The sequence below is a fragment of the Acanthochromis polyacanthus genome, chromosome 5 (assembly GCF_021347895.1).
Source record: "Acanthochromis polyacanthus isolate Apoly-LR-REF ecotype Palm Island chromosome 5, KAUST_Apoly_ChrSc, whole genome shotgun sequence".
NCBI classification, from domain to species: domain Eukaryota; kingdom Metazoa; phylum Chordata; class Actinopteri; family Pomacentridae; genus Acanthochromis; species Acanthochromis polyacanthus.
Genome location: NC_067117.1, coordinates 27,068,905 through 27,140,993, shown reverse-complemented (window position 1 = coordinate 27,140,993; position 72,089 = coordinate 27,068,905). Strand labels below are relative to the sequence as shown.

The window sequence follows — 72,089 nt, the reverse complement described above, 5'->3', positions numbered from 1 at the left end:
GGGGCGTTTCCACGAAGCGCGAATCGAGGCTTGCTTCATTTAGGGGAGGAGCCAAAAAGGGTGACGTTCGAAGCCTCGCTGCCTGGCTGAACCACGTGACTGCTTCGGAAAGTGGTTCAGATTTTGCCGCGAGGTCTGACAGCAGAATAAACCCCTCAGGCTCTGTTCAAAATGTGGGTTTTTGATAGAGAGTTGTAGTCAGTCGAGAGTTTGGATAGTTTGGATAGAGTTTTGATAGTCTGGATACTAGAGTTTGGATAGTGTTTATATAGTTTGGATATGGTTTGGAGAGTTTAGAGAGAGAGATAGTTTGGAGATTTAGGAGAGTGAGGAGAGAAAGATAGGTGTACAGGATGGTACGGAGCCAACCAAGAAGTGGAAAATTTCCCCTGTGTGGGAACATTTTGATTTTTTAACTCCTAATAAGGTAAGCAAAATGTAACATTATTACAGACACATTAGGTTTTCTTGTCAAGAACTGTATTTTTCACCATTTATTTTATTCAAAGGTGAGGTGTTTATTGTTTGTGTCAAAAAAGAATTAGTTTAAAACCAAAAACTGTTGAAAACCTGTTACTTCTGAATAAAATGAATAAACCCTTTCCTGTATATCCGTGTCTAAGTTACACAAGCATATTCAGTACAATCTTCCCAGTTCCACAAGCACTTTCACTGTCCTCTGCCTGCATAAGGCCATGCCATTTTCCTAAGGTGACAGAAAGACATTATTACACAACCTGCTACATTATATGATACTACCATTTTGGGGAAAATTTACACACACAGAATACATGTAAAATTATTTTATTATACACATATGTGATCATTTATCTATACGACTTGCTGGACGACTTGCTATACTATGATGTTTTTTGAGCGACATACTATTATATGACATTTTTTGAGCGACATGCTATACTATGACATTTTTAGAGCGACATACCATACTATGACGTTTTTTAAGCGACATGCCGGACTTTAACGTTTTCTGAGCGGGATGCTGTACTATGATGTTTTTGAGCGACATGTTATACTATGACGTTTTTTTGGATGACATGCTATACACCATGACGTTTTTTGGACAACATACTAAACCATGACGATTTAGAGTGACATGCTATATTATGACGTTTAAGAGCGACATTCTAAACTATGACGTTTTAGAGCGACATGCTAAACTATGACGTTTTTAGAGCAACATGCTATACTATGACATTTTAAGAGTGACATTCCAAACTATGACGTTTTAGAGCGACATGCTAAACTATGACGTTTTTAGAGCGACATGCTATACTTTGACATTTTAAGAGTGACATGCTAAACTATGATGATTTCTGAGTGACATGCTATACTATGACTTTTTAGTCCGACATGCTAAATAACGATGTTTTAGAGCGACATGCTAAACTATGACGTTTTTAGAGCGACATGCTATACTATGACATTTTAAGAGTGACATGCTAAACTATGACGTTTTAGAGCGACATTCTAAACTATGACTTTTTAGTCCGACATGCTAAACTACGACGTTTTAGAGCGACATGCTATAATATGACTTTTTTTGACAACATGCTATACTTTGACTTTTTAGACCGACATGCTAAACTATGACGTTTTTAGAGGAACTTACTATACTATGATGTTTTCAGAGCGACATGCTAAACTATGAGGTTTTTAGAGAAACTTGCTAAACTATGACGTTTTAGAGCGACATGCTAAGCTATGATGTTTTTTGGATAACATATTAAACCATGACTATTTAGAGTGACATGCTAAACTATGACGTTTTCAGAGCGACATGCTATACTATGACGTTTTAAGAGTGACATGCTAAACTATGACGTTTTAGAGCGACATGCTAAACTATGACGATTTTTGAGCGACATGATATACTATGACTTTTTTTGGAAAACATGCTATACTATGACTTTTTAGACCGAAATGCTATACAATGACGCTTTTTAGAATGACAGGCTATAAAATGATGCTTTTTAGAGCGACATGCTATACTATGACGTTTTTTGTGCGACATGCTATACAATGATGTTTTTAGAGCGACATGCTATTCTATGACGTTTTTAGAGCGACATGCTATACAATGACGTTTTTTGAGCGACATGCTATACTATGACGTTTTTGGACGACATGCTATACTATGATGTTTTTAGAGTGACATGCTATATGACGTTTTTTGGAGGACTTGCTATACTATGACGTTTCTTAGACGACATGCTATAGCATTTACCCTTAAAGATTAGAATCAGCTCCAACATCTGTATCTAGCCTTTGGTCCAGCAAACGTCATAGCACAGCACGTTGCTCTAAAAAACGTCATAATATAGCATGTCCCTCTAAAAAAACGTCATAGTATAGCATGTTGCTCTAAAAAAGTCATAGTATAGCATGTCATCTAAAAGACGTCCTAGTATAGCATGTCACTCAAAAAATGTCATAGAACAGCATGTCACTCTAAAAGCATAGTATGGCATGTCGCTCAAAAACGTCATAGCATAGCATGTCGCTCAAAAAACGTCATAGTATAACATGTCGTCCAAAAAACGTCATAGTATAGCATGTCGCTCAAAAACGTCATAGTACAGCATCCCGCTATAAAAAGCGTCATTGTATACAATGACGCTTTTTAGAGGACTTGCTATACTATGATGTTTTTGGACGACATGCTATACAATGATGTTGTTTTGGAGCGACATGCTAAACTATGATGCTTTTCAGCGACATGCTATTCTATGACGTTTTTAGAGCGACATGCCATACTATGACGTTTTTTGAGCGACATGCCGGACTCTAACGTTTTCTGAGCGGGATGCTGTACTGTGATGTTTTTGAGCGACATACTATACTCTGACGTTTTTGGACGACATGCCATACTATGACGTTTTTAGAGTGGGATGCTACACTTTGATGTATTTTGAGCGACATGCTATACTATGACGTTTTTGAGCGACATGCTATGCTATGACGTTTTTGAGTGACATGCCATACTATGCTTTTAGAGCGACATGCTGTTCTATGACATTTTTTGAGCAACATGCTATACTATGACGTCTTTTAGACGACATGCTATACTATGACTTTTTTAGAGTGACATGCTATATTATGACGTTTTTTAGAGCAACGTGCTATGCTATGATGCTATGCCATAATGATGTTTGTTGGACCAAAGGCCAGATCCAGATGTTGGAGCTGATTGGAGCTGCTGCTCCACCGATAAATACAGACAAACTAATACAAATTTGGTGGAAGTGTTGCTTTTAGTGATTTTTTAATAAATAGCAAATATGAGGCTTTTATTTTTCTGGAACTAAAAGGAAAGGCTGCTTATCCGTAGTTTCTCTAACTTAATTTAACTTTAGCTGCACTTTCATCATATTCTAACTGATAGATCATTTTTTTAATATTAAAATAGCTGTGCTTCCTCTATATTTGGTCATTTCTTATGCTGCTGCTGTTTCATTGCAATTATATTTTAATAAGATCACTTTAAATACAGATAATTGAAAAGAAAAAACTGGCTCTGAAATAGTCAATGAACTGATACGTCATCTAGTGTTAAACTGAATAACAATTCTTAATAATATAAAATGTAACTGACTGAGCTGTATTTATTAAATCAAGATATTTCAAATTAAAGAAACACAACATTGACTGAAAGATTTCAGTCAATTTAACCTTAAATTCATTTACCTAAGAAAACTGTCCTTTAATGTCTTACCTTAAAATGACCTACATTTTTAAAAAATATAGGTGTAAAGTAAAAGTTTCACAATAAAGATGAATCACTGATGAACATTTAATGGCACTAACTTAATTATTATGAGGAGATATCCATTTCTAATATTTCTATCAAATATGTTTATGTCTATAAAATATGCTGGACATCAATAAAAAATGTCTGCATAGTGAAATATCTGAAGTCATGCATTTATACATCATAATGATGTTTAAATAACGGGAACTGCAGCCCACGTTCAGTCAAGTCAGTGGAATTATGGATAAAAAAACTTTTCCAAGTTTCTCTGACAAAACAAAAGCTGTGATTTGTTTTATGGAAAAATTACATGATTTCAAAAATGTGACTTTGAAAATGTAAATCAGACTGTAATAAGCGTTAGCTCGCTGCTCCACTTGCTCTGAATATTTTTGTTCTCATCTTTGCCAAGCCCAAACAAAAAATTAATCCATATTCTGGCTACATTAAATTTCCCTCTGTATTAATAAAGTATCTATCTATCTATCTATCTATCTATCTATCTATCTATCTATCTATCTATCTATCTATCTATCTATCTATCTATCTATCATTACCAACAACAGCATCCATGGAGTGACCGGAAGTTAGCCGACCCAGCGGAAGTGCTAATGAGGTCTGCTCTGGCCCGGATTATTACCATCACACATGTAGCTTTAAAAATAAATCCTGTCCAAGACACAGAGCTGTAGCTCCGTTTCAGTGTAAGGTCTAATGCTTCTCTGTGTGACTGCGTCTGACTTCTTCTAATAAAATCCTCCTGTTCTCTGGGAGCTGCAGCCATAGATGTATATCTATCTACTGATTCATATCTATACTCGCTAGTCTGGTCCGATGCAGTCTGATGATGACGTTTCATGAGACGTACATGAGAACCAGGTACGGACAGTTATGTACTGAGAAACGGTCACAGTCTTCTTATCGCAAAGGTACAAAGCTGCTCGTCTTCTCCTCCAGCATCAGGAAACGTCTTCAAAGCTTCTTCAAATCCAAACCAAATACAATCAAAAGATCAAACTAACGTCATTGGTGCATTCAGGTGCAGTCAGACAACGAAGTTGCATTCAGGAGCCTCGGAAATCGGACTATCAGTAATGTAAATTTCAAACGAAATTTTTTATTTTTTTGGGGCGGGGGCACACGGGGTGGCCACTGCCTCCCCGTGCCCCCATGGAAGGTCCGTCACTGACTGTGACACTTGAGAAAAGTGAAAAACACACTCAAGAATGCGTCTAATGCTAGCGGGGAGCTCTGTGTGCTGCACCCACTTTTATGAGACCATTTTATGATGATCTGCACAGATACTGACTTGTGATGAAAAGCACCCTGAGGATTTTTAGCAGTTTATCAGAACTCAGCAGTAAATCAGTGTTCAGGCATCTCAGATAGAGTCTGAAGGCAGGTCTGCTTGTGTGTGTGTGTGAAGCAAATCTCCACTCCTGGCTGAAGCTATAGGACGCAGCCTGCTTAGCCATTCTGGTACTGAACCTCTGACAGTTTCTATTGTTCTCTTAAGGAACAAAATGTGGTTTCCATGTAACTGTTGCCTGTGGCATAGAGGTGCAGGTTTGGCCCAGTCCGCCTGGTTTAATTGCTTTCCAGCAGACAGGAGGATATGCTGGGGTGAAAAAAAAACAATGGAAGGCCATCTTCATTTTTTAACTCAGCTATATTGATGTAAAAGGTGCCCTTCATCCATCATAGTGTGGATTAAAGTTATACAAAACAGTCTGTGTATTTAGTTTAATAGTTACTAAAGTGAATGAGGATATTCTCATCCTCCTTTAATGTCAGAAACCGGTCGATGCAAAGTGTCCTGCAGGTCCATCGATTTAGGGAAAAATCCCCAGACATGATATTCAAACGTCTCTGCACTTCATTCTGTTTTTTGTTTTTTTTAACCTTCTCCTTGCATCACTGTGCTGAGAGTTCTGCCAGTGGACTCTCCCCTCAAAGCTGTCCAGAGAGGGGCAGTGGCCCTGGCTGGCCTTTCCAGAAGTTAGTAATCTGGAAATCACCTGGATCTTTTAATGTCTCAGAAGGAGAACAGACATTCAGTCAGGGACAAATTTAACCTTATTGTTAAGACTTGGGTCTGTTACAAGGGTTATGTTTCTATATGAAAAGAAAGAAAAAGAGAAAGTAGGAGAATAGATTTGAAAGGAAGAGAAAAAGTCCCAGTTTCCCCCTCCCTTGGCTTATCTCCCATTCTTTTGTGTGTTTCTTGTTTTATTTTGTTTTTGTTTGCATATATGTACTATATATATGGAATCTGGTGGAGCCTCTCTTCTAGTTTGGGAGCCACAGCTCCTGATGCTTCTATTACCACTGGGACCACCTTGGTCTTTACCTTCCACATCTGTTCCAGTTGCTCCTCCAGCCCCTGGCACTTCTGCATCTTCTCATGGTCCTTGTTCCTGATGCCACTGTCAACTGCCGCAACTGGCCTCTTCTGATCCTTAATGACCACCACTATGTCAGGTTGATTGGTTTGCCATCACCTGCTTGTCAGTCTGGAACTCAAAGTCCCATGTGATCTTTGCTTGGTTGTTCTCAACTACTTTCCATGGTGGGAACTTCTAGTCTGTACTCAGCACTGATGTCCCTGTACACCATTCCAGACACTTGGTTATGTCTCTCCATGTACGCTGTCCCACCTTTCATCTTGCATCCTTCTACTATCTGCTGGAGCCTCTTTACAGTCTGCACCTAGAGTCCTGTCCACTGTGGTAGACCTCTGCCTCTATGGATCTGTTGCTCAGAGCTTGTTCTTGTGGTACCGTTACCGGAGCCGTCCTTCTGACATATGGCTCTGACACTCACTAATCTTCATTCACCCTCTTTTCCCTGCTGGTTGAGTCTTACAGCACAGCCATGCACGATCAAGAGTTTCGTGTCTCGTCATCAGCGGCGTCTATCTCTCCCTGTGGCCAGCTCTGTATTCCAGCTGGTAAAGCGTACTTTACCAGCGTCCTATTCCCTTTTACTGACCTGGTTTCTCAGCACCCTCTCGAGGTATTTGGTGGTGATTGACCTCCTTGAAACCTCATGATGACTCTCAATGGCCTGAGGAATATCCAGTGGAATACCCTCAGTCCCGATCATCTTCTGTCTTTCCCTTTCCCTTCCCATCTTCCTCCAATTCTAAATCTGTATCTGCATCCACTCTTTGAGATGCAGTTGGAGGCAGAGCATTACGTTGGAAGATGCCACACTTGATGTGACTTGTGTGATGGCCTTGGAGTTTGCAACCAGTGTCGTTTTCCACAGCTGCACTAAGTTCTTGATGCATATTATCAATGTCCTGTTGGTCTTGTATAGTGCTGATATGATTACAGTACAAATGTGTCTGTTTGTCCCTGTGTTGCAAATTCAGATATTATTCTTCATATTACAAAAGCACAAACTGAGAAGTTAGATTCATTGTTGATTTGTATACATCACTTTCTAGTGTTATGATTGTGTTGCTGCTGTTATAAAGATGTTTGCCTTAAGATGAAGATCCCAGCATATATGGCTTTTTTCCCACTTCCATTTGTGTATGAGTATCCCACGGCAACCTGAAGAACCTGTGTGGCTGTGAGTGGAGTGTGTGTCTGACAGCAGGGCAGTCATCAAGTGAGGGCTCCTCTGGTCACCGCGAGGATTATTTTGACACGGCAGGTTGCTGTTAGCTAATAGATACATGTAACACACACACTCTCTACCCTCTTTCACCCGCATGCACAGACAGCTTTGGGTATGTGTGTGTGTTCAGTGTCCAGGTGTTAAGAGAAAGTTCTTGCAAGTTCAGCTGATGACAGATGTGCAGCTATAAACGCACACATGAAGCTGTGGCAGCTACTGTAAAGTCCCCATCAACAGCCTCATCTACCGCCTGTGTGTGTGAGAAGTTGCCACTTTCACTCCCTCTGAATGTTCCTCCATCTTTTTCTGATTTGTCCTTATCTGATCGATCCACACAGGGATAAACTAGTATCTGGAAGGTCTCAAGTAAGTGTTTAGAATTCACTGCAATCTAAAAGTGAGACAAATTTGTTTGGACAGATGTGAAAAACAGACTTGGTTGAGTTTCACTGTAATGTGTCAGAGAAGTAAAGGTCTGAGGTCTGGTCTCAAGTCTTCATGATGCACAGACATTCATTAAAAAAACAAAACTGTAGGAACTGTATCATGAGATCCTACTCAACCAAGATTCAGGATTCAGGTTAGGTCTTGGTTGCACAAAACTGAGTGGACAAGTGAAGACGGATTTTGTTAGTTATGCTTCCTTGTCAAGGTCGATGTGCTCTGTGTTAGGGGTGAATTGCTGTCTCAAGGAAAGATATTTAAGTAGCTTGAGGTCTTGTTCATACAGATCTAGGAAATGGAGCATGAGATGAACAGTCGACCTGGTGCAGCATCATCACTAAAGTATTCATTGTTACTGTGGATACAACCAACTAAAGTAGGTTTCCTCTGTAGGGCAGCTTGGCTGAGTCTTATAGGTAGGGTGAAGAACTTGAACATTCGGAGGGAGTTTGGAGTTGCTGCTCCGGCCTTAGAAAGCCTTGGGATCCCCTAGGAGAAGCTGGAAAATGTTCCTGGTGATAAGAACCTCCAGAATGAGCAGCTTGACCTGCTGGCACTGTGACCCAACCCTGTATAAGCGAAAGAAAATGAGTTAATGAATGTTTAAAGTAACAAAATTCTGTGCTTTCTCATCAAATCATACTTATACATTTATGTTATAAATTGTCATTCACCTTGAGATAAATTTTCTTTACTTTTGTGTAGTTCCATGAGCAAAGGGGCGGCATAGCTCAGTGATGTAGAGTGGCCGTCTCACGACCGGAGGGTTGCGGTTCGAGCCCCCGGCCCGTTGTGCTCATGTTGAGGTGTCCCTGAGCAAGACCCCTAATTGTGGGTCCTGGTGGGTCGTGGTTAGCACCTTGCATGGCAGCTTCTGCCATCAGTGTGTGAATGTGATGTATCATGTAAAGTGCTTTGGATAAAAGCGCTATATAAATACAACCATTTTAAAGCACACATTATGCATACAAATAGTTGTGACTGGATGACTCCATGAAGCACAGCTTGTTTTGTATCACAACACTGTTCTTGGTTATGATGGAAGAATAACTGTGTGTGAGTAAAGGCTGAAATCCAGACTTTTAGTGGTGGCTGTTTAGTCTGTCATGGTTCACAAACTTTATCCAGTAGTGAGGGATCATCATTGAACTCAGTCAGTGCCTCCTGCACACTATCTTCACTGTCTGTGTTTTGGGCCTGTCATTACATCTTATGACACAAATCCTTTTTTTCTCCAATAAATTATGTTCAAATGCCACTAATCAGTGTTAGAAAACAGAAGTCCTTGGCAGGGTGGTTAATAGTTCATGTGCTTTTTCCCAGTTGTAACTTGTGGTGACCACGAAGTTTGATGATGCAAAATAGCAGCAGAACAATGCAATTTGATGAAAACACGAAGCTGAACTTAGTGGAGTTCCCAGCTTTCCCACCATTTGATTGACCTGACTTGGACTTATTTCTAGTAAAGTCTTACAACTTATAGGTAGTATGAAGTAACATACAGTGAATTCATGTTATCTGTGAGATGTGAGGCCTTGGTGTGCGTATCTTGATGCCCACCAGCCTGAATCTAATGCCCGCTCCACTCGTGTTGCACAACGTGGATGTTTCAGGGCAAAAAACAGTAGAGACACCAGAGGAAAGCCGAGAGGGAAGACGAGGGAAGGAGGGTGGGAGGAGAAAGAATTGCAACTGTCATCACAAACAAGAACCATCTGTCTCATTTGTGTAACTTGTTTTCTTTTAATATGAGAAGTATGCTGAAGAGATCTGGGAGTTTGAGAAAGGCCTGGGAGGGCTGGGCCCTGGGCTAAAGCCAGCCTTCTCCTGGGTTCTCTGTGCGAGTGGCATTAATATCCAGCCAACCTGCACTGTTAACCCTTCACATTCACAACACACACTGACAGAGAAAGGGAGACAGCATCAGAAAACCCTAAACCTTTCACCGAAGGTATGCACAGGTACCTGAAGTGTAATTTGAAATATTTGCTGCCTGTCTGGGAGAAAAAAACCTCTCACTGGTAGATTTATGTGAAGGAGTGAAATCACAGCATTGCTATCTCATTACTTCCCATAACTCAAGAGAAGAAGAGTTTTAAAAAATCTGTTAATCACAAAAGTTGATATGTTATTGTGGTTTTTTTTTTGTTTGTTAGATCAAACATCACTCACTTCATCATGTTGTTTTCATGACTAACTGATTTATGTATCATGGGAGTAGAAACCTACATTATCAGTTCTGTCCTCCTTGTGTTGATCCACTGTATATCTGATGAGATGAAGCCTCTGCAAAATTCAAAGCTATGCACAGGCCCACATTGTTGCCAGACCTATCTCCACAGCATTCATTATCATTCTCCTTTTGGGAAAAAACTGACTGTGGTTGTATCTCTTTAAGCTAATCACAATTGTCTTGGGAGGAGCTTGAGGTTGTTTCTCTGTAGGGCAGACAATTTTGAAATCTGTGCCATTGTAGATAGCGTGCAGGAAGAAGAATCAAAAGAGAAGTGAGCAGCAGAAATATCAGATTCATACCCACATTCTACATCCAGAGAGTCAGACTATATGCTTTTTAACAATTATGCTATCATTGTGGCTGCAGAGAAATGAAGCAAAACCAGAAATACCATGCTGTTCTTTAGAAGTAGGAAAGTTTCGCTCAAAATCGCAATGATTTAAACCCACTGATTTGTAACTAAAACTGCTCTTAAAACAGATTCTAACTCAATGATATGCTATGTGTTTCACTTTACTTATTGTGTAAAGATTCATCAAAACTGCCTCTGTTTTTGATCAGCCTTCAACAAGAGCCATTTCTCATGAAGCCTAGATTAAATTCTGGGTCTCTTTTAGAAACATGGAAGTTTCAGCTTCTAATATCAAGTTTTGATGATGATGTCAGTTTGGCTTGTAAACGTGAACAGCAAATCTCAAGAGCACACCTGTCCACTCATTCACTACTCACTACCTATATAATGTACAAACAGCACTGAACAGTAAATTCTGATGTCGACACTCATGATCATAATTTTTATTAGCTGTTGAATCCGGCAACGGTCATTTTGGTATCGGTGAAATGAGCTGCGTGGATTGGACACATTCCATTGTGCAACATTAGGTTGTTGTTGTTTTTTTGCTCACATAAAATGAATTTAAATGTTGTGAACTATGTAGTAAAAATGGAAAAGGCTCTTGCTATGTCTGTATACTGTGATGAGATCTACATCGTCGTTTGTCATGAGTGGTTCACAAAGTGAAAAAATTCCCACCAAGTCTTAAGGTATGAGTCTCTCTCTATATGTATGTATAGCTTGGGTTCTGCCAGGGACTTGGGAGTTTGAGTGTTCTGTGCAGTATCTTAGCTGATCCTAGAGCTGCACTCTTCTGGACAAAGACCTCAGATGTTGTTCTTGGAATCTACTGGAGCCTCTCTCCTGGTTTGGGAGTCAGATCCCAAAATGTTCTTATTACCACTGGGACCATTGTGGACTTCACCTTCCACATCTGTTCCAGCTCTCGCATCTTCTCATGCTTCTTGTCTCTGATGTTACTGTCAACTCCCATATCTACCTCAACTGCTCTCAACCACTTTTGGTGTTGTGTTCCATTGAGACTTTGGCACTTCTACCTCATACTCTGCATCTGTGGTACTGTACAATATCCTAATCATGTGGTTGTGCCTCTCAGTTTGCATTGTCCCAGCTTGAATCTTACATCCTCCTATTCCAGGGGCATCTGTGGAGATCCTTTACCCAAATGGATGTGTTGCTCAGGGACTTTTCTTGTCCTGCCACAGTCCTTCAAACTAGCCCTTTCTACCCACTGGCAGGATTCCTTGATGTGGCCACAAGTGATGATTACAGGATAACTATAATTGCTAAGTAGAGAGTAGTCTTAAAGTCAGTGATTCATCCCTGTTCTGTTAAATAGAAACATTTGCCCAAGGTTTGTTAACATTAGCCACCATAAGCTAGCAGTCTTACCAGATCCTGTACGGCTTAAATAACAAAACCCCTGACTGCACCAATCAAGGAGCAGGGTGTGTTATTATTATTGAAAGTTCTGAAAAATGATTCCCAATATCCCAATAATAATCGCTTTGTTTTTTTCCCTGATGAGGTAGTTTGTCTCAGTGGGCTAAAGAGCCCTTCAGATGTTTGTCTATCATTTCTGGTTTGTTAATTATGTATATGGACACCAATTATTAGCTCAGAATGTCAGCTATGACATTAGCTGATGTGTTAGAACCCAATATATTTGCATCAGCCTTCATAACCCAGATATATTGCACCTTATGTTTGTCACACCCGTACACAAAGTGGTAAATCCCTACTGTCAGCCTCTTGTCTCCGCCACAACCACAGCAAACTACAAGAGCCATTAAAGACTGACTGACTGACTGTACATCTGGCTGACTGACAGACTGAGCATGCAAACTAATGAGTCTACATACATTCCCAATCAGTGTTCCTGCCACCCCCCACCTCAACTAGGCCATCACGGTGGCTTAATGAAGGACAGATCCCTGCATGTCGCAGACCAGGAATGGTTAGAGTTACACTTTCTGCTGAGGGGGAGCCGACTGGAACCAGTGCAAGTCAAAGATATTGCAGGAGAAAGCGCGAGAAAGAAAGAGTGGGAAGGGTGGGAGGCAGCATGATATTGATAGAGACAGAAGGAGGGAAAAACTTGTGCCATGTGGTCTGCATTTCGCTGTAATCCCTGTCCTAGCCTGGTGTTCCTGCCTCCGCTCCTTCTTCAACCCCAAACCCAATCAGGCAGTTGCTGAAACCTGAGCGGCCACTCTGGTTCTTCCCAAAACCAGACTACCAGGTTCCCAATGCCGCAGGAAACACCTCCGTCTGTATCTGCTTGATATACTGTATGCGCTGATATGTGGTGCATAAATTGTGTTTATAGGTGTCAAAGGTGCAGGGAAGGACCTCGGGGTGTAATGTGCGGCACACACACACAAAATGCTGCACGGTGCAAACTGTGGCCACATAATAACGCAGCTGAAAGACACAGGAAATGGACGATTTTATTGAAATATGTGTATGTCTGTCAGCAGGATTGTGTGTGTGTGTGCATGTGTCTCATAGCCTGGTGGTGGAATAGGATCTGCTCCGTTTCACTTTCCATCTTTTTGTCCTCTCGTAGTTATTTCTTTTTGGGCAACACTGTGGCATTCTTTCTCTCTCTCTCTCTCTCAAACACACACACAACACTTTTGAAAGAAGTGACACCAGTCATTTTCAACACAGCATATATTCCGTATTAACATACATTCATAGGCAGTATAGTCTTCTTCAGTGTATAAGTCTTTACAGATCTACAGTATGTTTCTATAATGATAGCACGTTATTATAGGAAAAGCTTGGCTTTATGGTGATGGTACAAGACAACAATAGAGTCCTGACAGTGGCATGGCAAACTGGTGGTGTGTGCATGTATAAGAGAAACAGGGGGAACTGAATATGTGGTTTGCTGTTTGTTTTTGTGGGGCAGGGCTCTATGTGCGCTTGGAGAGAAAGTGCTTCAGTCATCATGCATGATGTACATGCTCGGCAACCCTCTGGCAGACCCCTTTGTGTGTGTGTGTGTGTGTGTGTGTGTGTGTGTGTGTGTGTGTGTGTGTGTGTGTGTGTGTGTGTGTGTGTGTGTGTGTGTGTGTGTGTGTGTATTTGTGTGTTTACATTATGTGTATTTGCTGGTGCATGCATGTCACTTTGTGTTTACTCGTGTTTGCATTCAGCCAGCTAGCATTTGGCAGTGGCAACATGCGAAACGAGGTCAGGATCAATAGAAATGAGCACACAAGATTTTCACAATATGATGTTCTAAAACAATAACAAGTAAATCTGATCTGGAAACAGTTTTTGGAGGTGAGGTTACTGGTTTCATGTTGCAGGTAGCAGCTGTGGGTGAATACAGGTGTTGTTTTTGGAGCGATGTTTGCTGGGTATGTGTGTTTTGTTCGTCTGATGCCCATCACCTGCCAGTGCTACGGGCCTCCAGATAAAACCAGACAGGAGCTGACAGTGGCTTTGACCTGTCCATCATCATCCTCCCTCTGATAAAAAAAGACAGTGAGCGTGTGTGAGTGGAGCAGCATCAGGGCATTGCGGGGGGGGCAAAATAAACGTCTCGAGGGTAACTGAACCTCAGCACAGCACAGCCACGTATGCTTGGAAAACAAATCGAGTTCATCCTCTCACGTCATCTCTGTCTCCCTTTGTGACATCCAGCACTCCGAGCGAGTCCCCAAAGCAGCAGCAGCAGCAAGGACAGAGGACCAGCAGCCCTCCTCCTGACCCCACCCCAACCCCTTAAACCCCAGCACCCCCGACTGCCCATCTGTGGGTCCAGTTCATCCCTTATCATCTCCACTCGCCTACGACCGCCCTCTATCAATCACCTCAAGAAATAAGTTAAACATACAAAAATAAGAAGCATCAATGACAAACCAAATATGAGCGTGAGGGAGGGAGACAGGAAGTGAAAGATACTGTCTACTTGAGAAGAAACAAACAGACTCTGTAGCCTTGTAGGAAACCCCATGCCTATTCTAGTGATATCCATTATGGTGGCATAAAATGAATGATGTTGGACCTCTCAGCCACTCAGTCTGTTTCTGTGGACCAGTAGTCAGAGGGCGAGGTGGTTTCAAGCCGCAGAAGAGGGAGCCACACAAGTCCTCCTTGCTTCCACCAGCCTTTAATCGAGCAAGAGTGTGGGGCATTTGTTTGTCCATCAGCAGTGCCCTCTGTGCCCCGACCCCCATCACCGGCAAGTGTGAATCTCCACCATTTTGCGGCACTGTTTGCATTTGACATAACAGCACCAGTGGAACTTACAGCTGCACCTGTCCACCACTTCCACCTCCTGCGTCTGGAAGCCGCGGCCACAGCACATCAGCTCGCAGCCGTCGATGGCCTTTGAGGTTCTGTTACACTGACGGCCAACAGTGCCCAGCATCCCCGGTGTGCGTGGATCGTGTTCGCAGAAATCTGGACTGGGGTCCAGGTAGACCAGATCTTCGTCTGTGTGAGGTTTGAACTGGGAATTGCGTGGCACCAGGACTTTAGAGGTGCCCATTTTACGTTGCTCCACTTCAGTGGCACCGTCAAACTTCTCTTTGATGACATTTCCCACTTTGCGGAAGGGTGGCATGGCTTTCCAGCAGGTCTTTACTTCACATGAGCCTGACACACCGTGACATTTGCACTCCACGCGCATGTGGGACAGGATGGCCTGCAGAGAAGCCAAAGAAGGTTAGCTGGCAGAACTTTAAAGACACACAAAAACTAGCTGCTGTGGAGGCCACCACCTATTTATCTACTACTGACTGGGCTCACAGTAACAACTAAAACAAACTGTCTTTCTACTTCCAGCGCTGTATGTTTGACAGTTGGACTTATGTCACAAAAATAAAGAACCTGGACTTAACTTTGACTTGATTGCTGTGAGACCTAATATACAATTTATAAGAAGATCTTTTTTTTAGTCTTTGAATTGTCAAGTTCCAAAAAAATAGACAGACAAAAAAAACAAATAGAGAAATTCAGGCCTTGCAATGCCTGCATTTAATAAATAATTAGGTTTATATATTGAAAAGTTCTATCCTTAGTTCTTTAGAAACTTACTGACTTGAGACTTGGCTTGATACTTTACGTGGACTCCCCTATTGACTAGAGACTCGAGAATCTCAAAATGACTGAAAACTTGACTGTGGCTTACATTTAATGACTTTAATGACTAAAAGCATGTTTTTGACTTGACGTGAATGATCTACGATGTGATTTGCAGTTTTTCTTGAAAGACTTGAGACTTAATCTTGACTTTTTTCTATTGAACTGAAACTTGACTTGGATTTGTTCTTCTAACTTGAGATTTGACTTGGACTCTTCTTAAATAGCCTGTGACTGAACTCTGACGTGTCTTGAGTGACTAGAAGCTTTTTTTTATTTGTCTGGAAAGGGTTTGAGGTTTGATTTGCACCTGAGACCTAAACTATACTTTTCTCTAATGAACTGAAACTTGATTTGGAATTATCTCAAATAATTTAAGGCCTTACCTAGACGTAGACCTTACCAGTCTACAATCATTTAAGTTTTGATTGAGACCTGTCAGTCAACCTGAAATTTGACTGTAATGGGTTATAACTCTACAAAAAGGCAAATTCCCATCTCATGTTTTGACCTGGACTTAAGCTGAAAAACTAGAGACTTGACCTGGACTTTTTTCAACTGACTTAAAACTTGATTGTCTCAAAGTTGACTGTAATTCACAGTTTACAAGAAGAGCAGGAAGTTACCTTTCTTCCAGCCTCATTATTGTGCAGGTTCATAAGAGCCCGACTGGAGGACTGGCCTTTACTCCTCTCCCTCACATCGACGAAGGACTGAGAGAAGGCCACTCCATACGCAATGTTATCACTGCAGCCCGACCACTGGAACCCTAGGACAAGATATCAGAAAGAAACAGGAAGTTGTTATCAGTATGGAACTGTCACCACCCTTTAAATGTTACGATACAGTACATGTGATCACTACTTTGCTGCTGCTGTTAATTCTTTCTGCATTTACAGTGTAGAGATGCATGAGCTGCTATTGATAAAATGACATCATTAATATGCTACTGACATCTTTCCGTTCTTTTTTCTGATTAAAATGGCCCAAAATGCCACATCTTTTATTTTTGCATTGAAACGCACTGGATCAGTTGGCCCTCTTGTCTCCTTTCCATCTGTGTGTTTGTGTGAAGGAGGGAGAGACCTACCCTCTGGACTGACTCCATGTACATTGTGGTCGCAGCCACATTTTTCCAGCTCTCCGCTGCTGCAGGCCCTTGTGACCGCAAACGCCACACTGGCTGCTGAGATGGCATACACAAAGGCTGCCTCACGGGTGCCTGACACACACACACACACACACACGCAGACAAACACACACACAGTCATTGTTACGTGATGTAAATGAAAAGAGCTTCTCATTCTGAGTGGTTTCGAAAAAAAAATCACGAGTATACAACCACAGTAGCATGTTAGGGTCTAAGCGAGGGAGCCCAGACATTGACATGTAGGAGCCAATACAAATGGAAAACAAGCTCTAATATTTCACAGTATATTAAAAGTGATATCGAAGTTATTTCATTGCCAAGTTTGCAAATGCATGCAGGTAGAAAGACAGACAGATAAACCAGTCTAGGTGCTATAGACCAGCTTTCTGTCATATAGGTAGAGTATGATTTTACCCTGGGTGACCACTTTGCCAAACACAGGCATACTCTCCAGAGTGGAGCAGTTCCATCGACGGTTGCGAAACTGGAACTGACACTCGTCTATGGCCAGCTGGGCTCCACGACGCACCGCATCCATCACCTCCACGCTGCGCTTGCAGATCTGAACCTGGAACAGACAGACAGTAGCCGTCAGATACAAACACACAGGACCTATGAACAACATACTGACTGCTTTTATTTGACGTATCCTGGAGGAAAAAAAAGCAAACCCTGCTCAACAGTTAATAGTAAATATGACCCTCTTTCAAAAAGGACAATATAAAATGGCAAGAGCAATGCAAATATACCAAAAAACATCTGGAATAAGAAAGTTTTTTGGAGCAACACAAGCGGCCACACTCTCTAGGAATAGGGTCACTACATGCTTTGACACAAATATGTTCACCATGTTGTCCTGCTAACCATTGCTGTTATTTGTACATCTTTGCTCAGAAACCAAAATACTTAAAAGGAATTTTGACCTGATGCTCATGACAAGTCAGAGGAACATCAAAGTTGCACTGCACTCCCAATAACCATGACAGACATAGCTGCATGTACCAAATTTAATGGTAATCCAACCAATAGATTTTTTAAAAATTCACTCAAAACCTCAAATGTAACTTGGTGGTGGCGCCAGAGGAAAAATCAAGGGATCAGCAAAGTCATGTCTGAGACCCAGGAATGTCTGTAGGAAATTCTGTCCCCATGAATCCAGTAGATATTTCACTGGATAAGTGACCAGTTTAAATTGCTGGTCTCACTACAGGAAATGTCAGAGGATCAGGGGATGTCATGGTAGTCTGTCCAGCAGTTGGTGAGATTCATTAAGCAGCTGAAAGACGAATAAATTGACTTTGATGTACATGAAGTGAATAATATCAATAATATAGCGAAAAAGTACAACTAAAGTTGCATGGAGGCTCAGGTTGTTGTGTCTGCATTTACTCCTGCACCTTGGCACAATTTAAAGGTTGAAGGTTGTCTTTCTGAGAGGTTTTAAATACATGAACAAATGAATTAACAAATAAATGAATACTTGTAGTTTGTTGTTGTTGTTGTTGTTCTCCACATTTCTTGGAAGTAGTTTTAGAATTGCCCTGTGTGTGTTTTAGTATTACAGGTCTGAACTTGGTGGTGCCTGTTGCTAATAAGTTAACTGACACTCGTGCTGCGTTCAATTGGGAGGTTGGAATTTTCCGAGATGAACAGTCCAAATACTGAGCCTGGAGCATCCAAGACTCACAACGCCAAATGTAAACAATCAAGATGGCTGACCACAAGAAACTCATCTTCTTATGGCAGCCAGTGTATGAGTATGTGCTACGTCAGCAGAGCTTAACCGAGGACAAACAACAGATATAAGAGGCTGGTACACATTATGCTATCATATTTTCAAGTTGAGTCAGAATGTCACACATAACAACCAATCAGACAATGTTATAGACAGCATATATTGTGTGCTAATATAGAATGAAAGCCAGTGTTTACTTCTGTGGACATACCGAGTGAAATCGGATCATCTGCAAGTTAAGAACAGTAAAAAGAAGGCACAAAGAAAATGCATCTGCATCTTGCTTTCATTGATGTTAACAATTCACAAACTCAATAAAAGGCACAATTTAACTGATTTTTGTGTAAACTGTAACTGTCTTGTAAAAACAAAATTAATGTCAGTGCTGCTTTTTTCCAAAACTGACACCATGATCTCCCTTGTTGGCACTTCCAAAACTTAATTAATAGTTGACTGATGTTTTTAAAAAAAAATAAAAAAAATTCCCTTATCCCTAAACATAGAGCTAAGGGTTCACTTTTCCCTTTACTTAGCTTTAAGCAAGCAAACAAATTTACTTATACAACACCTTTTCATACACAAAGGTTATTCAAATTTAAAAGTATAAAATCTAGCCAAATAACATCCAAGACATTTATCAAAAACAGTGGAGACGGGTTGATTTAATTCATATTGAATAATTAAAAGTGATTGATTAAATCATTGTAAAAAGACATAAGAACTAAAACAACTAAAAGAAAATATACTTCTTGAGCTTCATCAATATTCTAGCGGCATTTTGAATGACTTGTATGCATTAAAGCAGTCCACTCTACAAGTAACAAAAGTATCAATTAGTTATTCTAAATTGAAGGTTGTTAAAATGATTTTATTCCTCACTGACCAGCAGCAATAGCTTGCTTTATCTTATCATTAAATCTTTATTATTAATAAATTTGGAGAATATAAACAAGATTTGAATGCAAAACATGAGTTTGCAATGACCGAACACTGCTTGTGATGAGGTTAAATCCAAACATTTCAATCTTTCACATCACTTCTACAACTCTTTATTTATAAATTGTAAAAGCCCACTGCCATGTCTGAACCCAGGTGATCCTACATATTGAATAAAAGCCTCTACAAGCACTGGATTAGCCCCACTGAGGGGTATTTGTATCTTCATATGTACCTGTCTCTGGATGAGGCCTCGTAACCTCTCACATGTCTCCTCATCCCTGATGCTCCCCACTGACGACAGCTTGGCCAGGTACCTGACAAACAAATAAAAACACAACATTTTCTCCTTAGTGTGCAGTAGTTTTGTCGAAAATCCATTAGAAGAAGCTGAAATGTTTCAATGTGACAAAAAAGTGGCAAAAGTGATACAAGCGAGACAGAAGGAACAGACTCTCATCACCATGGCAAAACTTATTGTTTGAATTCCCCTTTTAAACCACAGATGATTGAATTTTTAAAACGGCTATTAAAGGGCTTTGAGTCTGTGATGATGTGGGAATGTTTTGGATGAATGTCTGGATGCTGAGAGGAGGGAAAGTGGTTTATCACAGCTGCCACCTCCAGGCCAGCCAGGTCAGGGAGATACTACACAAACACACACACACTGCCTACAATGTGAGGCCGCTGTCTGACCGGACCACTTCCACCTCAGACTCATATCTCAAGTCCCAGCTGCACCTTTACAGAAATAGGTTTACTCATAACTTTCCTCTGATTCTGTGCCGTCTGCGCCACTCTGAATGTCCTCAGACGTCCTTTAAACGCATGTTGAGTCTAAAAACATCAGAGTTTTTCTAAAACAGCAGGATATGATAATTCCTAATTTGTAGTAAAGTTCCCCCTTGACATTGTAATTTCGAAACAAATGTCTTTCAACAAAACACAAAGGGACAGTTAACCTTTGCAAACATTTAATTCAAGGAAACTGAAAGATTCGGAAGGACAAGTTTCTTTACACTGAAAAAAATCAGACCATTTTGCACTTTCCATCTGTACAAGACTCAATTATCTTATTGCTTTGAGCCTTTTTCAGTTCATGTTTCACTGCTTTAGGATACACAATATACCAAATATAAGGACGCAACAGTATAAAAATAATTCCAAGACGACAGTGACAAATGACTGAATATGGTAACAGAGCTATTTTACTATGAAAGAATAAACTCCCTGTGTACGCACTGGACAGAGACTGAATATCAAACTGGCCCTTAATAAAGGCAAATTCCAATAGAATTAACTTTTAGACTGTTATTCTGTAAAAGTAGACATGCATTTCCTTAAGGTTTCTCAAGCTTGTTTTATGAGTTCCTGAGTTATGAGTTCCCAAGACCACACATACCTCTGTAAAGCCCTGTTTGCCCATCTCAATCAAACCATGGCACACAACCAGACTGCAGAGAATTCTGCTGTCAGATTACTGGCAAAACTCTCACACAGCACAAAGTCATGCTACTAATGTTTTACAGCAGATGACAGAATTAATATTAAAGATGGATTTATGACACCCTGATTATTTATACTGTGTTGTCTAAGCTTGGCTGAGGTCTACATCTCGGCTCTTTAAACACTCCTAAACTTCAAAGTTGTAGTGCTGAAAGTTTGGTGTTATGTTTGGTGCTTATTTGTAATTGTGCTGGTATAATGAGAATACAGCATCCTCCTCTCACCCACTGTGTGACCTTCTCCTCAGATAATCTATCTCTTCATCTGGTTTATGGAGTTCCTTTTCTTTTTCCCATCCAGTCTCATTGCTGCTTTCTGCCACTCCATCACATCTCTGTCACATCCGTTCCGTCTTGACCTCATTCTTTTGTTTAAAGCTGCTCTGATGAGTATTTCTAAGAACTGAATGTAGGGGGTAACTACAGCTACTGTTAACCTAACATGAAAACAACAACTATAAATGCTAATGTTGTAATATCTGTGCTGCACATGTAAACAGCTGACAAACATATTTTCCACTAAAATTATTTAAAGGTTCCATAGCCCCAGCAGCACAGTGACTTGGTGGTTAGCATTTTTGCTTTGCAGGTAGACGATCCCTGGTTTGTGTCCCGGCCTTGACGCCTTCCTAGAATCTTTCTGCATGGAGTTTGCATGTTCTCCCTGTGTATGGGCAGGTTTTCTCCAGGTTCTCCAGCTCCCTCCCACAGTTCAAAAAAATATTCTCAGGTTATTTGATAATTCTAAATTGTCCGTAGGTTTGTCTCTATATATAGGCCTGTGATAAAGTGGTGTCCAGGGTGTCCCCTGTCTTCACCCTAAGTCAGCTGGGATAGACTCCAGCCCCCCTGCTGCCCTAATGAGGATTAAACGGTCTATAGATGATGGATGGATGAATATTGTGTCTCTATTTAGCAATTCATAAAACTATGCGTCTTAATGATTTAACTCAACATACTACAGAGATGGTTCATTTTAGCAACCCTGTTCTAAATGGCCCGTTTCAGTGATACAGATGAATGTTTGCTGGCCACGCCCCCTTCAGGAAGAAAACCCTGGGCTTTTTCGAGGTTGCAATTCTTTCCTCTGATGTCTTTTTTGCTTCAAGCACACATCGCTTTGTACTCGTGCTAGAGACTATGTGGTGTAGCTTTTGCAGAGGATTGTGGGTTAGAAAAGCATGCTGGTTGCATATTGTGAATTGCGATTTTGCTTGCATTTAAATAGAGTGCATATGAGCACAGAGAGCAGAAGAGAAGCAAACAGATCTTAACACCGGCTGGGTTTACGTCACACTGAAACTCAAGGTGACATGAAACCATAATAACCGAGCAATTGTTTCAAAATTGTCTTAAAGTTTCCATCATTTCTGATTGCCCCATCAGCAACTACCTCACACAGGGCTCTTCCTGACATGTAGGCCTATTCTCAAAGCAAAGGTTAGCCACATTAGCATGGCTAACATGACCATGTTATACCAACGTGCTAAGACTAAATATTTTCCTACATTAATATCAAAAATTAAAGTAACCCACTGGGTCTTCAGTTCCTCAGATGGTGGGAGTGCATGCAGACTGTGTTGTTCACTCTTGCAGCCAGCAGGTATGTATTTGCTGTGCTTTATATTTCAGAATTAGTAGAAGCAGCTCTAGTATCAACTAATTTTGATTCTTTGTAGAAAAAGTGCTAGCGTGACAGAAACTTTTGCAGGATTTAAAAGCTGCATGATAGAAATGTTTGTTGGTCCAAAACACTGGAAATTAGGTCCTTGGAAAACCTATCTATACCCTATATGTGGATATGAGAGTTTTACAAAAGGACATTAATCTGATCAACATAGCTTTCAGTCCAAACACTCAATGCACCAAGATCACAGCAGCAGCTAAGAATTCGTAAGCAGCAATGGAATTATTTTGTAAAAACTTCTAGCATAGTATCCTGGCACAAGGACTCTGCCTTTGATTTCCATAATTCTTTTCAGTCAGAGATGTCATCATTAGACAATCTGAGTGTGTGCGACTGTTGAGGTATAATTACTTCTTGTTTAACTTTTGTGATAGATTGTTTTTTCATCTTTGACATACTAAATGTGCTGTGGTTGAAAAAGTATTTAGATCCTTTACTTGAGCAAAAGTAGCAAAGATCCAGTGCAGTATAGCATAACATGCAATATGTACAGAAAGCATCAAAATTAGCAGTGCTCCTATAAAACATCCACCTTCACAATGCTAAAATATTTTCTGTCTGCAAGATAAGATTTATTATTATTATTATATTTAATTATCATGTCTACCAAAATTAAAATATATATATATATATATATATATATATATAGATGCTATTTGAAACATCAGAGTCTTTCCTTTTGTGTTGCAGGACAAGTACAAAGTTATCATTATTATTGGAACACAGTGACCGAAAATAAATTCCCAGCGTATGTAGCTTCACACAACTCCAACCTGAGCAGGTCCAGTGAGACATAATACATAACACCTGCATTTTTGTAACTCAGTCATAGGTTTTCATTGTATAAGTAAATTTAGTACAGCTGTCCAATAAGGTCATGTTAGCAAAAAGTGCATTATTTCCATCTGAAAAACAGAGGCACAAAATATTATAAAATGGAAATACTTGAGTGGAAAGCAATAAGCATGATATTTGGGTAGATTTGTACATAGAACCAGTTTGATATTGTTAGTAATTAATGTTTATTATACAACAGTATCAAACTAAAATCTGCTAATAACACCATAACACAATATCAGACAGCAGACACACAGATGATGCACATATAACACAGTACTGTTAAACATTGGTAAAATGACACAGTGCTGACTTTTAAAAGGGTGGGCTTTGCATTGAAAAGTTAAAAAGTAGTGTTTTAACCAGCTGGGAGGGAGCTGAACACTGAAGAGTCAGCAAAAGTCACTTCACCGTGTGGAACACTGACATAAAAACACAGAAATGACATGATTAAATCCTCACAATTTTGCATGCAAATGTTTCTGGTATTTTGCTGCAGTACACTTAAACTGCTGGGGGAAGCCTGAAGCTTCCCGTCTATATTTGTTATTTCTCTCCCCTCCAATCGCGGATCAAGTCCAGCTCAGCTCTGCCCTGCTCTGATTTGCTCCACTGCAGTTGCGAGAGTTTTCATCAAAGCCATGTGCGGCGTTTGATCCCTCTTTGTTTTTTAGCGTAGCCTTGGGCAGGGCGCTACACTCAGGTCGAGGCATCCAGCTGGGAGACCATCAGACAGAGATAAAAAATAAAAAAATTCTATGAAGAAAAACGCGAGACAACAGCGGGAAGCTGCTCCTCTGACCGGCTGCACCTCCAACACACAAGGACACAAACAGCTGGACGGCATCCCACTGGCCTGACATTCACCCTGGAAACATTTAATAAACACTGGATAAGCTGTTACTCAGGTAATTTTCTGGAGATGTGTGTGTGTGTGTATACATGCGTGGGAAAAATTGACAGCAGGCCTCGGGTGAGTGTGTTTTCAGGCCCGTCTTGCTTTATCTGTTCGTTCTGCTGTGTGTGCCCTTCGCTTCCCAGAGATGAGGTTAACAAAACACCTCTACAGAGGAGTCAACCCGCACAAGGACAAAACAACACACACACTATTGTCCCACATCTCATCCTCGTTCCCCTCCCTCTCATTTCTCCAGCCTCTGGTGGTTGCGTGATTCAATCCCAGGGGCCTAAGCCTGCTGGAGCCAGTGGGGTTGTGAAGGCTGCGACTTGTAATGCAACACAAATACACAGCAGCCTGTGAACGCACCACGGTTCAGGTGGAATGCTCCATACCTCCCACTCAGAGACCCCCCCCTCAACCAACATACACACTGAAAACAATAGATAATTCTAAAGAGAGCAAACAGCATGTTATCTCATAATGAAAATGATAAATCCCATCAAAAGATCGCTTCTGAATCCTGCAACTTCATTAATCACATCTCTGGTATTCAAATTTCATTGGTGTAATATTGGAAAGAGAATTCGTCTGCTAGTGGATCAACATAAAATGAGTCAGTATTGTGAATTAACTCATATGTCGCCTCTGCTTGCATCTCATTATTCTGCTACAGAGGGAAAAACTAAACTCTGGCTTGTTTGTGTATTTCTCGGTCATCCAGGTCAGGGCATTCCTAGGAGGTTCAATAGAAAGCAACTGGATTTCTCTTTTAGGTTAAGTGATCTGTAGTGACTATAAACATCTGAAACTCTGCATCAGTCAGTCAGAACGGCGGAAAACCTCTTGGATTAGAGGTGAAATATCTCAGCAACCTGAAAGAGAAGTCTATTTGCTTTCCACTACAGCTCCGAAGATTCTCTGGCTTCTTTCGGTTTCTAAACAATTCCAGTTATCTTTGATATGACTAAGCCAAGGATGCTGAGACTGTGTCTCTGCAAAATACTAACAAGTGGAAGCTTGTGTTGGGTGAAGCACTTTCACGTGGGGAGTTACTACAATGTTACGATGACTGATTTCCCACAAGGAAAACACCACAAAAATCAACCTTGTGATAAGACTAACAGTTAAAAGAAACAAACATGACATGATAATTGGTGTCCAGTCTACCTATACTTCAGCATTGGAGGAACTCACTGGACTCTTTTAAACCACAGACTGGCTGAACTTGATTTAACCAATATCACAATAAGCAATCCACACTGGAACATCTTATGGCATGGATGTTTGCAGGATGGCTTTCCATCTGTTCCATCTGCCAAAGAATATCTGTCTTTGTCTGCTCTTGTTATCTCACTGAAGATGATCAACCATTTCTTGAAAAGGTCCAACCTGATGTAGACCAGTTGGAAAATACACAGGAACATTCTTGTTAGACAACAAAACATTCTAAATGTATATCTTGTAGATCTTTACAGCTATGCACCGAAAGAATCAAGAATGCCTGAGTTACTGCATGATTCAAATCCAACATTTTAGACCCTTTAGATGTTTAAATTATTACCCATCATGCAACACCATCATAGTGGAGTCCAAATGGTCTCAGATTCACTCCGCAGTAGGTGACCAAACCCAAACATACAACCAGTGTCATGGATCATCTTTAGCTATAAGAACAAGGGGACCCGCAGCAGATGGTCTGAACCCTACAGAGCCCTGATCTCATTGGGTCATCATTATGGGGTCAGTTTCATAATGTTCCAAGACACTTGGAACAATCTACCTGCTGAGTACCAAACATTGATCTGATTATTATTTATTTCCGTCTTCATTGCATTTCTTACTGTATCTGATTACATGAAAATAAGACTATTCATGGCATTATCTCTGAAAGCATCCCCACTTTACTTTTAGTTCCTAATTGTTGCATATTTGGTCACAAACAAGAATCAGGATTCAGTCATTAAACTGAAAGCAGGTTCTCCTCCAGATCTCTCAACCATAAACTACCACAGCTGTTACTTCTATGAATCTGAATCAAACTATTCTTTCAAAAATGTACCCAGCGCTCATTTCTGGGCTGAGATCATATTTTCATTCAGTGAAGTGTTAAAAATAGTGGTGGGACAAGTTCATTCATCCACTACACAGTCTGCTAAAAATAAGAATAAAAAGGAAGTAGAGACAGGAGAGAGCTGAACACATCTGTGGGACAGTAGTGTGCTTCACTAAAACCTCTTCACACAAAATGACATAAATGCTTGCAAACTGCAGCACACTCTCCGAGCCTCCATCATCTCTAATGTGTATTTATATGAAAATATCCTCATGTTTGCCTTTCCAGCTCTGACCACACAGCGGAGGTACACACTGACAGGTAAATATAGCATGGATGGGGAGCAGCAAGAAAAAATCTTTTATACTGAACCACTGCGTGCAGGTCTTACGACAGCCAAAGAAATTCTGCAATAAGGTCAATGTTGTAAAGCGTGAAAATGAAGCTGAAGTAAAAAAAAAAAAAAAAAAGAAACAGAAAAAAGAACACTCAAACAATAAACCTTTACATTGAGCACTCCTGGAAGAGAGCATGCAGGAAGTCTTAGTAGAGACAAATGACCTGAGCTAACCCTCCCTGTCCCCTCTGCAGTGGACACCTTCAGTATGTAAAACAGATAGTGGCCTGTAGAGGGCACTATTCTCTCAGTTTGCCTTTTTGCACCTCTCTACTTTAAATTTAGATAATCAGAGCGCTCTGAATAGTCAGTGTCAAGTCTGTTCAAGCTCAAGTTCTTGAATAAACAACCTGGATGATTACAGATAGACAGAAAAGCCTTTAAATCTGTGTGCATAGTTCCACAGGACTCATGAGCCTCATGTTTGGATACATAGTACAAGAAAAGGCTGCGGGATTTTTCCATAATGGCAGAGATTTTGAATGAAAATCAGGAATTTTTTCCCCTTAGTTTCAGAAATTTACATTTGGGATATGCATCTTTACACTTAAAGGTTTGCATGTCTAAAAATCAGCAAATAGCTTGTGAGTGATGTCTGCAAACAGTGATACGAGACCTGATGCAAAGGAAAAACAGTACAAAAATGATTTGCATGTGATTTATGAGCATTAAAAATTGAACTAAGGTTTAAGTGTACAATATGTTTTAAGTGTAAAATATTGATTAATTGGAGGCTGCACAGTGGAGTAAGTGGTTAGCACTTCCACCTTGCAGCAAGAAGATCCCTGGTTCAAATCCCGGGGTGGGCCTGGGCTCTTTCTGCATGTTCTCCCTGTGCATGCGTGGGTTTTCCTCCGGGCACTCCGGCTTCCTCCCACAGTCCAAAAATATGCTGAGGTTAATTGATAATTGTAAAATTGCCCGTAGGTGTGATTGTTCGTCTGTATATGTAGCCCTGTGACAGACTGGTGACCTGTCCAGGGTGTCCCTGCATTTGCCCGAGTCAGCTGGGATAGACTGCAGCACCCCCTGTGACCCTAATGAGGATAAAGCGGTGTATAGAGAATGGATGGATGGATGGATATTGATTAATTGGATCTGAATATTTGTCCACATATTCAATACAAAATTGGTGAGAGTACAAATCATCCTAATTTGTGATAATCATAATTTGTGATTTATGAATACAAATCTTTCTTTTATAACCAGATTGTGTGTGCAGTACTTTTTCTTGGAAATGGTGAAAAATTAACAGGCATATTGTGAAACTGTTCAATTAATTGCTGGTTTTTCATTAATTCAGTAAGTTGCACAATATCATTAAATATATATTTACATAACAGTGCAATATATAATCATATTTACATTTGTGAATCTTATACAGCACATGGAAATACTTGGGGAACTATTTTCATCTGTGTCACAGGTGCAAAAGAAGACCAAGGGAAAGTTCAACGTCATTAAAACACATTGTAAACTTTGACCTCTAAACTACTCTCTGAGAATCAACATGTTAGCATGACATTCTCTCAGACAATATACACATCCAGCATTAAAGCATAATGTTGAAAACAAAACAAATGGTACAGTTTGTTTTCTAAAGTCTATACTGTAAAAATATTTTTCACTCAGGGTTTACAATCAATGTTTATATTGATTGATTATGCAGATGCTGTTTAGATTGTCAGCAAAAATCTGTGTTAAACTGATAGATGTCTCTTCAAATGTTATGTGTGTGTAGATATACACAATGCGCTGCACAGATGACAAATCCACCAATAATTTTGTAGGCTCTTTTTGCTTTAATATGTGCACTGGTGGTGCTGCTGGGGAATGTTGTCCACCTTAATGATGCACAATTCTGCTGTTAATTCTATTGGAAGTAGCAGGTTCTGAGTTTTATTTATAGCTTAATACTGACATGGCAACATTCATCCGCAGCTTATATGAGTTTGTCTGTTTTTTGTTCGATTTTTGTTCCATTAAAGTAAGTATAATTATAGTAAGTAAGACTACACTGAAGATTTATCTTTATAATCTGTGATCAACTGTGTGCATTGACTGCAAAGGTCCTACAACGGATTCTGCTTGTTGCATTTTACCAGGTCAACATCTTCAGTGAATTTAACCTACTTGTTAGTTGGTTTCTTTTAAACAAATGGACGGCAATTAAAACATAAATTTTTCTCTCCCAGTATAAAAAATGGTGTGCAGCATATAACTGTTGTCACATCCAACAGTGAAGCGTTTTTGTTCTGTAGTCATAAATTGGTGTTCAAAATAATAGAAATGGCATCAGTATAATGCAATATAATTAAGTACAAAACAAGCTGCATCCCACAAAATGATCACTTAGTTGAATCAACTACAATAAAACTAAACATTCTGATCTTCAAGCTGGTAAGTTTCTTACAGTGCTGATTTACAAATGACTGCATTGGTCTTAACTATGTGCACTTAACTGGTGAGTGACATAACATGAAGAAATGGAAGGATAACAACATCTAAGTGCAGAGATTTGGGAAGCATTCAGGGTCCTTTACTTGCTGCACACATAAGTAAAAACTTGGTTTAAGATATAGATGTAAATTTATTTAAAATCAAAAAACAAATATCTCTCTTCATCCGGTCTTAATCATAACTGAATACACATGGATGTTCTGTATGCTTATTGTAGGAATAATATAATGACATTACTCCGCATGTTGGACACATCTTGTTGATGCCATGCTATACATGGAATGACATGAAAACCTATCAATCTAATGAAAATATAGTGAAAAAGATATTTTAAAACATAAATTATAAATGTTTTAGAAATGACAACCAGCAGTTGCTTTAGTAATATACAAATAAATATTTCCCCTGACTCAAAAGAGTACATCATTACCTCCACCAAGAGGTTATGTGACACCCGGCGTTTGTGTGTCTGTCTGTCTGTCTGTCTGTCTGACTGTTAGCAAGATAACTCAAAAACGCCTGGGCAGATTCACAGGAAATTTTGAGGGGATGTAGACTATGGTAAGAGGAAGAGCTGATCTAATTTTGGTGGCAATCCGTAAAGGATCCTGGATTCTGAATCACTTTGAATTTTTTAGTATGTTGTAGTATGTGGTCCAAAATATGACAAAAACATCATAGGTTAGTATGTCGTCCAACAAATTGGAACAAGGTGTCCAGATAGCTCAACTGGTTAAGAAGGTGATTCGTAAACAGAACTGTGTCAGAGACGCAGGTTCAATTCCAGCTTATGATCCTTTACTGCATGGGTTTCCTGTTTTCCTCTCTATCCTTGGCGGAGGTCTGCACTCTCTGAGTGCTTTCTAGTTATAAAATGTAACCCTTCTCAAATGATGGATATCTGCCGGTGGATTAAAATATACATAATGAAATAAGAAGTAAAAGCTGGTTTAGAAACCCAATAATGGGCAGATATGTGGGTTATTGCATGAAAGTATAAAAAATAAATGTAATTCCGTGGGAAGAATAAAAGATTTAAAAAAAAATAGTGGGGACTTCAGGGGAAGAAAGAGGTAAAAGTTCAGAGGAAATCATTTAAAGTCAGAGTGAAGAAAGACAAAACGGTGGAGGTGGAGCAGGGAGATGAGGAGAAAGTGTTGAAGCCGAGAGATGAAACAGTCTGATGAGTTCAATGACCAGGTTGCTGAACGGCCTGCAGCTCTGTGTGTTTATGTGTGTGTGTTTGTCTGCCCACGCGTGTGTCTGGGTGTATTTATATGCTGCTGGCTCCACTAGAGCTCATTTCCCCCTAAAAATAACATACTCTGCCAACAGCACAACCCTCACTCACACAAACAAACACACACACACACACACACACACACACACATGTTTGTACTTCTATCTTAGTGAGGACATCCATAGGCGTAATGCATTTCCTAGAGCCTTACCCTAACCTTAACCATCACAACTGATTGCCTAAACTTAATCCTTACCCTAACCCTAACCAAACCTCAATTCATACCTGTTCTCTAAAAACAAGTCTTCACCCTCAAACATGGCTGTTTCAAAGCGAGGACCGGCCAAAATGTCCTCACTTTGTAAAAATGTCCTCACTTTGATAGTTAAATGCAGAAAATGGTACTCACCATGTAGCAAGTACAAGAACACACACACACCACACACACACACACACACACACACACACACACACACACACACACACACACACACACACACACACACACACACACACACACACACACACACACACACACACACACACACACACACACACAAAAACACACATTCACACACACTTGAGGGAAGAGGCAGTAAAAGCCATGAAATTAACCTCCTGCTTGGTGTTAGTGCTGTGGCCCCAAACGCTAGGAGCCATTTAGAGTGTGTGTGTCTTTATAAAGTTCCGATCTGTCGCACTTATGAAACAATAGCTGTGAACAGCTGATCATTTCTAAATGTAGGACTCGACTGCAGCTGATTCCCCCTCCTGTGTACCTGTGGCCGTTCCTGGGTTTAGGTAAAGTCAGCTGGTTAGCTTGTTAACCTTCGACCCAGAGCTGGTACAAACTGAATCACGCTGCAGCACCAAGGTGGCCTGATGAGTTTGTGTAGTTTGGCTTGGTAGGACAAAGATGATAGGCATGCATGATCGTATCAGCTCGTGAGCAAGCAAGTCTCTATATGTCTGTAAAACATCATTATGTGTTTGCGGGAGTGCAACTTTTTCATCTATTTTCTCGAGTAGAAATTCTTTGGAAAGTTTCTGAAAAGCAAAACGTGCCTTTCTCTGTTAAATGAGAATGTATTATTAACATAGTAGAAGATACAAATGAAGACCATTGTTTTGTTTACCGCTTTTTAAAAGAGTCTACAGCGGCTCTGTGAGGCTGCACCTGGGCAAAGTTGTGTTTTGTAGTAAATGATAACATGCTAACAATGTCATCATTTTTTCAGATACTTGATCATGAGCCAAAGTATTAGACAAATGAAAACTTTGAAGTGATGCTGTATAAACAGGAAAGGGATTAGCAAAGCGATGTATCCCAATTGGAGCATGAATGTATGCAGCAAATTCCATGGCAATGCATCAGTTCAACAGGTGTTTGGACATATCACAAAAAAAACTGCAAATGAGAGGCTCTAGCATTTGCAATAGTAGACAGACATAGGAATGTTATTTAAAGGTACAGTATGCATGATTTTGAACATAAACACAGCAGCAAACAACTATCTACGATGCAAAGATATAGTGGAATAATGGTGTTCTTATTAGGGTGTGAAGTTACACTGAGTGCATGTGAGTCCCTCCCGTTGAAACCACTGACTGAAACTGAGAATGACCTCCTGAACTGCTTCGTGAAAGTAACAGTGCATTTTGTCTACGCCATTTTCTGAATTTATAAGCAATCATTTTATTCCAGCGTATGAGTGTCTCACCTCTGTGGGCTGTAAATAAAACTTGTTTTAGTCTGACATGCTGCTGCCCTGGCAGCTAGTGATTCTAAACGACATATACAGCACCTTTAATTAACTGGTGTCTAATTTCTACTTAAAGAAAGGTAACTTGTTTGCTTCTGGTACAAATAGCTTGTCTGAATTTGTTTTTTGTTCTTGTTTTTACACTGATAAGAGCAGGGAGGTTGGACTGCATAGCCTATGTGCCAGTTAAATAACCAAATTGTAAGCTAATAGGGGTAGAAGTGGCTAAACATGGCTAAAAGCTGCATAAACATGTTAAGTTACTGACAAAGAAATGTGAGATGAGTAATTTGTCTGTATTCAGGTTAAACATGATATGAAAGTGCAGTCCATTTATCATTTGTGGAACCAATAAAAGACATTCAGTCTTGGAAGTTTTCCCCTTTTAGTGTTATTAAACACTGAATCATCAATAATGTTTGGCTGTTTTTGACAAGAATTTACAAAAGAAAGTCAAACTGAAAACCCTTAGTTCTTAGTGCTGGTCTCGTTCACCTTGTTGTCTTTAAACCATTTCTGTGTAGCTTTGGCAGATTTCAGCTGCCGTTCTTTTGCAGACTGCATTTGATCATTTTCCAGGATTTCTCTGTACTTTGCTTGATTAGTTTGACTCTCTACATTTACAGGCTTTCCAGGGCCCGCTGCTGAGAAGCATCCCCACATCATGATGCTGCCACCGCCATGCTTCAGGTGGCAATGGTGTGCTTTTGATGAAGTTTGTTGTTTGCCATCTGGTCTGATGGTCAAAAAGCTCAATTTAGGTCGAATTAAAATAAAGAAGTTTATTCTAATTGATTTCAGAATCTCTAACCTGCCTTCTGTTGGATCCTAGTTGAAATATAATAGCCTTTTCTTGCATGATCACTCACTTTTTTTGACGACAGCCTGCTCTAGGCAGATTCACGCTTGTGCCATGTTCCTTCCATTTCTGAATGATGGATCACTGTTACCCCAAGGGGTATTCTGTGACTTGGAATTTTCTTTGTATCCTTTCCCTGACTAATTTTATTCATTGACCTTTCCGGGCAGAGTTGCTTGGAGTATTGTGTTGTCCTCATACAGTAGTTACAGCCAGAAGTACTGATTCACCAGTGACTCACTTGAGACACATCCACTGCACTGATCTCCATTTCACTAATTGTGTCACTTGTAGCACCAGTTGGCTGCACCTGTGTTGAATTAGATGAGTCACCTCAAAGAGGGTGAATACTTATGCAATTGCTACATTTTGTGTGTTTAAGTAGTTCACATTACTTTGTAGAAATCTGTTTTCACTCAATTTTCACTTTCACTTTCATTTTTGTGTTGTAAATTCTTGTGAAAAACAAAGGAAAACTTCCGAGTGGGGCGAATACTTCTTTTGTGGACTGTAGTTGTTAAATTAAAAAAAACTATGGTAAGATATGTTTTTAAGAATTATATATTGAAGAAGGCCTGTAGGGGACCAAAATACTGCCTTGATATTATGATTGATTGATTGATAATACTAATATAGTGATAGTGTCTAACATACAATTTTAAATTTAGATTTGACAATTTTAATGCTAAAGATGATTTGCATTGACACCTTTGCATTTGTAATGAATTTTCTACAACCTCAAAGAAACATTTTTGGTATTTTCAATTTGCATAGATAAGAAGATAAACTTGCTTGTAAAACTGACATCATTCATGCGCAGAAGGCAGGTTTGGGCATGCACCATTTACTGCTCCTGCTTACTGTTTACACAGTTAACACACGTGTGTGGAACCTGTGTGTTGTGTTGTACATAAAGTTCATGTAAAAAGAGCTTTCTATGTATGAGGCTAAAATGGATTTTAAGTGTGGTACTAACCAATCACTGCTGAACAGAAGTGCAACTTTTACACTTTTAAAACTCCTCTTTTTGTAATAAGATTAAGCTGAAATGTATGAATGTAGTCACTTTAATGGTTCAAAAGCCATATTTATTGGCATAAGTTAAATATCCTTTACGTTTTTCATCTTTGGAGGGAAATCGAAGACACGTTAGCGCAAACTGGCATAATTTAAATAACTGTTAGCAGTTCCTGTGACAGACTGGCGACCTGTCCAGTGTGTCCCCTGCCTTCACCCGAGTCAGCTGGGATAGGCTCCAGCACCCCCGCGACCCTAGTGAGGATAAAGCGGTGAATAGAGAATGGATGGATGGATGTTAGCAGTTCCTTTTTGCATTTTATGCATAAATGTACGGGCACCTACAACCTACTGAAGAAAACCTTAAAAATTCTCAGCAAGAGCATAATTTTTCTGTTTGCGAGGGACTTTATAGATGATGATGCTCACAGAAAATTTAAATCAAACTGAATCTAAAAACATGTATATCATGGGAGTCATTTTTTTTTCTTACAAATTGTGGCTCTGAGAGTTTTGAAATACCTTAACTGCCTCTATACGCTATGAGTCAGTCAGTCATTCCTGCTGCTGCAACTGATGAAACACAATAATTAACTTCCTATTGTTTCCAAACACCAACACACACCACTGGTTCTGCATACGATGGAGACATTTTGTTTTTTTTAAATTACAGAAAACCCCTGTTTGTGCCTTGTTTATTTTGCTCAACAGCCAATGGACTAAACAGAAGCTGTAGCGTAAATTCCAAAAAATGCTTCAGCTGTTCACAGTTTAGGAACACAAGACCTCCAAGGGTATGTTATGTCTCCTAAAAAACTCCCCATGCACCTCGCTGTGCATCTGCTAGGACTACCTCTCATCTTTCAGCAGCCCTGGTGTTTCCTCGCCAGCCTTCAGCCTGACTCCTGGCCGTAATCTGGTCACCCTGAGCGATTCCTCCCACAGCTCCGAGTGTGCCACGATAATTGTACACAGTCTGCTGACAGGAGGGCTCAAAATAACATGCCACAGCTTTACCACCATCGCATATGTGTGTGTGTGTTTGAGAGGGAGAATGTGTAAAAGACGTGTGAGGCGCCAGCATGTACCGCAACGCCAAGGTCTCTGCTTTCTCTGATTACCCATCAGCTGCCATCTCTTTAGCACCTCACCATGGTAGTCCAGGACGTATACATATATGTTCACACTGTTACGCACACGCACCCACCAACACACTCGGAAAGAAACTGAAAAACAAAAGGAAGGCGCTTTGGATGTGTGATACTGTATGGACCGCCACGATTGGACTGACATGTTCAGTAGGAGCATGGAAAAATCCTAATTATTCTGTTTATATTAGAACATTTCTAATATGAGCCTCCATACTTTTGTTTCTCTGCATCTCTGAGTCTTGCATCATGTTGAGAATAGGATGTTTGATCCAAATCCTCAACTCTTTCTACATGTCAAAGGGCATGTGCTTCCTTCAGCCAATAAATAATGATTATAATCCTTTCTCCAGAGCGAATTCATGACAGTTTTACTGAACAAATAACTGAAATAGAGCATTTTGTCTTTAGCCAGATGTCTGACGTAATCCGTATTTCACCTCAGTGGTGGTGACAGTAATTATTAACACCCACTGGGGTTTCCACTGGGATGTACAGTAGAGTGGTAATACAGGCAAAAAAAAACTTCTATGAGTAAAAACAAGCTTGAGAATATTCACACTGACATGTTAGACATGCTTGAGCTAAACGCTAATGTCAGTACACCTTACCAGATATAATGATTGTGCAATATCTTAATTTAGCATGTTATCATTCTAATTTTTGCTATTTAGTATTAAATGTGTGTACATTTTCAGGTATTTGGAACAAAGTAAAATATCAGTCAAATGATGTTGGAAAAAGAAAGGTCAGTGGTTGAACTTGAGTGGGGCGTAGATGTATTGGGACACATCAATCTGTTGGTACATATGAATTTAAATTAGAAATGCTAAAGTCAAGCTGGTGCTAGAAGAAGAGTCATCACCAAAGTGTTTTGTGTGTGAGTGTAACTGGGGAAGGAATCGGGATGCTTTAGAACCTGCCCTGAGAATCGTCAGGTTTTAAGATTTTGTCAGTAATCCAGAAATAGTTGTCACCACATCACATTCAGCAGCAATAGTGAACTTGCTAATAGGTATTTTGTCAATTTTTAATTTTACATAATGTAATTAAATATCAAACAGGACTCGCTGCATCCATGGCAACAATATGCTTCTAATTTTCTGTAAAAGTTTTGTGTCTATTCACGCAAATTAAGAACATTGCTTAAAAAACGTAGTTATTGATGTTCATATTATATTAAAACAGGTATACATCACCATCACGTAAGCAAATTTGCAAGAGCAGCACATAAAGATTTCAGTAACATTTTTTCTTTTAAATACTCTATTGATCCCTCGCCCAGCAGTGGTGGTGCAACCTTCTAAGCAGCAGTCATAAAGTATCATCTGGATTCAAACCCAAATACAATTTGCATTGCTGTTAAAGAAAACTGTTGTCAGAAGTGGGATTCAAACCCACGCCTCCAGGGGAGACTGCGACCTGAACGCAGCGCCTTAGACTGCTCGGCCATCCTGACACACACATGCACATCCCTCTCCATTAGTCTGATGGCATCTGAACATCTTCATCTCTAAATGAGCAATTATTTTTCTTTAAAAAGGTCGATGACAATCTTACTAGGTCGGACCCAGTATCACTATCAACATGGCACAAGTCTGAACTTCATGCAGTCGCATTAACGAACAGGCAGGTGAAATATCATATAAACTTCAAGTTGTCTGAAGTTATTTAGGAAAGGTTTTTATTACACATTCTATCACTAACATTGGTCCAAAATCTTCAAAGATACAAAAATACAGTTCTACATGCCAAAAGCTTATCACATATTTATCATTCACTTTGCTGTACAATTTTCCATGTATTATAAATATCCATAAAAATAAAATTTTACCTCGATGAGGAAGAACAGGAAAGATTGCTGAGACTCTTGAAAATTAAATGTAATCCTGGTTTTGACTAAAGGCTAGGGGGAAATGAAGTTTAGTTTGTTGCTTCCAGCTGTTTGGAGTCTTTCCTCTGAGTTTATTAAACACCTGCAGCATCAGACAGCAGCAGGATTTACAGTATGTGAGCACCTCCAAAGAGCAAGAGTTGTGTGAATTCTGCATGTGGAACTTCAGTAAGCTCATCAGGTGAGGCGTCACACACAGTTGCATAGCAGTCGGCCTCAGGCCGAGTCCTGAGCTTCATCGCAGCTGTCGATATATTTTTATTATCATCACACATGGGCAAAATCTTTCTATGTTTAATAAACTTGGCTGTCATTTGATAAGCTGCTTTTAGTTTAGATTTAGTCTGCAGATTTATGCTTTTGTTTCTTATTATATTTATTGTCTAAATGACAGAACACCATCGCTTTAACAGACTGATGAAGCAATAATGCTGTCATTGTATTCAACGCCTGAAAAAGGGTTTATTTTGATTTGAACATGGCATTTAAAATACAAAGCCAAACCATTATCTGTTTATTTTTTGTTGGATAAATAAATAAAAGACATAAATGACTCTGGATTCTCAGCTGAATATAAAAGAAACAAATGATACCCGGATTTATGCTGCTGTACGGGTTCTCCTTTGTTTTTCCACTGTCAAGCTAACGTTGCTACTATCACCTGAATATTGTGTCAACTTAACGAGAATATTCTACTACAGCTTGTGAGAACAAAACAGATGCATTCACTCCTGCTGACAGTCACCTTCAAATGTGGTCCGGCTGATCTGATCACCTTCTTGAGCACTGACAGTTTTGCAATAATATGCTCCCCCCCATGCATTATTTGTGTCCAGATTGGAGAATAATAATGCCATGTATAAATAAATGAAGTGACTGTTTCTGCTATATATGTGTCAGGTGATTCCTCTGCAGTCTGTGTAGTAATTGGGGGAGATGCCAGCTCACATGCACAAATAAAGGAAAAAATTAATCACAAACCCAACACATACATTATGCAGGTGCAGCAGAACCAGTAGGGTGAGAGGAGGACGAGGAAGAAGGAGGAGGAGGAGGAGGGTGGTGATGATGGACAAACTAATGAAAAAGTCACATTCAAATCCCTGCTCACCGACCAGGACACTAAACATGACTCAGCAGCCACAGAGAGAAACTGATTACATCGTGGCTGGAGGTTGACAAGCAGGTGAAGTAAACAAACCGTCCGGTTCAGGCTGTGGTTCAAAGTGACGTCAGAGCAGAAGAGAGGCGCGACGACAAGTTCAGCTGCTGTAAGTCACAACCGGTGATTTTAACAACCGTACAGGGATACATTTATGTTTTAGCGTCTAACTCCTGAACAGAACTAAGGCTGCTAATGACTAAATTATTTAGATTAACAGTTATCATTACTATTTTGTATGAATATATTTGTTCTAACAACTTGTAGTGAGTAAAATGCTCATCACAATTACCCAAAACTCAAATTTAGATCATAAAGTTGACATTTTTTTAGTTCAATTAACAGCCCAAACATTAAAGAAATTTTGTTTGCTGTTATAAAAGTGACATGAATGATGAATTTTTGATTAATTATCAATCAAAACGGCTGCTGATTAAGTTTCTGTGATTAACTTAACTGACTTTTTTTTTAGTGTTCTAATGCTACATTGTGTTAGCTAATGGTGTTGAAAGGCTAACTGATGATTAGAAAACCTTTGTGCAGTTATGTTAGCACATGAATAAAAGTGTGAGTTTTCATGGAAAACATGACATTGCTTGGGTGACCTCAAATTTTTGAATGGTAACGTAGCGTATAAAATAATCACATGCAGAGTTTGGCAGTTACTTTTCATTAGATACACTACACATCTCTTTCTCTGTACAAACAACAGCCCAATCAAAAGTTAAATGGTAGAACACACAACATCCGTGCACCTTTGACATTCAGCCAATCACAACGTGCCACGTCATCTGCAAGCGCAGGAGCCTGAGCAGATGTGGCAGGTTGAGCACATCTGGTACCTGCACCAGCTGTGATAAATAGTCGAACGTCTGTCTCGATTAATTCACAAAGCGATTTTACATCTCTCAAAGTTAGAGAAGCATGTTTAGGAGGAGATCATATAAGCAGAAAACATCCGATGCAACAAAATTTGGCACAAACTCCACCTTAAAAGCCTATAAATTACCTTATATCCAGTTCAACTAGCTATGCAGTTGTTTGCAGTGAGCTTTGATGCAGAGACCCAATTATTTACATTCTATTCAAATACATAAAGAGGGCAGAATAAAAGACACATCAGCTACACTACTGTGGGCAACGTAAGTTCAATACAACATTTAGTCTATGTGTAGATTACAGCTATACAAACATCAGATGCATAACTACACAACATGACACACCGAACTCATGACAGTTTAAACTGTTGACATGAATGCAGAAAAACAGCAGAGATGTTCAGTTCATACTTGAATCACGACAACGTATACTAATGAACCGTCAAATCATTACTGCTCTGCCACACAACAGGTTTAGTTGGTGCATGTTTTATGGCGACTCGCTAACGACAACATTCTGCTTCCCATCCTTTGACCTTTGCTGAAGCATTGTGGACTCGCATGCAGTCCGTGCACACAGATTCGCCTCAACAGTGTAATCCAGTGGAGCAGACTGGCAGCTCGGCAGCCTGCCTGTACATGTCTGCTGTGTGCTGCTGTCACCACGCCTTCAGCCCCAAACAGCACAATTACCCTGCACTCAGTGACAAAGTTCAAGGTAGGCAGTGCTGTTTGGCAGGGCTTTAATTCGACTTACTCTGATCAATCTGTCAACAGTATCAGTTGGGCCGTCTGCAGCACTGTCCTGACACAAACACAACAAACTATTATAGGTCACACAAAGCGATGATTAGGAGGAAATGGAGAAATAAAAACACAGATCTGAAAGCGATTTGTCACACGATAATAAGCCCCAGTGTCGGGTACAGTTCGGACCACCTGAGCCTCAAGAAGAGGAGAAGTCATCCCTTACATGATGAGCGCTGCTCGTAAATTTGCTGAAGGTAACAAGGAATGAATGGCAGCAGAAAATGGAGCGGAGCCTTGCGGAGGAATGTAGAAACCCACCTAACCACCTCCCACAGGCTGCTGGGAGAGCAGGCACACACATGCGACCCAACCAACCGGCCCCCAGGAAGAGGTGGCACCGAGCAGTTCAGCTGCAGAGTCGGCCTGAGAGTGATTCTCACCGGGGTCTGGAGCTCCTGAACTCCCCCCAAAGTAAATACTTAAGTCTATATAATATTCCTGCATGGCTTTCAGTGACCTTGTTGAACTTTTTAATGGCTAATAATAGGTCTTATACACATGTGTGGTGTGCATGTGCAGAATATATGCTAATATTGTCTTATTGTAGTTATCATTTTCTAATTAGATATTTTTTTCAAGAGTGTTATTTTTGGCTGAAATATTAATAGGGTCTGAATCTGCTCTGGTTTTCTTTAAAGAAAAAAATGATTCAGTTTCATCCTTGCAAATTTTCAAAATGCTACACAAAAATTCTCCCTACATTATTATGGAATTTCAACACTATTATATGGTGAGTTAGAACTGCTGGGTTGAATGTAATTAGGTTGGAGAAACACGCAGAGGAGGAAACAAAACAATTTTTTCCCTCTTCAAACTTTAGGAGAAATGTGGCTATTCAATCTCACAGGGTAATCAACATTTTTTTCTTTGCAAAGTACAACAACATTATATTTCTGATTAAAATTAAAAAAGGACTTTCTCCTATATAGAAGCCTTAAATTAACAACAAGAATGTGTGCTTTTTCACTTGTGAGTTGACTCCTTTTTTCTAAGGGTCTTGGTGGGGGTTGAGTGGGGGGTGTTGGTAAGATATTAAGTATGTGAAAGTGTGTGTGTGTGTGTGGTGGTTAACAATTAACCTGAGTGGCCACTGAGTCTGAGGGAAAGAGGACAGAAAGGAGATGATGATGTGAAAGTGAGGAGGAATATATGAGGAAGATAACAGGTGAATTAGAGGCGTGGAGGTGAGAGAGCAGCAGCTGTGGTCCTCTCAGACAAATCACGGTAAGAAAAGTCCAACTTACAGCCAGTTACTCGCGTTGGCCGAGAGGAGTGCGCAGCAGAGCATCAGGACGCACCGCAAAACATATTCCTCGGTCATCTCGAGAGGCAAGCTGGGGGAGGCCGGTGAGAGCTGAAATAATCCCGAGGTGGACTAAAGGGTCGCGGAGAATAGTGGCAGAGTCCAGGGAGGGATGTTAATCCATCGTCCCGCATCCAGTGGACCATCCACCGGGGGAGACGCGCAGCTTCACGGTCCCGGTTCTCCCGTCCCTCCCTCTGTCAGTGCACCCTGAGAAGGGACGGGGGAAGAGAGGGAGACCAAGGAGGATGCTGAAAATAAAAACTCAGGGGCTGCTGTGCGTGGATTCTTCTCAGTCAACTTGTTTGCTTTCCTGCGCTTTAACGCATTGTCGGGAGAGCGCGCGTACAGGCTGTTAAAATTTAAAAAATGAAAAGAGTTCTCCGGTTCCTCTTCTTCACTTAATTCTTGTCACCCTCTGCCTGGTGCCACTCTCAAACCAGCGGGACTCTCCTGTCAGCGCGCCCCGGTCTCTCCAGCTCTCCAACCCCGTCTCATGAACGCACTCTGAGCGTAAATACGCACAGCCTCTCCTCGCACTACGCCGTCCCTCCGCGCGTCTGGCAGAAGAGAGAGCGTGTGCGCTGACTTTAGTGGAGGGGCGGTGCGAGGATATAGAGGTATGGCAGTGAGATGGGAGTTTTTTTTTTAGGGGATAAAGGAGGCGGGTTCGTTGCGCTGCTAAGGTACTGTGTTTGTGCGAACGTGTGTGCGCAAACGCGACTTGTGTGTGTTTTAGAGGTCTCCTGGGAGGATGCAATAGCACAGCCATTCACTAATGCCCTCCCCAGCCACCCTCCTCTCCTGTCCAACACACACATATACACACTCTCTCTCTCTCTCTCTCTCTCTCTCTCTCTCTCTCTCTCTCTCTCTCTCTCTCTCTCTCTCTCTCTCTCTCTCTCTCTCTCTCTCTCTCTCTCTCTCTCTCTCTCTCTCTCTCTCTCTCTCTCTCTCTCTCTCTCTCTCTCTCTCTCTCTCTCTCTCTCTCTCTCACACACACACACACACACACACACACACACACACACACACACACCTCAAACCGCACACACTTCTTGGCAGCGCTTCGCTCTCCCTGTCACACACTCAACCAAATATTCTGCGGTCAACGGGCTATTTAAAGCTTGGCTGCAAAATGTCTGCATTCGAAACCAGCAAATCCCAATAATATGACAAATGTCAGCTCCACAGTATTGATTGATGAAAACATTGCAGAAGGATAATAAGGTGAGGGAGCATTTTCTGGCCTCGTGTGAGACCACTGAGGACTTTATATGACTCACCTGATCCTGGCGAAGAAGAAGAAGTGGAAGACTGTAAGATGATATTCAAAAAATATATATTTACATAACAAAACATTTATAGGGAGGAAAAATATGATTATTTATTGTGGAATGATCAGCCCTGCCGGGGTCCATTAGTCCCAAAATTTCCAAACATGCCACATATGTCAGAGTGAATTATGGGGGAAACATGTAGAATATTTGTGCTCAAAATGCTGCAGCCACAAGAAACATGGCGGAGGATAAGGTCTGAATATTAATTCATATGAAGGGATGAATGAGAACAGATGCGAGATTTATGTCATGTACCAAGAAGCTTAATATTCACAATGAAATTAAAAGCATTAAACATTAAAAGCTACAGGATAACTTTGTCCAACTGGTAGAGACATGTCCATTACTTTAGTATATTAAAGATAGGAGCAAACTTCTATTATTTGCACTGCAGGAGCAAAAAAGAAGACATAATATAATAAATATTTAAGATAATGTGGCAACACTTTTCCAATATTCTGCATGAATCAGTATTATACATCATTTACACATATTAGATATGACATTAGATTAAACCCTTTCAAATGTCATTATATGAGCTTACAGATCCAGTATAATGTGCTTGAAATAATTTATTACACATTTGTATACTTCTTAGAACTGTTTCTTCCATGTATTTAAATGGACAGTAGGAAGATTTTTTTTTTAAATCCCAAATGTTTCTGATTTACGTAAACATTTTAAAATATGATTTTGATGGGTTGGGTCAACATAATAATGCTGGTAATTGTATCAACTTAAAGTTGTGTGTAATTTAAACACAAATTTCCATCTTAGTGGATTAAAAATAATTTCAAGTTGAGGTAACTTAATGAAATTGGCTCGAAAACTTGATTTCAGGTTTTCAGTTCAGGCTTTCTGCATTTTGCAAGTGTCTGCAGGTGCTTAAGACAAATGTTTGTCGTGAGGAGATTCCTTGTCAGCAACACCTTCATAACTCATCATTTAAAGCGATGAAAGGGAAGTCGCTGATGGAGTTTGGAGATGCTTTGATCTATTCATAGCTTCCTATCCCAAAACACAGCGGGAAGTTCTCAGTTCTCAAAAAAAAATCCTGCATTATGCCCATTCACTGTTCAACATGCCTCAGGAATAATCACGGTGCTCCAGAATCTAACTAGCTGCCTAATACTGTAATAGTGCAAAGTCACAGGTGATGCAGCAAACAGAATCACATGCACGTCTTTTGTCCACTTTCAAAGTCTGAACCAGTCATGCGGAAACAATATATTAGCCTCAAATAAACAAGCAAGTTAGGGTTAGCTCATGAGCTTTACTGTTGAGGCACTTTTTAAGTCTTTTTACTGGTAATCTAAGGATAAATTAATCCAACTCATCTTTACTTTGTTAATCTGTCTAGATAATTAACAGAGGCAACGGGATAACTGAGTATAAGTTACAATACAATATGTAGCAGTGTCATGGCTATGGAATAATATGCGTGTGTGTGTGTGTGTGTGTGTGTGTGTGTGTGTGTGTGTGTGTGTGTGTGTGTGTGTGTGTGTGTGTGTGTGTGTGTGTGTGTGTGTGTGTGTATGTGTATGCAAAGGGAAGCAAAACTATGAATCTAGTAGAACAAACAGAACAGAACAGACCCCCATAGAAACACGCATAGCAGTCAGAATTAGTTCTACAGTGTAGAACTGTAATTTTATGTAGTCATGATTATAATATTTAAATGATATAATGTCTGAAAGTGGCTTTTTTCCAACAGTAGAGCTGCTTAAATGAATAAAAGGAAGCTTGTATGCAGGAAGGACAGTGAATACGTATGTTAATATGTGACATCAGAGCTGTTTTCAGTCACAACCCACAGATGTGGAGAGAAAAGTTACAGACAGGAGACTTCAGCAGCAGCAGCTTCACATGGGCTCAGTCTTAATCTTGTGTGTGTGGGTGGTGGTGGTTGAGGTTTGGTTATGTGTGTGTGTGTCTCTCTCTCTCTCTCTCTGAGTGTGTGTGTGTGTGTCGTCTAATCTCATTTCACTTACTGGGTTTTAGAGAGCTAAGAATACACCCTGCTGGGACGAGACGCTGCAGCCGAACCACCGGCTGTGTGCAGCTCCTGGCCGCCACACACACATTAAGACACACACACACCAAGACACACACACACACCAAGACGGTTGGGTTGAATAAAGCAAGTCATCTGTCTGATTCTGGATACTTACAGATAAGATAAATGTGTATTGATCCCCACTGGGAAATTTAGTTGCAACAGCCAGACTAAGTGAGTTCAGCTGTGGAAACAGTCGAATACAAGCCCAAAATCAGAGCATCAGCTAAACACTGCAAACAGTAACTGACAAGGGGCTCTGAAGTTTTCTCCTCATGTTGAGCGGAAAAGTCTGCAGGATCTTCAGAAACCATGCCACAGACTCGGGGCTTCTGGACGGCAGAGGGGTTTTGGTGTGGGAGCCTGCTGACCTACATTCTGCTGGTTCCTCCCAGACCTCATTGCTCCCACTGAACCCCTTTCCTGCTGCACAATGAGACAGATGGCACCTGCAGCAAGCACAGGGGGGAGAGTAAAAGCTCACGGAGAGAGTGGAAGAGGCGTCGCGTTCAGTCTGCAGCTATAAAGGCTTCAGCGTTCGTTATGGTGATGTGGGCGAGGCAGCCAGGTCGATCTCCCAGAGGTCACCTGCTCCTGCTCTGCTGCTGGTCCACCAACAGAGGGGGGAAGCGAGCAAAAGAGTTTGACAATGATGATGATGAGCAGGAATTTCACAAATCTGTATCTTCTTACCTGACTGAAGCATGTCTCATTATCACACCTCCATCTTAGATAGTCGAGGATGAAAGATTCTTGGTTTTTAGGGAGGAGAAAGGCAACAGAAAACTTTTTCAGCATGAGTTAAATGTCTCCATCTGTAGTCCATCCCTTTCTTTCTTTGGCCATTATCAACACAGATCTTTTCTTTTTCTTGTAAGTGGTCATACATATTATTATCATCTACCAAATAGTACAAGTGTTTATTTACATTAAAGTTCTTAAGCAACAATATTCAGTCATTTTTCTTCATTCAATTTAGAAAAAAAAGATAGTTGTATCAACATTAAGCACAGAAAGAACAGATTTTTACAATCAGATCAGTATTTTCAAGCTTTATGACTTTTTAAAAAGCATCACTGACACTACAAATAATATTCAGAATTGACCTTATATTTCCAGTATATTTACTGAAAAAAGCAAAAGAACAAACAAAAAATAAAAAATATAACGTTAGATTTTCTACAGCTACGAAGGTTTTATGTTAGAAACTATTGTTTTATTCATGCCATCATTCAGTTTTTCACACCAAAAGTAAGTAAGAAAACAACAAAAACTAAACTACATTCATTGTTTCTAACTTTCATGTTTGTTTTTTTTAAACTGCTACAAATTTACCACATTGTTAGGGGCGACACTGAATCAAAAGCATAATAAACAGCAGCAACAGCAAAAATGGACTCATGAAGATTTCACCATGAACATGTCAAGAGTTATTTTTCTACTACTAATGTTAAGGAAGTTAAGCAAAAACCAGAATGCACTCTGGGATTTTTTCCTTTTCCTTCTATGAAACGCTTGAAACGAGGCTTAGCTGAGTTGACTTGGTACAACTTAAAAGAATTGGTCCTTTTCAGAGTTAATGCTGTGAGGGATTTGCATTCAAGTTTTCCTACAAAAATATCCACTTAGAATAAGACACAGTGTCATGAATGCATGTTTCCCCCATAAACAAGAGAGAACATCCTGCCAAATGTGAAGAAAGTATTATTCTTTAGCTTAACATTTCAATGGGAAAAAACTCCTACAGTAGATTCAGCTACATATGAGATACTTGTAAGGATTGTAAGCATGGCATGAAACCGCAGCTGCCAAATCAGTGAAATAAAGAATAACAATGTGTGTATGTATAGATTTGTCAGAACAGATACAAAAACGGATTGGAATGGAGGTACAGTCACCTCAGTTGTGGATATAAAATTCCCATCATAAGCAGCCTAAAAAGGTTGTCTCAGAAAGCAGAAAAACAAAACAATACACTGCAAAGTGCAATCTAAACAATCGATATATTCTATGAACTCCTACTTTTTTTATCTTCCTCTTTTTCTTCTGCTTCTTCTCTGTATTAGTGTATTACTATCAGTGATGCATGGAAATGCAGTGATTACGTTTTATGACTGTAAAATGTGTCTATGAAATGAATCTAGCAGGGTAAAATGCACTGAGATAGAAATATAAATGTGCCGAGTTATATTCTACCACTGATTAGTGCCGGTGATGGTGATTTTCCCAAAGCAGTGTTACTCATTTAATGGATTTCTTCAAAAATTGCTGCCACTTTTATGAATTAAGGTTGACAAAAGTCAAAATCTTGTAGGTTTAAATTCAATATCAGTATTAGTAAGTTTTACAATATGTCTGCTTGAGGTGCCTGTTTTTAATTGTCTTGGTATGGAAAGAAATTCAGGTTCTAGACAGATGTTGAATGAAATTGCCTTTTGGACACCACAAATCTGCATTTGAACCAGCTGTGACCACCAACGTGACACTTTTTTCTTCCTTTTATTTTACTGTTTTCTAGATTTCTTTTAAATAATGTTTGTTTCTGAGCTGATTTTTAAAACTTATTTCCTCTTACAGGTCTTGTAAACCTTGTAATTTGGGGAACAAGTAGGGTTAGTACAGTTGTAATGTTTCATCTTTTTTTTAAAAAAAGATTCTTAATTTCACATTAATTTTTTTTCATTTTTGAATCGTTTCCATTGTCAGTGGCAGTCTATGATACATTGCTGGTTTCAGAAGATGCTCATAAGACAGAAAATCACAGGAAACCTCCCATGAGGCTGCTAAAGGTTAATTCCCTGCATCCTATGATCAATTAAGAGGTCTTTTCTAAGCAAATTGTCATATTAATGAAAACTTGCTACCCCCAGAAACCACAAGCAGGACTCAGGTGTTCTTCATTATTACTCTAAATACCCACTTTTGTTCTTCACTCATACATTTTGCAGTCATTCACTTCCACTGATTCCTCAGATCTGTGTGACTGTAAGTAAACTTTGCATAGCCGTCAGTGGATTTGTCAAGTTTCAGACTGAATCCTTCAGTTTGCAGCTGTGAGCTCAACTCCTGCTGTGTCCTCAAGTACGCCCTGCTGCTCACAATCAGGACAAAATCTAATTTGCGCAAAACACACAAGCACGCAGCGCTCGCGCCAACACTTAGCAGCTTCAGCCCACCGTTTCCTCTCCAGCACTGTTTCTCTTGCTCTCTCTCTCTCTCTCTCTGTGTGTGTGTGTGTGTGTGTGTCTGTGTGTGTGTGTTGCAGTTAACTCTCTTCCAGTTTGTTGAAGTGAGATCGCTGCGAGCATGTGCCACTGCTGAGGGAGACACAAGCTCAGTGACTGTGAAAGAAACCATTATCCCCCATGGAGCCCCAGACATCTGGGCTCGATACACGCAGGCAGCCCACACACACACAGACACACACACACACACACACACACACACACACACACTCTCTCTCTCTCTCACACACACACACACACACATCTGCGCATGAATGTGTGCGACAGATAAAGACAGTGAGGACCAGCCTTGGACACATGAAGCACAGTGAAAGGGGGTCAGGAGAGAAAAAGGTCTGAGTCAGGACGTGTTACCCTAACGACCGCCCCCCGTCTCCACGGCGACGGGGAGCTGGCACACATGCCCGGCACAAAGGCATTCTGGGAAAAGCACAGGTTTTATATTGCCCCTGTCTTTACACTCTTGTGCCATCACCCCGGTAACACTAATGCTGCTCGGCCCTCTAACATTTACTCTCACACAGTCGTGCCCTAATGAAGCGTCGCACACACACACACACACACACACACACACACACTCACAGAGGCAGTGTGTGACCTCCGGAAGAGTTATGACAACTGTGACAAGTCTCTTCCTTTCTGTCTCTGTTTCCAACTGACTGTCTCTCTCACTCACACATCAGAGTGGTGGATTCAAGCAGACAGAAACCAGCAGATTCATCCTCCACTGTTCAGGTGAATCACATCATAAATCACAGGTTTGCTGCATGTGGAAGAATTAACGAACTCTGGTGTTTTTGCCCGTTCGGGTTAATTTCATCTTGTTGAATCAGCTCGTTGACCGTCTCTGTGGGTGAAGGTTACAACCAGTTAGACAAAACTAGACAAGAAGTAAATAAATGAACTTCATCTACAGTTCCATCAAAAATTAGAGCCAACAAAACAGCTGAAACAAATATGTTCAAAAATGCCACATATAAGACCTTCAGCAGTATCCACATTTCTCCATAATTCCAAGTGCAACAGCTCTGTTTAAACCAAACCAAATAATACTAATTATTTAACCCAGCGCAGCAGTGTTAGGGAAACTGTGAGCCCCATAATTTGGGACAAATACATGCAGGGCTGGAACTACACTGTGGACTATACCAGCAGTCAAGTTTCCATCCCGAATGCTGTACAAACTCTAACCGCATTTCGTGAAAAGCTGCAAAGGAAGAAGCACATGACTGTGTATTTTCATCTCCTACTGTTAGACAAATATAAGCAGCATACTCTCCAGCATCCAGTGCCATTAAATCCCTGCAGAAGTGTGGTTTAATGACTTCTCCTGTAGAATCTAAAAGTGCAAGTCAAGCGTCAAACAATTCAAAAGTAAAAAATTAATCAGAAAACACGATGTTAGTTTTATAATGCCAGAAATGAGTGTGAACCTCATAATCTTGTATAAAGAGCCTTTTCCACTGTTTTACATCCACCTGCTGCAGAACAGATTTGGACATATCGTCCATGTTGTTTCCTGGAGTAGAAAATGTGATGGTTCACACTCATTTCTGGCGTGTTTCGGGTCTCATAATGGACATTTTCGAACTTGGAGACATTTTCTTTGGTATCAGATTTCTCCTGTCTCAATAAACTATGAAATAAGTCACTAGTGAATGTTTATAAAATGCACACAACTTTGTCAAGGATAAAAAGCACTTAAAGAGATTTATTCTCCCACATCGTATGAATGCAGCTAATTTTACAGTCCCACTAATTAACAAGGTGGAGTAAATGTGCTCTTCATCGAGACAACCAAACTTAAGCTGATCAAGTCTCGAGCCAGTTTGCATTCTTTTGATCTTACTGATCTGCCATCTGTAAGCTCTCTCTGCTACCTCCATGTTGTTTTTGTTGATGGCCAGAGTGTTCTCCCTCCTTGACAATCCTAATTTCCCGTCTGTAGCGTTGGTTTATCTGTTGCTGATCTCCTTGCTGCACCTGATCCTGCATGCAGTGATGGTGCTTCTTGTCCAGTGACTCATAACAGCTGCTCAGGATGAGTTTGAGGGTCCCTGTCTTGGAACACAGGTTGCATGTGGGAGTCTCCACTTTCATTATGGACCCTCCGAATTTAGAATTTGACCCTGTGGGTGTTCCACCTCCCGCTGTCTTGCCAAGTAATACTTCGGACCATTGAATGCTCCCAGTTCATTCAGGCACCCTGTGGTCACATTGTCATTAGTTGTGTTTCTCTAACGTATCTATATATACATTTTAAGGTATTGCATTGGAAAAAGTGATAGAATTTGAAAAGAAAAGGCTCATACGCTCACATGAGGTGGGTTTTTGGATTTTTTTTTTTGCAAAGGTGTAATGTGCATAATGGAAGAAACACCTTCTCTGTCAAGCCCTGACATTTAATTTCTATCTGCTTTTTTCATTGACTTCACTTTGGACAGCACAGAACATGTTCAATACCAGCTGACATGAAAGAACAATTACAACCTTTCCAGTTGAAAACAATTCCTGAAGATTTCTCTCCCTTTTTCTCTTTCAGATGCACAAAGTTTGGTTTCCTTCTTCTTTTTAAAGTTTTTCATGGTTAGAAAACAACTGCAGCCTCAACAGCCACCATCAGGCAGTACTGCAGCCTAGTTTGTTTGCATCAGAGCATCTAATGGAACCAACAGTTTTTGCCTTTATTTCTTTCAAATATTTTTTTCTTTCAAAAATTCAAAAACTTGCATCAACATTGCGTTACATTTGGAATTATGGCACCTCAGCTACTGCACACACTTTCCCCTGCTGCTCCTGCCTCGTCTTCATGCAGCCAGTGCCGTCGTTCTTGGTTCTTGTTTGTTTGTTAAAAGCTAATCTTCCCGTTTTTTGGTTTAAAATTTGTTCCAGACTAGCCGAAAAGAAACTACAAGTGGCCAAACTGTGACCAAATGTGCAAACAGGGAGACAAATAACAAGGCCTCTGCATGTTTCGTGCATAAGTGTGGTCTGAAAAATGATTAAAACCAGCTCAGGTTTGCATGTTAACACACTCACACACAGGTGAAAGCACACACTGGATGTCGAGTCAAATCAATGCTGTTCAATATTGACTTTAGAAATCAATGATCTTTGCTTTGCGCTCTGACTCTATTTGCCATTCATTATACAGGTGAACACCGAAGTCGGATTTTCTTCAAAACAAATGAAACTTCTTTTTTTTTTTTAAATAATTTCTCATGAGCCCAATATTTTCTTCACTTTCACTCATGTAGTGATTAAATGAGCCTGCTTGTGCAAACTGTCAGGCTTTGTATATTTATACTTGAATAAAACAGGTTCATTTCCAGGTAAATCAGATTTAAATTGGACTGAATCTCGTGTGCTTCTCTTTCTAATCTGTTTGTGTTGTATCTAGCGTATAGTTACTGATTAGCACCCCCCAGGGCCCCGGTCATAACAGAGGTCACATGCCCTTTGACCTCCACCCTCCCTTTCCTCGCTTTGTTACCCATCCTCCTCCTCATCCTCCTTTTCACTTCATCCTCTTTTCTCATTCTGCTTAGAAGAAGAGATTTTCACAGGGTGGATATAGTTGTTTTTTTTTTTTTTTTTTTAGTAGAGTGGTCCAATGAAATAGAAGGGGATGATGTCCGAGGAGTGTGTAGGTGTGTTTGTGTATATGTGTGTGTGTTTGTGCGTGTCTGTGTGTGTGTGTAGGTGTCACGAGGCCTGTCAGGGGTTAGGCCAGTAAATGAACAGCTGAGAGTGGTGATTTAGTCTGTATAAAAGCAGCCCAACTGTCATAACAAAGACAGCAGGCCAACCGGAGACAAAGAGGAGTCACCGGCCCCCAGGAGGCCTCCAAAGACCCCTTTGAACACACACACACACACACACACACACACACACACACACACACACACACACACACACACACACACACACACACAGAGACAATGGGTAGTGGAGCAGCGATCTCCCAGAGGCCTTCCAAGGGTCCAGAGGCCAGACTGAGCTTGGTTAAAAGGACCCGAAAGGCGTCCATTACAAAGCCTGGCAGGCGACAGTGGGTCACCCATGCGCCCCGTCGCTGGCACCCTCAGCCAGCTTCTGAGGGTTCATCAACAAGTGTGTCAACCAGGGAGACAGATCCCATTTAATGCAGAGGTCCAGTGAGGCCAAGTACCAAAAAAATAGCGATAATCATGTTTGCTATTCCATGCATTCTTCGATCACCGGCAGTACCAGAAATTGGGGTGTGTTGCTCTAATAGCAGCTAATGTAGCATAAGTCTTTAGCCTCAAGCAAAGATGAGGTTACAGAGATCTGGTACAGTCACTGTCCCACATTTTTTCCATTTCCAATTGGTAGTCTTCAGACCCAACCAATGAGACCCCTATGAAAATCTGAAATTTTACATAGTTGGAGTCTCCCCAGAGCTTCAAAAAGTTTTATGCAACGGCTTCCACATGTGCTATGGCTCCCCCCAACACCTGGAAACAGGCTTTTGATGTGTAAAAATCAGTAACCCTTTGAGAAATACACTAGATAGTATTATACTGCCCAAAAACCTCTAGGGTTTGTGTCAAACTTCAAAAGAGTTCATATATGCTAATGCAGCCACAAGGGTTGAGTGAAGTAAATTTCATCACTATTGTTGACTGTCTGAAAGGGGAAAAAGTTGGTTTCTTTTAAGTATACCTTACTATAATTTTAAAGTGACAATAATCAATATTTTGTGTTAACAAAGGATCAAATATCTATGTGGAAAAGGGGTTGCTCATAATGACAAACCTGGAGTAAATCATCTTCCAGCCTCTGTATGCACCTCGATTCAGCATTTTAGAAGCTTTCAGCTCATTGTCTTGGCTTTAGCTTGTTAATGTTCTGCTTCATTCTAACTGCTCTTCTTCTAACAGTCTTCATTCCAGAAGCAGCAGCTGTATCATCTGTGATAAACCTGCTGTTCACTAAATGTCCAAACAGCAGATGAATTAGCACCTTGCTGGTCAGTACAGTGGAGAGTGTTAGTCTTTGTTGTTTCTGAATATGTCAAATAAATGTACAGTACATCAAGCATGTTTTGTAATTTTTTTAATTACTACAAGTGTATCACATATTTGTGGGCAACAGTAAGCCAAATCTTCTAGAGTAAAATGAACAACAAAATTTCCCCATAAACTTTTTCTTCTTCTTCTGTTTTAGAACGTTTGAAACAAAGGCTTGGCTAAGCTCACTGGGTACAACTTACAAAAACTCATGTTGTTTTTAAGGTTAATGCTGTGAAGCTTTCCTTCAAAGTAAAGGTATCACTATTCGTTGCTGTCTGTTATTGTCACAGTTGGCTTCTGTTCAGTTTAACAACAGTGTTTTATAGCCGTAAAGTTGCACTAATCAATATTTTTTTTATCAACAATTGATCAAATATCTATGTGCATTTTGAAAAGAGGTCAGTCATAATGACAAACCTTTAGCAGATGAAAAAAACAGATATTTTATCTACATATTTCATCAGGATGAAAAGATATCTTGAAATGAATGCTTCTGGATGTTCCTTTAATGCTCGCTAGCATGAGGGCCTTATTCTTTTTATTTACTGACAGTAAGTCAAAGTTTACTCAGAAGCTTTGCTCCACTGTCACCAAGTGTCCAAAAAATTAATCAAACATTACTCCTTTTACTGAGTGGCTTTAACCAAACCTGAAACAGAGAAACAGTTCAATCAGAAAGAGCTCACTTTGGTCAAAATGGAAGCCATGAAATTACACACAAATCTGATTTTCTTTCACTTCAGAGCAACGCAGCAGGAAAACCTGAAGGGGATCATAGTTTTGCTGGCGTAATTCATCGTCAGTTTCATATTTAGAGGCCATGGTGAAAAAGTAATGACCCAAGCATTGTCATACGTCCCGTGAAATGTTCTTTCTTTCTCACCGGTTCTGTCAGTCGGGCCCGTCCAGCCTCAGTTAAAGGATGAGTGTGGCCCCTCCATCCTATTAGGCTCCTGTTAATCAGCCTTTTCTTCAGAGTCGAGGAGCGTGATGAGGAGAGGCATTGAGCCCCCCGTAACCCCCCTGTCCCCCTCCCTTCTTTCCTCCACCCTGCTACCCATCCACCTGCTGTGGCTTTGTCTGTGGCTTTGGAAGAGCTTTGGCTTTCAGCAAAAAGCCAACAGTGACCACACACTTCAACACGACGCGCACAAACACACACACTCATGCTGGCATAAAGGCTGGAAAAATCGGCTGCCACAGAGTGCTCCTCTTGTCTGGGTGGAAATGCCACCGGAACAGGGTTCCGACCATGAAGGGACGCTTAAACATTCCCCTGAAAGTCATACTGGTGAAATTTTCGAAGTTATGATTGCAGACAGGGCGAGGCGAAGTTTCATTGCAGGTTTTATGGGCTTCAGAGAAGAATTCTCCCACACCACAGTGGAATGATGTCTCCGCTCAGACATCTGATACAAAAATAATCAAAACACAGTCCTGCATACTTGGGTGGAAACAGATCAAATCATAATTAGACCTTGAAAATGACTTTGTCTCTATGAGAAGAAGCATGAAGGAAGTCTGGAGGCAATCTTGTCGGAATATGTAATATAATGAGAACTCAAGGCTTTTTACTGGTTCTGAAGGCTGACAGAGTTTTCTCCCACAGGCCTCCTCAGCCTTCCAGAATAAGCTAAGCGACAATTCTAACTTGTGTTTAGACTCCAATGTAGTGCATTTCATTTCAGTAATATCTAATCGGAATAGACTTTTCTTGATGTGACAGTCCAGTATCTCTTCAAAGGTGTTAGTGAAATTGTACAACAAGCACAAGAGAGAGTCCCCTATCATCCATGACTCTCTTCTCACAGGAAGAAGAGGATTGAATTCAAAGAAAGAGAGTGGAAAACAGGGAGTTTGCAGCGGCTTTCTTTTCCACAGCATTTACTTATTTATGACCTAAAAACTCAGTTGAGTTTATTCACTCCTTTCTTTAAATCTAGAGCCAATTTAACGAATTTGTTTCATGTCAAAATAAGTCTCCTGCCACTTTGCTATAAAATTCATGACGCAACATTACTCGATCAGACATAATAACTTTGATTTATCACTTTTGAAACTGAATAAGTTTTAATAAATCCATGCAACTTGACAGATATGCATGGAAGTTGGTCTGATGCTGGACAATCATCAGGTTAACAGGACTTTAGCCAGACCATACATTATGCATCATTTCTTGTCCTATCCTGTCTTTTCTTGTCTTGTGCATGTCAAATATCAAACCCTGTTATTTCTATTTCTGCAATGGTATTGGCATATCCAGATTTTTAAAAAGACTGACTCAAAGCTTTAACTTTAGCCATCTGACAGAGAGAGCCATGTCAGAAAACTGCTATATAAAGATTTTAGGTGACTTGTATAACTTCTATTCCCATTTTTTCTTCGTCAGTGCACATTTGATTGTAGACTTACCAAAGAAATAGAAGCCTCTGGGTTTAGATCCCCAGCTTAACCTCAGGTTAGCTGTGTTTCATGTTGGTTGATAGTGATAGATCACTGGCAGTGAAAACAAAAAGGGGATGGAAACTGACAATGTGATTTAAAAATATATTACAATGTTTCATGTTAAATGAAATGTGCCTGTCTTGTTTCTTGCATTTTAGAATGATGCGTGCCATTATTGCCAGTTTTGGATTGAAAGAGTAACAGTTTTCTGGGCTAATTCTACATTAAAAAATCTCACTAAACATTAAAAAAAAGTACAAACTAAACAGTTGAGACAAATTGTTTCCAGTCTACCATTATAACTGTACATCTGTAATCAGGCATCAAATAACTGGAATAAATATCAGATTTAAAATTCACAAAGGAGAGCTAGGATAACATTTTTATTAACTAAAATTAAGCTTAACTTAAGACGATTGTGATTTCTGTCAGAGTAGGAATTTTGTATTTTATAACAGGATTTTTTGTAATATTGAATTATTGAGAATTCAATAAAAATAAGGCCTATAAAAGCACCGACACACATGTTTTAATGACACTGACGATTGATTAGCTTTGTGTTGATGTCTGATTAAAGGTTTTCATTTCGATTCAAAACTGGTGATGGCGATCAACCACCTCCAAGAATCGTTAATGATTTAACAAAAGTGTTTTCCACATTAGACTCTGTGCACACTGTGTGAATAATACAAAAGCACACATAGCCTAACACTTACACATCTGACCTGGTCTTGATCCCAGTGATCTCAGAGTGTCTTTTCACTTCCATCCTGCCTACTTCAAACACAGCAGTTATTCAGCAGCGAGAGAAAAACAGGCGATGGTCCCTCATGGTGTTGGCTACATGGGTGCTGATTCTAGCTTTGGTTGGCCCTCTCGTTCCCCACATTTACTGGCTGTGACTTCCTCCGTTTTTAGTGACAGAAGCCACAACTATGTACGTGTTTATTCCCTTAACGTCACTCAGCAGCAAATGGTTTCCTCACTAGCTGGAAGAAAGTGTGTGTGCGGGAGGCCGGTCTGTCAGCTCTGAAACTTTCTGTTTACATGTGCATGCTGACAAGAGCAAGCTTTGCTTTTTACTGAAGCAGTAAGGAGAAGGGAAAGCGTGTCAATAGGTATCTTTGGAGGAGCTCATTTCCTCACCTGCATTTCCTGTGAAGGAATCAGGCGATAAAGTCAGTTCTAGGGGGTTACTTTTACCAACCAAAAGTCCATGCTTGGTATGCTTCTTTATAATTAGAATGGAGCAGTCTGGAAGATTTTGCAACATTAACTGACAACAAAGTTCAGAATTTGTTGTGCATGTCCAGAGGATGGCCTTTAGAAGGAAGACTGATGCACTTCAGACAAATCCTTGACAAATTTTCTTAATCTTCCTAGGGCCATGGTCCCACTGTGGAAATGCGGATCACAATGCACAGGAGGAATCTTTGTAATTTCGGGAGACTTAAGTTGTTGGGAAATTAAAGTTCTTTTTGGTGGAGAGGCACCTAAAGTGTTGAGGGATCAATATTTCTATGACATGTTCATTCACCTTCTCAGATCCATTTCTGCACTTGATGGAAAGCCAGATAGTTGCCTTTAGTTGTGAAGATTTTTCCAAGTATTCAAGGCATTAACCGCAGTAGCAGTGTGAAAACAACAACAGCCGGCAGCTCCAGGATGCCGGGCCTCACTCTCGGCGCGGGTTTCCCTTCCCCGTCCAGCCCACTATCAATTTGGCCCACACATAAACACATACACTTACAGCTGAATTTAATTTGGTTTGTTTCTCTGTTTTCTGGGGCGCTGAACCTCATCACCTCTCGCTGTTACCACGACTCAGGCGTCAGGGATTTACCATGAATGTGCTCAGGCTACAATATATACACACAGAAACACACACCATTATAATACACACACATACTGTATGAAGCTAAATGTGTCTAAATTCTGCTCTTCAGCTACATTAAACTTTTTTCTGGACATTTCAAAAAATGTTTAGACATATTCAAGAACTTAATCGAGAACATTGTAGATGGACCCTTGTTGCAATAACAAACTAGAAAAGCACTCAGAGAGCAATACTCCGTCAAGGATGTTCATTCCCCCATACGGCATTGTCAGAAATGCTTTTTTTTTAAAAGAAATGCAGCATTTGTTTATGACTTATTGATGATCAGAAATCACGACAATATAGATTGTGGCCACTTAATATAGATGTACCTACAAACAAAATGACGTTGTTCCGAACATAGATGTGTTTTGCATTTGTACTTAATGCACGGATACCGAAACGTGATCTAAATACGTATCACTTGGTCCTTGTGTCATTTCTGACCTTCCCTAAAAATTTCGTTGAAGTCTGTTTGTCTGATTTTGAGTAACGTTGCAGACAGACAAACCAACGTAGATCGTCACATAAGTCTGCCGCATCCATTGGCGGAGTAACAAGCTTCGAGCACAGAGGTATCCCAACACTAAATTCACTATATTTTAGTGTTGTTTTATTGTTGTTTATTTTTATTGTTTTATTGTATATTTTACTGCTGTGTCTGTTTTAAGTTATTGTATTGTTTTTAAGTTCTTCTTGTTTTCACTGTGAAGCATTTTGGTTACCCTTTGGGCTGTTGTAAAGGGCTAAATAAATATACCTTGAGTGATTAATTGATTGATAGATAGATATCAGTAAGCATGTCTTATGTTCAGACCTTTACCAAATGCTTCACAAAATGCTTGTGAAGCCTATCAGCATCAAGTGAATCTCTCTATATTTCACAGTATACAAGAGTTTTGAATCTGGTTTCTGTGGCAACCTTTCTTCTCTGCCGTACAGGTAACGATGCATTTTACGTTAACTGGCTTTGATTGGTTTGCCAGAGCTGAAGTGGAAAGCAACTGGAAGCCAGCAGCAACTAGGAGCACAATGGAGTCTATCATGAAAACCGAACGATTGACAGCTATTGTGTAAATATTCTGACTGCCAGAAGGGGGAGACAAAAGTTCCAAACTAGGAAGTACAAACACCTCTTCAGCCTTTATGTTTTCTGTATCACACTGCAGATTTTTGAAATGTTGTGTCATGTTAATGTACAACAGTGAATATGCAACACCGGCACCAATCATCACCGCTTCATCCCCACCTTGCTGCTCTCTGAGGTTTTCCTCTGTACACCTCTGTGTGTCTCTGTGTGGACTATCAGATGGCAGACAGGGATTTGGGGTCGGGGATCTTTGCTGTGTGAGGTCAAAGCTCTGGTATTTTCAGTCGGAATCACAGTTCCACGGAAAACCACGGTGTCAACCTCACAATCCACAAGCACACACACAGACACACACCAACACACACACACACACACACCAGCAAAGTTCACACACTTCCAGGCTCGTGGACAAACCAAAAATCTGCCCACTTAGATTGGTACGCGCTCTACTGACCAGCAGTGTAGTAAGTGACTATATTATAAAGCACGGATATAAATAGCTTAGAAAGGTCAAAATGCTTTTGATGATTTGCCATCATCAATTTCCTGGAATTCTTTTAAGAGAGGAATTTCACAATGCTGCTCATGTGTCTGAACGCACTCAGTCCTCTCACTGTATTTCTATATGAATAAACCTAACCTTACTTACTGAGAAGATGGGGTTGGGAATGTTCAACCTAAAATGACTTCATATTAATACTTCTGACACAGGGCCGGACTGGGAAAGAAATTCAGGCCGGGAGATTTCCAATCAGTCAGGCCACTTCCGCCAAGGGTTGTGTCACGTGGGATAATGCACCAAATTTTTTTTTCCTTCCAAAAATATGCCTTTTACAGTTATGTTATAGCAATTACAACACTACTAAACAGACAGTAAGTCTATTAAACACAACCATAACGACAGCTCCATACAGTCCAGTACTTTTCTCTTCTGTAATGTCTTCACTACCCTCACCTATTTTTCCAATGTTTTCCTTTTCCTATTATTTATATAACATGTGGAATTAAAAATATATATATATTATTTTGCCAGCAAATCATTTAGATGTCAGCTGGTCATAGCTAATAGTATATGCAAACACCAATCTTCATTTTATAACTGAAAATTGTAAGTCAACTGCCTATCCTACCTGAAGAGGGGGTCTCAAACGTTTTCAGGCTTCCTGCAACCCACCTGACACCTGTGGAGCTTATTTGGGCCAGACATTTTTTATTATATTTTTGCCTTTGAAGTCTGATGATGCATTTGTGAGAAGAACCGACCGTTTGTAAACTTAAGGGTGCTCCATAATCTTCGCTCCTTCCACTCTCTCACCTGACTCCACCGCTCTGCATTGCATGCTTCCCCGTTCTCGCTATGAAGGGGCGGGCCATAAAGCAACTAACCAATCATGGCACGTTTCTTCTAAAAAATGTCACTTTGACCAATCACTATCCTTCTGATTTAGAGCTCAGAGCACTTGCTTTGTGTGAGTGACAGGAGGGTGGGTGTGTACTCTGTAAGGCTTCTAGCGCTGCTGTCTCTGGCCTGTCTGCCAAAAAGCCGATCAACTTTTTTTCATTGGCCTGCCAGTCTGTGGCTGGCCTGTCCAGGCAGGCCAATAAGGTGCAGGCCACCGGGAAAAGTCCCGCCTCTCCCGATTGCCAGTCCGGGCCTGTTCTGACAACAAGCGTGAGTAGTATTAAATGAAATAGACCCGTTACTGCATCAAATCCAGTGAAGTGTGTTTTCAGTTTCTTGTCTCCAGTGGTTGAGAAGATGAAGTTCAGCCGACATGACATTGCATCATGATGACTTTACATTTGACAGCAGTCGTCCCATACTAGTATTTTTATGTGGTACCAACCTCATTATCCTACCTAAACCTGTTTTGGCAGCACAATCAAAGATCACCAAAATCCAGAGTACGAACATAGTTAACCACACAGACATGCATGTCACTGTAAAGATAAACTGTAATAACTTATTTGTAATAATTTGGTGACCCCAATTATATTGTATTATATTTTCTTATTTTGTATGAGCCATTCTTAAATTGAACTGTGCAGATTTTTTTCTTATTGAAAGTTGCATTTTATTGTTAGTGATCTTCAGAGGCAACATCGCTTCTTTTGTCAAATGCCCCAAAATGATATATGATTATGATTAAGTTACAAAGCCCTCAAGTGGCCATAGTAATTATGACGTGAGCAAAGGCGGAAGAGAGGACAGTTTGTCATAAAGTTCAGGCAGTAGTCAGGGTGGACGGATGGATCCACAAAACATTGGACTTTAAAACAGTAAACTGCTATTTATCCACTGTTTCAACCTGACTGTCAAAGTTATTTCTTTTAATCAAGATCGTTCCTGTAATTGTGATGACGGAAGTCCTCTAACATCAATAAAGTACTTATTTTATAACAGGTTCCCCAAACATGACCAAGTTTTTTGTTTGTGTGTTTAATACACATAATTGTCACATCAACAAGTTGTTGGTTATTTATTTGTCTGCAGTAATTTAGCAGATTTTCTGTGGCATATGTCCAGCTGGTGGTACCTTCATACAGGCTGTATCAGTGGTGGGGACAAACCATCCATATGGGTATTCAGGTTGGAGAACATATGAAAAAAAGCTTTATAAAGTCATTTATGGCTTGAGAAGGAGGTGCCTGAAATATAAACAGTTTGTTTGGGTTGAATTTTAGCCTTTTTTTTTTTTTTTTTTTTTTTTTTTTACACAGAACATGACGGCGGCACTGCTGTCCCTGGGATCCCATTATTTCCAATGGCCTAGGCTTTGCATTAACATTTTGCAACTGCATGGAACAAAGCACACATGAAGAGTCATGTTGAGCAAGAAATGCTGCCGTGGGACCACCATTTCGCTATGACGTTTATCTGTTTGACCAACAGAAACAAGGCATCCTCATTGTTGAGGTGTCTGCAACAAACTGGGAACTTAAAGAACGAGGTGACATAGTCCCACTGAAAGATCTGATGACTTGTTCTGTGCTTGACGACTCCCTCTGTGCTGTGTGGCAAGCGTAAAGCAAGCGTTCTGTCTAAAAGGGCCTTCAGTAGGGCTACTAGCACAACACATACATTTTAGAGTTTGAAAAAGAGGATATTCCTGGAGCTACTGCATCAATTTTGCTATTCTGTCAAAACTGGCCATTGTGTCCAAAAATGTTGAGTGCAATGCTACATCAGTTGAGTATTCTTACAGCGGTGATTGCACACCTTTTGGCTTTGCTCACATGGCTACGTTAACCCCAGTGAAGTTGGCAAATCAGATCTGCAAAGATTGATCATCAAGTAATCCAGTTCCTTGTTAAATATGAAATATTGACAAGTAAAGTCAGGGGGCCATACTTTTAGAAACAGTGGTTTATTTAGCATGTTTTTCCCCCCAACAAAGGTATAAACCGAATCCAATTTGCCCCAATCAGAAATCTGCTACTGGCCTGAAAGTATTCTGTAGACAATGACAGGTTGATAAATACGTGGAACTGATGTGCCTGAGGGATACAGCTAATGTATTTCATGATGAACTGATACTGATTACTGACTCTGCACCAAGCAGAATCTGTCACATTCACACAGGTATGAGCTTAAAACACACAAGCCGGCCTGAGGCTGTTTGCAATGACACAGCAGCTTCCTCAAGCCTGTGGAGCTACAGCTGAGTACAGCAGCTAAGCATCCCTCAGACACACACACACTTAGCCTGCCTTCAAACTGTCTCTTCCCCCCTTCTGTTGACCCATCTCCACACTATGATTAAGAAATAAAAGCTGGGAAATAAAGACAACAAATAACTTTTGCGGTGCATGCCTTCCGAGACACTCACACACAGACATACACACAAACGTGCTCAGCCATAAAACCACTGGGCTCCAGAGACAAAAGCCTTGTCATGCTCTGGTGGGGTCCTGTCACTAATCCACACAGCTTTCGGGGTTGCAGACAGCAGACACACACACACACAATGTGTAGATGTGTGTGAAAGAGAAATTCGACACACACTGTGCCTGGATTTGGGGATACATACTTCCACACACACTCTCTCTCATGCACGGGCACAGACAGTGGTGTTGTGTTGCCGGCTGCCTGGGTGTTAAGGCCAAGCAGAGCTACTGGCGACAGGTTGGAGAGAGGAGATAGCTCACTAAGCCTAATCACACAGGGGAATGCTGTCTGGGGCACCTGACCATCAGACCTCTCGCCGTGTGTGTGTGTGTGCGTGTGTGTGTGTGTTTGCAAACATGCTTGCTTTACTTACATGTAATTTTGCATGTCTGTGTGTGTGTGAACTCCGGACGAGGGCAGTCATAATTGGGGCTTATCGCCTTGAATGGGGCAGAAGGAGAGGTGCCAGAGCAGTATCGGGGGCATCTGACCAGAGCTGGAGTTGAATGAGTTGTGGCGGGGTGTAATGAGTCATCCAGATTCTTACGGGCAAAGCCTCACACAGCCGGAGAACATATTCCATACACTGAACACAGTCCATCCCATAAAACTCAGCATCAATTACTTTAATCCACAGATCAAAGATAGCACAAAATGTCTGATGTTCATCTGTTCTGTTCATCTGTTCATATTCTCTGGAACCTGCTCAGGCAGGCTCTGACTGATATGTCCGGTCTGCTCCGACTATATCAAATTGCCAACACATTGGAATGATAGTAGATTTTATCACCGAATAAAATATTGGCCAGCGCGACCTCAGCGAATCCAAGCCAACCCAACTAAAGCTGGTATCAAACCGTTTATTTCCTCACCCAGAACAGTGGGTAAACTCGCTGAGACTTCTCCTTAATGTGGATCCATTTTCCTCCAACAATTTAAAGCCAATTTAAATGTCACTGTGCTCATGAGATGAGATGTTTCTGGGAAGTTTTGGTCAGTCTTTAATTCACTACTACTCCAAGCGAGACTTTGATGAACTCTCTCGCTAGCTGTTAGCATCTTTTGATCTTAGTTATTATTTCTCAACAAGGTCTGTTTAACTTGTGGAGTTTGCTTTGTAGTTGGGTCTGATCAAAGTCATATCCAGTTCCTGTTGTAGGTCATTTTGCACAGACTACCTTGTTGACAATGTGTTGGTTATTTTCAGTCCACACTTGAGTTCTATAGCAACTCTCAAATCCCGACACAAAGCAAAATTAACCCATTGAAACTTGAAAAGGGTAGAAAACACCTTAACCCTACCCAACAGGAGGCAGAGGCCACATCTGATGTTAAAACAATAAAGCAGTGCAGCTTTCTGAATTCTTATCGAGTGCTATTCTGACAAATTTTATTGCTGTTGCATCAAATTGGTAGAGACGTAGCTGAAAACATTTAGAACTTGTTTAACAGCATTACAGTTCACTGACTCATTGTGGAAAAAGTTGTTTCTTTGCTCTCTGTTTAGTTCTTCAGATCTCCTTTTGGCCTGGTGATGGGACAAACAGACATGCTGATTCAATTTGAGGGATTTTGAGGTGGTTGCTTTAAAAAAAATAGCCTCGTGTTAAGTGACCAGTTCATCTGTGTTTATTTGATTCTCACATAGTATCTTCAGAAGAAAGCTTAGGAACAGTAGAAAAATTCAAAACATTCCATGAAAAAACAGATTATGTTGTTGATGAAACTATTGCAAGTTTTCAAGGTTGATTTGATAAATACTTAATAAAATCATTATGTTGCAACTCATTTACAAAAATAACAGTTTCATACTGCCATCTAAAGGAAGAGCCAATAGCCCAGTTAATCCATTTTTGAAAATTAAAGTGTTTCAATCCAACTTTAGACCCCAACACTATTGGACTGTAGCATTCCAATGATAAAATGTACTGTAGCCTGCAGGATTAACAGGGACAACGTGGCGTCTATTAAGTTGTTTGACTTTCTGAGACATTTTAATGCTCAGGACTTGGTGTGTAACTGTGTTTAGCTTTAATCTGTCACATTTATGTTGACACAGAATGCATGAGCACACAAAAATGTACTGCCAGCTGTAACACCATGATGAAGTTACCAAAATGAGTAACCACTAAAAAATGTATTCTGAGTAAACACTGATGTCTTACACAGCGTTCACTTTACTTCCTTCATTATGGTGGTATGAACGTAAGTGGATGAAAGTTTGAAATGCGGATTTCTATGCAGCCATGTGTCATGGTTTTTACAGAGAAGCCAAATGTGGACATAAACCATGAGGAGACAAAATCGGTGAAAGTTTATTTACAAAAAGTCTGTTTTGAGTGACAATATATACAGTGGCTGTGCAGGTGAACAAAGAGGAAGCTAACAAGCAGGCTAATAATACAATAGGTTTCGGCTGACGGGTTAATGCTAAGCTAGCAAAAGGCTAGTGACGTAATAGCACAAGACTGTAACAACTTGTGTGGAGGATAACTAGCAAACAATGCAAGACACTCACAGCTATGAACAAACAATAGAAACAGGTTAGCAATGGGGACCAGGCAAGAGGCTAGGCTAAAGCTAGCAATGCAGGACATGAAGTGCTGCTGCTGCTACAGGACAAAACAACATAAAGGACTAACTTAACCACAGGCAACAAACTGTTAGAGGACCAAGCTAATGACTAGGCTTAGACCAGATTATATGGGACAAGGAAAACAGAATTATGTTACGATGACAACAACAATAAAAACAGGCTAGCTAACAAACAAACTGGCAAGAAAGAGAAACATGATTGTTACTCCAGGTTGCATTTGAAAACATTTTCCCTTTTTCAGAACAGCATGAAACTTGGTACACCTGTACAGTTTAGGTCCCTAAACAGTTTCAAAGATACCATTGTAAAAGCATCTCATAGTGGCCAGGCTGTACATTTTACTTTGTGCCACAACCAAATTCTGTATTGTCTTACATCTTCTGAACCAAACATGATACCACATAAAAGGTTATTTCTTTTATATGTTTTAATGGTCAACAATGAAAGTGATATCATAGATCATCAAAAAGAGTTCAGGTGACTTAATGGTGACTTTAGAGTGTGAAGGAAGTACAGTAGCTTTAAGAATCTAGGCTAGATTTCCAAATATGTAGTTTGATGTATGTTTTAAAAGCTTAGTCTTTCTATTCATTAACTCTGAAAATAAATAAATAAATAAATAAACAAAATCAGAGACAGGTTGGACTGTTTTCTTTTTACTTATTCTTCACTGTCTCTTCCCATCTTCACAATATATTTAACATTTATGCAGCCAAAATGTGAGAGTTCAAGGATACACTGACTTGCTCTTGTTTCCATTTCTGAAAATGTTTAGCTTCGAACCATATAAATGTGTACTAAGTTTCATGTTTGTATGAAAATGTGAACAATAATATCTCAAATTTGGCATATATTAAAAGGATTATATCCCAAGTGGAGTTGTAATTAATTCTACCGGGTCATTCTGCAGTTTGGTGTTCATGTAGGGCAGTTGATTTATCAAAGGTAAGCAAAGTGAAAGAAACTGAAAAGTTTTATATAGCTGCAGATATGGGAGACAATTCTCTGTGTTTGTTACAGTGAGTAAGCTTGTTCACATTATTTTTTTATTAAAATGACAAATACTAGCGGTTGTCAACAGGCAGTGAGAAAAAGGTTTCTACTTTCAGATTATTTGAGACTGAAATTTTTTGTTACTATAACTTACTGGTCGAATAAAGTTGGCTTTCTTAGATTTGATCTGAAATTAAAATGAATATTTGCAGTGGTCTGTCAACTAAGTTCTCACAGGGATAGAGGGTGAGAGGTTTTGGAAGACCATGTACAACTCACACTCCATCCGTTTAGTGAATTCCTTTGAACACAGGCTGGTGTTGTTGTGAGCGGAGGTGGAGGCTGAAGGCAAAGAAGTAGATGGAGTTTTGTCTGGTGTCCAGCATCTGGAGAGTCTCACCCAAATCACAAGAGACTTTTATTGATTTTCTTTTTCAAACATTCTGCCTTTCAGCAGCTCCTCTCCTTCTCTGCCACGTTACGAGCGGATTGTCACGGAGTGAACTTGAGAGGAATTTTAGAGATTAAAGCCCAAAAGGCAGTTTGGTGAGAGTGATAGCAAGAGTCGTCTCTGCAGAGAGGTGAAGTTAGACAGGTGATAGAGCTGCACTGATAGTTCACTATGAGGGAACAGAAAAACAGCTGTACGTGTAATCCAGCAGGTGTTTCCTAATGTGATCCTAAAGTGACCTCAAACAAGATTTTAAAATACTCTATAGTCCTTGACATGTACACAACAGAACAGGGCAATACACAGTATTAGGCAATACACAGGGAATATGACTTCTTGGCTACTTTCATTTCTTCACAGCAATCCCCTCATACACTCCCTCCACATTTTCTGTCAAAAACCAAAGACGCACCCCACAGACATACTTCAAACCTCTTCACTCTTTTAAATTGTTTCCTATTCTCCTTTGTCATCTCCCTTTTCTTCAAGCCAAACCAGCAATTCATCTCCATGTTCTCTGTTTGATCTAAAGGGACATCTTGTCTCTAAAGCTCTTGTGTTGTGTGTGCAACTAAATGTACCTACAAGTCACAAACTGGTCAGATTTCAGACCTGTATCATAAATAAAAACATGGTATTCATTAAGTACACATAAAATGTGTAGAGAAGTGGACAGCTGGAGCTCTCAAACAACTTGTAACAGAAAGTAACAACTTTAAAGCCACTTAAAAGCTTACTGTTTAAATTCATCATACAATGAGTCAGAATGCTCCAACTGACCTCTTTAGGTATCTGCAATTTTCTTCAACAAGAAAATGTTTAAACTTTACAGTTTTTGCTATTAAATTTACAGAAAGATTTTTGTTTCTTGAAATCAGATCACAGAAAAATCTTTTAGCACAAAGGGTGTAGGCTGGAGTGTTCACAAGTATAGTTCATGCATACAGTCTAGGTGTTCTGTCTTGCATGGACAAGTCAAGATGGAAATCGTTTCACTATTGTGCATATTACAGCTACAGTAAAGTTTTGTTGCTGTCCAAACACGAGCTGAGGATTTTTAAGACTGAATGAGTTCAGTCCTTTGGTGCTGTGGAATGACCAATACAACGAGCTCTTGCAAAGTCTATCCATCCATCCATCCATCCATCCTTTCTCTCCACCGCTTATCAGGCAAATTAAAACAGTTGTCACCAACCAGTCAAGATTCACTTTACATTCATACCTGTAAAGGCGGTCACTGACAAAAACAAACAAAAAAAATTGCCAATTTTCTGGGATCTGTTTAAATACTCGGTCAATAAAGCTGATTATGACAGAACACAAAGTTGTAGCCACGACAGAAAACAATGCTTCAAATATGGATGCAAAGACACAACAAACTCTAAAAAGTGGATACTTCATTTAGATCTTCAATACAATTCAATATCCAACCAAATGTGAAATATGGTCACACTCTCTGCTTCTGTTCCTGAGTAACACTGCTGAATAATGTTTAAATGTTGTTTTTCCAGAACATTATGATGTTCCAGTAAATCAGTCCTTTGATCTTTTGAATCTAAAATGTCACCACTTCATCATTTTATCCTGTTAGACATGTGTGTCTTAAGATTAGCATCTGAATGGAGGGATTATTTGATTCTTCAGGGAAGGCCAAAACTGTGTTGTTTTTTTTTTTTAAATCACAGCGGCCACCAGGTTTTGATCAGATCACTAAGGGAACATTTGTGCCAAATCTCAGAAAATTTTCTCCAGCTGTTCCTAATATTTCTCATTTACGAGAATGGGATGGACAGCATAATGCAACAAAACAAGTCTCAGGTTTTTGTTTCTTCACCTCACTTTGTATGAAGCTAATTGAGAAGTAAAACCTATTAATTGCTTTGTTACTGAAAAAGTTTTTCTACTGCTTACCTTGCGATCAATACAGTTACAAATAAAACAGTTGTGCCATGATATCTGTAATTGTAAAATTCTATATAAGCAGTTATTGTTTTTACCATCTTGTAAGCCTTCAGACACATTAATCTGTTGCACCACCTGGACTTCCTGGATTGTATTTCATGACTCACTGATACCTTATTCCAAAAGCCTCCACCAATACAGCCCCCTGCGTAGTTTTAACAAAGGCCAGTTTTCAGTCTGAATGCCCAGTAACGATCTCTTTCTATCATCCATCTCACTTGTTTCGGCCAGCAAGTGCAGAACTGCAAGGAAAAGCCAAGTATCGAAGTTTAAAAGTGCATCATTCTGAAACAGACCATCGATCAGACATGAAACCATATTTCGTTGTTCAACAGCGCAGAGCAGCAATGCTTGCTAATGTAAAACAGCATTATGTTTGCCAATGCAGTGCTCTAATTCACCCTAACTCCTCTGTAATAGTCCAAGTCTTACCCTCTCACCTTTAATCCAGGCTCCACATTCACCCTTTGGCCTCAGCTCCTCGATCTTAAAGTATTATTGACACCCCAAACCCAAAGGAGCGGCCATTATCATTCTGCCCTGTGGTCCCACTCTGTCGTTGCCTCATCCTGCTTCTAGTATGGTTATGATTAATCGCTCTACCAGTAACCGGAGTGCCCTTCTTCCCCTCAGTTCCCTCACTCTCCTTCCATGTGCTCCAGATGACTGTCTGATGTCGGGGCATGAGACAATGAGATCCAGATGCATGATCGATGGAGGACGGACGATGTTCATAAGCAGCGAGGCATTGTGGTTTAGAGTTACAGACGTACAGTCCCATCCGCTGGCCCGCCTTGTGGCTGCGCGGGTGATTAATGGGACTTTGCTGGCAGCAGTAGAGACCTGTTTCCCCTCTGACACAGACACAGAACAATATTTTGTGTACAGCTCATGCGCACTCTGAGTTGCTAATGCATGGATTCATTTGCGCACACGTGTAGGCGCGGACCTTTTGTGCGCTTCACTGTCAAAATGATGGGTTCCAGGAGGTCACCGGGTCGGCAGATTTAATGTGATGGAGGGATTATATGATGAGGGAGAGCCCTCATCCAGCAGCCAGTTCATAAGAATGATGGCACAGAGGATGCAGGGTGGGTATACGAGCGCTGCTTAGGTCACCACGAATCGTCTTGTAAGTCACACGATCGGCAGGCAGTGAGATATCGTCATGTAAATCATCATCTGGAAGAAATAACCAAAGCACACATTCATGCTCGAACAATGCACTCACAAGACGAATTTGCCGCAAATCAATAAGCGATAACCACCTCAATGCTGTCATTTCTCCACTTCTCCTCTATATACCACCGCTTCGGCCTCATCCCTTATGTCTTGTGTTTCTCCCTCATGCCGACTCATTTTTCTCTGTAAAAGCGCATCAGAGCAGAGCCCCGCTGTCTCTGGCTGCTGTACAGGACTGCAAGGCATGGCTGCAGGGTCATATGCTCAGCAGATGTGGTTTGTATGGAATCTCTGGGTGGCTCCGCATGCTATCTGATGATAAGCAGAGGATCAGATCTGATCGCAGCTGTGTGTAGACTTTAGTTTCCATTCGCAATGAATCTGTGAATCTGTCTGATTTGTTTTGTAGCTGGTGTTTTTCATATAAACTAAAAACAAACGCAGCCTTCATGAAAAACATGTATTCCAATAAGTAGCATGCTGTGGATTAGCCTTCAGAGAGACTGGAGATACTATAAATAAGATGATAGCTGCACTTTTCTGTAAAACTTTATTTATGAAGTACAAGGATGCAACACACATAATTATAATAATTCTTTGGCTTGTTTAATTTTCGTGGTGCATAATAATGTAAATGCTTTTCTAGCGTCTTACTGTTTGCTTTAACACACATTACTTTTTCTTTAGATGTTTTGTGTGCTAGCTCCGATCTACAAGACCCCTGAAGGTTTCCAGTGGAATCAGGCACCAAGATGTTAATAGCAAATCCTTTAAGTCCTCAAAGTTGCTAGTTAGAGCCACTGCAGAACACACTTTATTCAGCTGACAGTTTATGGTTTGCCCCAGTTGTTTTGGTTCATTGATATATATTTACAACATTTTTATTTTTATTTTATCCCATTATTTATTTGAGAGTCATTGTGGAAGAACTGCTGTCACACTTAAGACCATAAAAACAACAGAAACATTTCAGTTATGTGACATTTGTACATTTAATATAGAATAATATGGAGAAGGACAGTGTTTGTCCAGATCTTTATAAGTATAACAGTTTCTTACAGTGAACAGAACACTCAAAAACTCTTTTCCTTTGGTTGAATATACGTAGTTACACAACTTTAACCTATCATGCTATCATTTGAAGAGGATTCTTAGGTGTTATATCGTACAAATGTACCAACTTCAATACCAGTATCAGGTTTGATGCCATTCTCATGAATTCTTCTTTTAAATTTTTTGTGCACCCAATACCACATCATGGCAACATGAACTCTGGAAGAAAAGAAAAATGTCATTGGTTTGAAAGTGTTATGAAAAGATTAGACACTCGTATTAGCATTGGCAAGTAGGGTCATGTGATGAAACAACACGGTCTCACGGGGATTCGTGAAACTGTTACGTAAATTTTTTGTTTCTTTTTCGTGCGCACCAACACGATTTCGTCATGTTTTTCGTGCCGCTCACCACGAAATGTTTTTCGTGTTGCTCACAACGAAACCCGCTGTGGTAATCACAGCTGAAAGTGGTTTATACCAGCGGATTCATGACGATCTAAGCTGTCCATCGGCGTATACTGCTTGTGTGATCGCGTTTGCGGCCGCCGGCCGCCGGACATTCTTGAAATTCCTATGCAAATTGGGGAAAAAAAAAAAAAAAAAAAAAAAAAAAAAAAAAAGGTAAGTGTACCACCGGGTTATGGTTATGGTTAGGGTTATGGTTAGGGACGATGTCATGCAAAATATAGCGTTGGATTCGCCATGGTTTTACATTAAAAATATAATACACACATTCGTTTGAAATACGTTCTGGGTGGCACGAAAAGTCCGCCGTTTAAAATACATTGGTGCGCATTTCGTGGTGAGCGGCACGAAAAACATGACGAAATCGTGTTGGTGCGCACGAAACCGAAACTAAAACTTACGTGACAGTTTCACGAATCCTCGTGAGATCGGGCTGGATGAAATGTGCCGTGTAAATAAAATGACCTTTCCTTGGTAGAAATCAATAAACCTTTCCATCATTTGTCTATTGTCCTGCAGTAGTTTTTAGCGTAGACAGGAATTCAGATGGTGTTATCTTTTCTACTTATTTTCAGCTTCACTAAGTCAACCACACTCCCAAGAAAAACAGTTCACACACACACATGGACTCAGACGCTGCACCACGGCTTACCAAAGGTATCAGCGTAAGTGTCGGGGATTAAAAATACAATAGCTTGAATCAACAAGACGTGATCCAAATCTCAGTGTGAGGAAGGCAGCCCGGCACAGAGGTTTAGCACTGCAACCACAGACACTCCCCACTGTGAGTTCACCACCGAGGTCTCTCTGTCTCTGTAAAGTGGCTTTCTACCGTCTTTTCCTAAATTTAAACAAAGAGATAGTCTCTCTTGTTTGGTGTTCCAGAGCAAGAGAGGCTCATGAACTCTTTGTGACTTTATTCAAGTTATTTATTGTTGCATAAATGGAACAAATGGCAAGTATTTTTATTCCATTTTAAATAACTGTGGTTTAAAAAAAAGATGGATATTAAGTTATATTAGATGTCAGGAAATTCATCTAATAAATTCATCTTTGAATTTTTGTTTTCTGTACACACAAACATCGTGGTCAGTCTGCCCCTGACAGAAAGACACCAATACTCATTTGAAAATCGAAATGAC

General features: G+C 40.2%; 1 protein-coding gene and 1 non-coding gene across 2 annotated transcripts; both read right to left on the bottom strand.

Moving 5' to 3' along the window:
* Positions 1–13,089: 13,089 nt before the first annotated feature.
* Positions 13,090–41,841, bottom strand: wnt4 (wingless-type MMTV integration site family, member 4). The gene is made up of 6 exons (XM_022194246.2): positions 41,208–41,841; positions 19,588–19,669; positions 17,096–17,249; positions 16,622–16,753; positions 16,158–16,300; positions 13,090–15,094 (listed from the first exon to the last, which is right to left on the bottom strand). The coding sequence occupies exons 1-6, from the start codon at positions 41,282–41,284 to the stop codon at positions 14,624–14,626; spliced, it is 1,059 nt and encodes a 352-aa protein (XP_022049938.1). The 5' UTR covers positions 41,285–41,841; the 3' UTR covers positions 13,090–14,623.
* Positions 36,596–36,678, bottom strand: trnal-cag (transfer RNA leucine (anticodon CAG)). Its single transcript has one exon. It is a non-coding gene; the product is annotated as a tRNA-Leu (tRNA).
* Positions 41,842–72,089: the final 30,248 nt, after the last annotated feature.

Excerpts from the sequence above, each read along its gene's own strand:
- wnt4 (XM_022194246.2), bottom strand. The coding sequence starts at position 41,284 with ATGACCGAGGAATATGTTTTGCGGTGCGTCCTGATGCTCTGCTGCGCA. Across the intron at positions 19,670-41,207 it reads GCCAACGCGAGTAACTGGCT|GTACCTGGCCAAGCTGTCGT; the intron begins GTAAGTTGGACT and ends TTTGTTTGTCAG. Across the intron at positions 16,301-16,621 it reads ACATGGAGTCAGTCCAGAGG|GGTTCCAGTGGTCGGGCTGC; the intron begins GTAGGTCTCTCC and ends ATCTTGTCCTAG.